The sequence below is a fragment of the Dysidea avara genome, chromosome 10 (assembly GCF_963678975.1).
Source record: "Dysidea avara chromosome 10, odDysAvar1.4, whole genome shotgun sequence".
NCBI lineage: Eukaryota > Metazoa > Porifera > Demospongiae > Dictyoceratida > Dysideidae > Dysidea > Dysidea avara.
Genome location: NC_089281.1, coordinates 21891997 through 21964085, shown reverse-complemented (window position 1 = coordinate 21964085; position 72089 = coordinate 21891997). Strand labels below are relative to the sequence as shown.

The window sequence follows — 72089 nt, the reverse complement described above, 5'->3', positions numbered from 1 at the left end:
GTCAAGTACAGTGTATTTTTCTGTTAAACCGGAACCCATTGAAATTCTGAAAAAACAGATTTTCAAAATGCAGTTCTATAGTATGCAGACCCTAAAGGTTACACAAAAAGTCAGATTGTAATTAAAGTGTGTAATTATTTAAGTAGTTAGTATTGATTGTACGTATTTTATGGCTGTTGGTTGCTACCAACAGACCTTTGGTGTTTTTATACCGCTATAAAGGCTAAATAAATAAATATAAATAAATAAATAAATAAATAAAGAAGTAAAGTCTCTACACATGGTTACAAGTTCAGATCTTTACTTGCTGAGTTACACCATGGGTTAGATACACCTTTGAAATTACCACTTGGCATCAAATTGCAATGAAAGAAACACCTACAGATCTGCAATCACAACACTGCCCCAGTAACAGAGAAGTCTAGGTAGCTTCAATCCACAAGAGTTATTAACCATTATAATTTTCATGGCATCATAAAGTTGTGAAAACTTCACAAATAATATTCACTACAAGCCATTTCTTTATACCATTGGTCTTACACAAGCCAGCACAAACATACAGAGGTCTTACTCACTAGTACACTATAAAAACTGACGCAGAAAAGTTGTTCTCACCATTTAGGATACCACACTAAAACCACAAATTACCCTTCCGTTGCTGCTAAAATTACCCTTGCTGCTAAAATTTTGTGCCTTAAACTAAGTTCCTACACTACTCTACATACTTTTGTGAATGTCTTCTTCACTATTACCAGGGGCAGATCTAGGGGGGTTTCTGAGGTTTCCAGAAACTGGTCAAGTGTATCAGGTATTCAAAATTATATTTTACAGTGATTTGCATTGGTACAAAGGTTCAGATCGAAATACTTTAATAGAGCAGTCAACCACTCTAATAGAACAGTCACATTTTGTATTTCTCTTAAGAACTGTAAGTAGCTAGCTACTTTATTTACCTGTGCCAACACAGTAAAAATAGTCCAAAATGTTATAACAAAGTATTAAAATCTGAAAATCTTCCTGGGGACATGCCCCAAGACCCCCAGAACAACATCCATGTCTATTGTATGCTTCAAATGTCAAATTTGCTCTGTCCCTTAACTCTTTAGTCTGCACCTGATAGCTACTGTACCAGAAGAAAGTACAATTAAGCAGCCTACATTATACCTAACATAATATTTATTATATTTTTAAACTGTCAATATTGCTACGAGATTCAATTTCAAATTGCACAATTTTCTGGAAAATCTTGCCCCCATACTCCCCTAAATTTAAATTTGCATATAGCAAAAGTTTGGAAACCAGTCACCAAAATTCCTGGGGCCGCCCTTGATTACTCACTAAACAATAATGAATTTCTTCTTACAACAAAGCCACATGCTTTAACATGCAGCGTGGCCATATGTAAGCGTAAACATGTGATCTAACAAAACAAATTCTTGTGGTGACAGCATGGCTTCCTTCCATACAGCTTCCTATTATATGTGTTCCAGTATGCCGCCACCTTAAGATCACTGTCAAGATTAATTGCAAGTGCAGGTAAATTAAACTGGAAATAAGTTGAAAATTGGTCTGTAATTATAGCTCAAACCTTCTGTGATTAGAGAGGATGATTTATTGCTCTGAGTGACTGTTCTATTAGAATATTTCAAAAATGTTTGTTGCACATGTTAGGTTTTTGGTTTATAATTCTATCCACAAAAAGTATGATTCTAACCAGGGACAGCTAAGACTAAACTACCAAGTCCCTAACTACTGTGTCACCAATGCCAGCTAATTTTCTACCTAATAAATAAAAGTTTTAGCTGATTATACTACATGCAAGTCATATAGCTTAGCAGCTCCAAGGTTTTAGTAACTTCTAAAGGTTTTATGACTACTGTATTAGAGTGCAAAAGATTATTTATTAAAAGTAACAAAAAACTATTAATAACAAAATACATAGCTAAAAGTTTAATAACTCTGATTTGTATATAGAAATTAATGTAATAGTATGTAAGTCCCATTCATAGCTGGCCTATATGAAAGAAATGATATCCATAGCCAAGGGGGTCACCCTTTAAGAAGCCAAGATTAAATGTGAATCAAAAGCGGTAGCCAAAAAATGGCTGCAGTGATGTTAATGTCAAACAATTTTAAGTGTAGCTATGTTATTATTAAAATTGATCAGCATTAACATTGTTTTTGGGTGTCACTATTAATTTCACAGCATTTAACACCCTGGTTTTTTTTGAAGGCATACCCTTTGTCACAGCTTGGCTGTTTTGGCACAAATAAATATCACAGTAAACTAATATTCATGTACCTTGGGCCAGCTGAAAATGGCATGTATGCGAAATTATCCCTTCCTTCACTTCTCTCAGGGAGAAATCTCAAAGGATCATATTCCTGTAGTAGTACAGTTTGTTACTATACACAATATGTATTGTCATACTTCAGGATTCTCCCATACATCAGGTTGACGATGTACCTCCAATGCACCAATAATCACAAATGTACCTACAGACATTTGGTACAAGTAGTAGAATTAGTGGCAAGCTTGTGTACACAGCTCCTTGTATGGGACCTTGATGTACTTTTATCATTACCTTTTGGTATTAGATGACCATGAATGATAGTGTCTTCTGATAGATCTCTGAAGTAGTGAGGTACAGGTGGGTACAACCTCATTGCCTCCTTTATGCACATTGTAGTGTAGGAGAGTGACTTTAGGTCTTCCCTGGAGAGTGTAAATATATCAAGACACACGGTAGTGTGTCGTGCGGCCCAAGAAGCCGGCGCGCCACACCGTGAGTATATTGACAGGAAGAACGAAAACGTCATTTTCACACCTTTGTATCTCGGTGATCACTTATCTGATTGGAACCAAATTTGCTACACAGTTGCCCGCCAGCCAAGGGAGTCTACATTCCACATTTGAAGGAAATCGCTCCAGCCATTTCCGAGATACGAGCTGCCAAAGTTTCGTTTTTTTTTCTTCGTTTTTTTTTTCTTCTTCGTCTTTTCACACACTTGCAAAAATTGCTATAACAAGCAAACGCGTACTCCGATCGCCTTGAAATTTGGCACACAGAAAGGGAGTCCAAAGGCGAATCCTAGCATCAAATTTGGTACAAATCCGATGAATGGTTCAGGAGTTATGACCGATTATTCGCGTAAAACAAGATCGATTTGTTGTCACGCCTACAGGGTAAACCGCTTCATGGAATGAGTTGAAAATTGCTATGTAGATGGAGTAACCATCGTAGGAGTGCCTTTTGGTGGTTTGAAAGGAATCGAGATAAAGACCACGGAGATATGACACAAAACCCAACCTGTGTCACAATTACGCGATAGATTTTTATGAATAAAAAAGTATTAGTTTTCACGCCTACTAGGCAAACTGCTTAGAGCAATGAGCTGAAAATCGGTGTATAGCTGGAATAATCTTCATAGAAAGTCCTTGCAGTAGTACAGAAGAATCGGAATACAAACCACTGGGTTATGATTCGAAAGCCAACTCCGTGTAGCAAATGCGAGATCGAGATACTCTAATAGAACAGTCACCCTAATAGAGCATTCGGCTAATTTATTTACTCCATTATAGAATTTTATTACATCACAAGTTATTCTGTAGGTAGTTCAGCTGCAAACAGTTAATCTTATAGACAGTTCAGCAAGAAGACAGTCACCATGTGGAGAGTTAAGCAAATATACCACTATAGAGATTCAGAACATTACAAGTCACACTGAAGAAAGTTCAGCTATAAACAAGTCATGCACTGTGTAGAGAATTCAGCTACAATTAAGTCACTCTCTAGAGAATTCAGTTACACAGAATTCAGCTACACACAAGTCACTGTGGAGAGAGTTCAGCTACAAACAAATTACCCTTTAGAGTGATCAGCTACAAACAAAACACTTTGCAGGGTGTTCAACTGCAACAAATCAATTACCTTTAGAGTGATCAGCAATGAACAAATCAACACAAATCTACCTGTAGAGAGATCAGCTAGAAACAAATCACCCTGAAGAGAGTTCAGCTACAAAAAATCACCCTGTAGAGACACCAGCTAGAAACTAGACACAATGTAAGGAGTTCAGCTACAAGCAATCACCCTGTAGAGAGTTCAGCTAAAACAAATCAACCTGCAGAGAGATCAGCTACAAACAAATCACCTTATAGAGAGTTCAGCTACAAACAGATTACCTGTAGAGAGATCGGCTACAAACAAATCAACCTGCAGAGAGATCAGCTATATACACACAAATCAACTTGTAGAGAGATCAGCTACAAACAAATCACCCTGTAGAGAGATCAGCTAGAAACTACACACAATGTAAGGAGTTCAGCTACAAACAAATCACCCTGTAGAGAGATCAGCTACAAACTAGACACAAAGTAAGGAGTTCAGCTACAAGCAAATTACCCTGTAGAGAGTTCATCTACAAACAAATCAACCTGTAGAGCAATCAGCTAGAAACAAATCACCCTGAAGAGAGGTCAGCTACAAAAAAAATCACCCTGTAGAGAGATCAGCTACAAACAAATTGCCCTGTAGAGAGATCGGCTACAAACAAATCAACCTGCAGAGAGATCAGCTGCACACAAATCAACTTGTAGAGAGTTCAGCTACACAAACAAATTACCCTGTAGAGAGATCGGCTATAAACAAATCAGCCTGTAGAGAGTTCAGCTAAAACAAATCAACCTGCAAAGAGGTCAACTACAAACAAATCACCTTATAGAGAGTTCAGCTACAAACAAATTACCCTATAGAGAGATCGGCTACAAACAAATCAACCTGCAGAGAGATCAGCTACACACAAATCAACTTGTAGAGAGATCAATTACAAACAAATCACCCTGTAGAGAGATCAGCTAGAAACTACACACAATGTAAGGAGTTCAGCTACAAATAAATCACCTTATAGAGAGTTCAGCTACAAACAAATCACTCTGTAGAGAGATCAGCTAGAAACTGGACACAATGTAAGGAGTTCAGCTACAAGCAAATCACCCTTTAGTGAGTTCAGCTACGAACAAATCAACCTGCAGTGAGATCACCTACAAAAAAGCACCTTGTACAGAGTTCAGCTACAAACAAATTACCCTGTAGAGAGATCGGCTACAAACAAATCAACCAGTAGAAAGATCAGCTACACACAAATCAACTTGTAGAGACATCAGCTACAAACAAATCACCCTGTAGAGAGATCAGCTAGAAACTAGTCACAATGTAAGGAGTTCAGCTACAAGAAAATCACCCTGTAGAGAGTTCAGCTAAAACAAATCAACCTGCAGAGAGATCAGCTACAAATAAATCACTTTATAGACAGTTCAGCTACAAACAAATTACCTTGTAGAGAGATCGGCTACAAATTAATCAACCTGCAGAGAGATCAGCTACACACAAATCAACTTGTAGAGAGATCAGCTACAAACAAATCACCCTGTAGAGAGATCAGCTAGAAACTAGATACAATGCAAGGAGTTCAGCTACAAGCAAAATCACCCTTTAGTGAGTTCAGTTACAAACAAATCAACCTGCAGTGAGATCACCCACAAAAACGCACTTGTACAGAGTTCAGTTACAAACAAATCACCCTGTAGAGAGATCAGGTAGAAGATTTCACCTTGTAGAGAGTTCAGCAACAAAGAAACCATCATATAGAGAGTTCAGCTACAAAGAAATTACCCCGTAGAGAGTTCAGCTAGAAGAAGTCACCTTGTAAAGAGTTTAGCTACAAAGAAACCATCATGTACAGAGTTCAGCTACAAAGAAACCACCTGTACAGAATTCAACTAAAAAACAAATCACCCTGTATAGAGATCAGCTAGAAGAAGTTACCTTGTAGATAGTTCAGCTACAACAATTCACCCTGTAGAAAGATCAGCTAGAAGAAGTCACCTTGTAGAGTGTTCAGTTACAAAGAAACCATCATGTAGAGAGTTCAGCTGCAAACAAATCACTCTGTAGAGTGTTCAGTTACAAAGAAACCATCATGTAGAGAGTTCAGCCTCATACAAACCACCTTGTAGAGAATTCAACTACAACAAATCACCCTGTAGAGAAGAAATTACCTTGTAGAGAGTTCAGCTACAAAGAAACCACCATGTAGAGAGTTTAGCTGCAAACAATTCACCTGTAGAGAGTTCAGCTAGAAACAAATCACCCCGTAGAGAGATCAACTGGACGAAGTCACCTTATAGAGAGTTCAGCTACAAAGAAACCATCATGTAGAGAGTTCAGCTGCAAACAAATCACCCTGCAGAGAGTTCAGCTACAAAAAAAATCACCCTGTAGAGAGTTCAGCTAGACGAAGTCACCTTATAGAGAGTTCAGCTACAAAGAAACCATCATGTAGAGAGTTCGGCTATAAAGACACCACCATGTAGAGAGTTTAGCTGCAAACAAATCACCTGTTACAGAGAGTTCAGCTACAAAGAAACCATCCTGTATATAGTTCAGCTACATTTCAAGTCACCCAGTAGAGAGATCAGCTGCAAAAAAAATCCTGTGGGGAATAATGAGCATGTAATAAATATATGTATATAATTTTTATAATTACTAATAAAATCAAAAATAATTGAAGTACTAAAATTCTTCTTTAAGTTCTTTTCTTCTTCCTGTGGTAAAGAAAAAAAACACATGGGTTAAAAAAGCCCCAAAGCCAGCCATAGGCCGGCTTTGCAGTATACAAATACAAAAAGAAGTGATATCTAATCAAAAACAGCCAAGCTGTAAAAAAAGGTGCGGCCCCCATAAAGGCCATGGTGAAAAAAGATGTGAAATTCAAGGTGGCGGCCAAGAAATGGCTGTGATGGTAGGTTAATGGTTACATTTTAATAACGGCAATTCAGGTGAATTTTGTGCCGCTTGGTCTTGGCACCAAATTCACCTGAATTGTTGTTATTAAAATGTAACCATTAACCTACCATCACAGCCATTTCTTGGCCGCCACCTTGGATTTCACATCTTTTTTCACCATGGCCTTTATGGGGGCCGCACCTTTTTTTACAGCTTCGCTGTTTTTGATTAGATCACATATACAGCTGTGTCCACAGATGAGGAGCATTTATTTGATATGGTGTAGTGTATTACTACAAATTGACTGAATATTAGTAAATGTATTGTACACATGTAAAGTTGGGGGAAGCGCATTGTAAATGCAACGCGTTATGTAATATATTACTAATGTGTAGTAACAAGCAAATATTATATCCTGAAATTGTAACACGTTACTTATTTTTCATGCACATTGCATCCAGTACATTATTGGTTGAATTTTGGGTACAGACAGCACTGGAGATAGCATTGCAGATGAGCGATTCTATGAAGAACTTTGCCAATGGATGATGTTGCATTCTGTACCAAGTTACAAGGTGCTGGTTTATTCCAATGTAACCTCACTTGATATACATGTTTAGTACTGTGTAATATCAAGCACCTCCTATTATCTTGTTAGCTATCTATAAATAGATTTATAAAAAGTAAATTGTAAATACTTGGTTATGCTGAGTCAAATACTATGAAGTCGTATACTAAACATTCATTCTAGCTGACTTGACAATCTGAGACGCACATTTCTCTGGTGTAGTTCAGTCATAAAAACATAGTATTTTGGCACTTTCCATGCACTTGGTTTATGTGACTTGTGTCACTTGTAGTTGTAGACTGGTAACTTGTATTTAGAAGGTTGGACTTGCTATATACAGTGTATGTAGCTTGTAACAAACAAATGTATTAATACCGTAGTTACAGCCCTCAGAGTGACATGCAATATGTATATAACTAATTGTTTTTTCTGGAAGTAATATGTAACTGTAGTGTTTTACATTGCTAAGAAGTAACGAGTAATACGTATATAACAAGTTACATTTTTTAGAGCAACAACCCAAACTCTGTACACATGTAAACTGCTGTCATTGAGAATATTTAGCTAGTAGGCATTAGAGGTGTGTGATGACTAATTTAGTCATATCTCGATATTTCCTTTGAACTTATCTCAATTATCTAACATATCTCGATAACTGAAACAATTATTTATTTTAATAAAGTGCCAATATTGTAACCAGTAAAGTGAGCAAATTGCAATTTGAAGACTATAAAAAAGTGAAAAATGTTAGTCTTTACACTGTTCCCAAGTGGTAGGAGAGTTGGAGCCCCCAGGAGGTGCCTACACCATCAGGTATACAAATAATTTATGTAAGTTTACTATTATCTAGATTAATAAACCTATTATCCTTATCTCGATAAGTCTTATGATATCTCGATAATCGAATATATCTAGATAATCACACACCTCTAGTAGGCATGGAGTTACCACAGTCCACTATATACCTACCATTCAAAGGACTCTCTACCATCAAGTACTGTTCTAATCTCTTCCCTGCACTTCTCCTGATGGTCAGGATACTTGGCCAAACAGTACAGGGTCCAGAAAATGCCTGTGTACATTGTGATAAAGTCTACTAATTTTACCTGTATAAATGGTATACTACTGATACACATGTAAACTGCATTTACTCTAATTATGCTAAAAGTATACTATTTTTCTATGACCAAATTAAGGATGTAACTAATTCAGTTAAGTGTAGATGGATGTAAAATGTTTATGCACAAGAGCACAAAGAACATATATTTACAAAATCGTAGAGCGGTTCTGTTATAGAAGGTGTGTCATAATTTGAGTAAGTGCAGTATAAAGAAAAAAATACACGTATAGTGGAGCAAAATTTTATAAATTACCAGCAGCAGTAGTGTCATGTCCTTCAAACATAAATGTATCTACTTCAGCTCTGATCTCTTCATCAGTTAAACCAACACCATCTTCATCCTGTATAACAACATCAGTTACCTTTAGTTATTATTTATAAGTGCATATGTTTCTGTTTGAGTAAGTGTGTGCATGTGCGTGTGTTATGTGTGTGTGTGTATATTTGTGTGTGTGTGTATATTTGTGTGTGTGGTGTGTCTGTGTGTATGTATGTGTGCATGTATGTGTGCATGTATGTATGTGTGTTGTGTGTATGCATGTGCATGTATGTGTGTGTGTGTGTGTGTGTGTGTGTGTGTGTGTATGCACGTATGTGTGTGTAGTGAGGCAGCATAGCCAAGTGGCTAGGCCATCAGCCTGGTAATCAAAAGGTTCCAGGTTTGATGCCAATTTGGTGTTGTTGTTGTTTCCTTGAGCAAGTAACTTTACTCACATTGCTTAGTTTACCCAGCTGTATATTGGGGACCTGGTGGCCTGGTGTCAACTGGGAAAGCAGCCCACCCAGCTATAACATCAATGGGTAAATGGATGCTCAACTGTTCTTGACTTGTTTAGAGGTGTTGGGATCATTGTGGAACTTCAGGTTCCATGATCTCTCTTCATGAGTCCTCCTGTGGGTTACTAGCCCTGTCCCAGGAGGATTTGCCTACGCAAGGCTCCAGTGTCTGAGTGGTGCACAGGCATCCCAGTACTGGTTCATTGGGTGACAATAGCTGTGTTTCGCATGGCTGCAGTAGGCTTTGCTTTGTGTGTGTGTGTGTGCGTGTGCGTATGTGTGTTTGTGTGTGCATGCATGCGTGTGTGAATGTGTATGTGTGTGTACATGTCACTATGTGTGCATTTGTGGGGTGTGTTTATATTTGTAGGGACATGATCCCTAATCAAACTTAATTTCCTTGTATTTTGTTTGTCTTTTTGTATCATAATTCTGAACTCACGCATTCCACATCAAAAGAAAGAATAGTGATGTTTTTGTCTGGACATGCACCCCAATATATTAGGAAAAGCGATGCAACCATTACGCTTCATTTTTTGCTATGTTCAGCCTGTTACAGTATTACAAATGAGAACATTAAAAGAAGCACCTCTGCAATCAATCCAGTCATTATGGGAAATATGGATAATTTCTGTTACAAAAGTAGAGAATCCATCACATGCACCATGAAACAACGCTTTGGGCTTTCAGTTAAAAGAAATAGGGCACAAAGGAGAACAAAGCTAAGTCCATAATGCATATTGTATGTACTGTGGTATGCCAAGACACCTGTCAGGCTGAGGGAACATCTAACAGTGAAAAAATCAAGTACGTAGCCTTAGTCATTATTGAGTTGTGAAGGTATTGTTCTGGCAGTTAGTCAGTCAGTACTATTGTACTGTATGATGACAGTGTTTACACCACATAACCTTGCTAGTTAACAAGATGTCTAGAAAATCCAGATACTTTCTACCACCAGTTGGTTGTAATGGTTCACCCTTCTTGATCTGTTCCTCCAGAACAGTTTTCCTATCCCTTACCACCTGTGGACATAATGATATGAGCATGATAAAGTCATTATCTTGTCACCTTGTCTGAATGATCATGAACAATTTTGCATGCTCTTCTAAACTCTCTCCCAGATGGTGACAGGTAAAACAGAAAATCAGATTGGTGGGGTATATACCTATAAACAGTGATGCTCTTTTACCAAGCCAAACTAATATCTTACAATAATCTTTGTACGAGTAGCCTGGACAAAGCACATACAGATGTCACATAAGGTGATTGCTTCCTGAAGAGTAGAGAGATTTGGAGCCAATACATATATCTATGATTGAATACCCTAAGTCTTGACAGTCACTTTTGTAGCTGAAGGCACATCTTAAAATAACATCTAGGGTCAGTAGACTAACTGAATCACAAATCTCTACTGATTCAGTGGATGAAGCTAATTTAGCCCATTTTTCCTGTTTAAAAAAGTCACACATACTTTAGAACATCATACAGCATGGTAGTACTATATAGTAAGGATCATAAAGATTTGTATTTTCCCAATAAACATCAATTTCAAACAGAAGCTAACTACACAATACCACCTTGACAGTACTGGTCAGGTATACAAACATGTCTTCAGTGTGACACAAAATGCTTCTGATAAGTTGCTACATAAATCAAATATATCAAGACACACGGTAGTGTGTCTGTGGCCAAGAAAGCCAGCATGCCACACTATGAGTATATTGACAGGAAGAAAGAAAACAGTATTCTCACGCATGCATAGCTCCATGGCCCCTCCTCCAAAGCACATCATTTTTGCATTATAGCTGTCCGCCAGGTAGGGTAGGCCACATGGAAAATTTGATTAAATTCACACCAGCATTCTGCGAGATATGGGTGCTTAAAGCCTTGATTTAATTTATTTGTTTTTTTTTCTTAAGCTGTAGTGGGGTTATGGGGGCTTTGATTTATTTTGCACACTTTGCAAAATTGATATAAAATGCAAATGTGCAACTCAATTGCCTCGATCTTTGGAACAAATGAAGAGCGTATAAAGGTGAATATACATACCAAGTTTGATATGAATCTGATGAATAGCCAAGGAGTTACGAATGTTTATTCACATAAAAAGATCAAACTTCTGTCACGGCTACAGGGTAAACCGAGTATGGAAAAACTTGAAAATTGGTGTGTACATTGGCTGATCATCATAGCAGTGCCTTTTGATGGTTTGAAAAGCAATAGAGTTACAACTACAAAGTTGAAAAGCAAAGTGTAAAATCACGGGATTGAAATACTCTAATAGAGCAGTCACTGTGGGGTAAAAGGTGTACAAAAACATTGAAAAAACTTACCAAAATTCAAACTGGGGACCTCCATACCTAACGCCCATAACCACTGAGCCACTGCTATCTTGGCTGATCACCTCAGCTTTATAAATAAAAATTCTAGCTTATAAATACCTACCAATAAAAGTACTAGAACATGCAGTATTAGAATCCCTCAAAAAAATTTGCACTCTATTAGAATAGTACAGTAAAGAGCATGCAATATATAGATCTACCAATAGAAGTTCTAGATTGTCATTCTATGTATGTTCTATTAGAAGTTTTTAAAAAATGTGTACTCTATTAGAGTATTACAATAACAAGTATTGAAGTAAAGGATGCAATAGATCTACCAATGAAAGTTCTTGAACATTCTACATGTTCTATTAGAAATGTGCACTTTATTATATTAATATTGAAGTAAAGATTGTTCTAGAACATTTTATGCATGTTCTATTAGAAGTCCTCAAAAAAAATGTATGCTCTATTAGAGTAATTACAATACATTTATAAGTCTGTCTTCAATAATCATCATTGTGTTTGTATAGATAAGAAGAAATGTGGGTAAAACAAACCATAAATTCAGTCATAGGCTGGCCTTATAAAGTACAAAAAGAAGTGAAATACACACAAAAACAGCCAAGCTGTGAAATAATGGTGCAGCCTTAAAAATCCTGGGTGAAAAAGTTGTGAAATCAAAGGTGTCATTGTTAAAATTTATTAGCATTAACATCATTGTAGCCATTTCTTGGCTGCCACTTTTGATTTCACAGCCCAGGCTTTCTTAAGGCCACACCATTTTTTCACAGCTTGGCTGTTTTTGTGTGGATATATATTAGATCAAAGGAATTCTGAGGATACATTTGCCATGTATCAAGACACACGGTAGTGTGTCGTGTGACAAAGAAAGCTGGTGACCACACCGTGAGTATATTTACAGGAAGAAAGAAAACAGCTTTTTTTATGTATGCATACCTCCATGGTCCCTTCTCCAAAGCACGCCATTTTTGCATTATAGCTGTCCCCCAAGTACACAGAAAGTTTGATTAAATTCGCAACAGCCATTTGCGAGACATAGGCGTTCAAAATTTCGTTTTAATTTCTTCATTTTTTCTTATGTCGTACAGGGGCTACGGGGGCTTTGATTTCTTTTTGCACACTTAGCAAAAATTGCTATACTGAAAGCAAACGTGTAACTCGATTGCCATGATCTTTGGCACAAATGAAGAGCGTGTAACGGTGGATTCACGTACTAAATTTGTTGTGAATTTGAGTAATATTCAAGGAGTTATGAGCGTTTATTCACGTAAAAAAAGATCAAACTTCTGTCATGGCTACAGGGTAAACCAAGTATAGAAATAACTTGAAAATTGGTGTGTAGATAGGCTGATCATCGTAGCAGTGCCTTTTGATAGTTTGAATAGCAATAGAGAGTTACAGCGACAAAGTTATAAAGCAAAAACTAAGCATGTGTAAAATCGCGGGATCGAGATACTCTAATAGAACAGTCACCGCGGGGTAAAAAAGGTGTGCAAAAAATGTCGAAAAAAATTACCAGAGTTCGAACCAGGACCTCCATACCTAACACCTGCATCCTTAACCACTGCTACCTTGGCTGATCACCTCACTTAATTTCTGCTTTATAAATGAAATTTCTAGTTGAAATATGCTCATAATCAAACGTTTGTAATTTCATAGATCTACCAATAGAAGTATTAGATTGTTCTAGAACATTCTATGTATGTTCTATTAGAAGTCCTCAAAAAAATGTGCACTCTATTAGAGTATTACAATAATATTATCAAATATTGAATTAAATCATGCAATGAAATACATTTATAAGTCTGTCTTCAATAATCATCATTGTATCTACATAGAAAAGAAGAAATATGAGTAAAAACAAACCTCAAAGTCAGCCATAGGCTGGTTTTGGGGCCTTATAAAAAGGAGTGAAATCCACACAAAAACAGCCAAGCTGTGAAAAAATGGTGCGGCCTTAAAAAGCCTGGGTGACAAAAGTTGTGAAATCAAAGGTGGTGGCCAAGAAATGGCTGCAATGATGTTAATGCTAATAAATTTTAACAATGCACACTGCCATTATTAAAATTTTTTAGCATTAACATCATTGCAGGCATTTTTTGGCTGCCACCTTTGATTTCACAACTTTTTTCACCCAGGCTTTTTAAGGCTGCACCATTTTTTCACAGCTTGGCTATTTTTGGGTGGATACCTCTTCACAGGAATACAACTAAATGTATACCAGTGTACATGGAAATGTATCCCAGGAAAGTGGTTGTACTTCAAAGAACAAGCCACTTTCATCAAAGCAACCATAACCTTGATGTGGATGAGGTATAGTGGTACCGCCCCTTTTGTTCTATAAAGGTTCAGACTGAAATCAATTATGGGAATAAATTGATACTAATGTGACTATTATCATGAATTGGAGTCTTACCACAAGAAACACTCAAATGAAGGCATTTCAGTATCTATGGGTTGGGAAACATTAGTTAAAAGTGAGAACTAGTCTTATAGTGTATCCACAAGCGTTTTGGCATGTTTTCGAATATGGACTACACCCACATTACAAATATCACGAGTTAACCACTGTACAGTGAAGCTTATCCCTTTAGGCCTTTAGTATAATTTTTTATATTGTAATAGTCTTTAAACAATGCGATAGCATTAAACACTTGCAGATTTTTTCCCAACTTCACTTTTTCCATGATATCCTTGGGACTCATCCGTTCATTATAGCAAACACAGCTACAATGTTACATGCATGTTGCCTAGCCATAACCAAATCTTTCATGCCTTTATATAAAGTGAATCCAGTGGATAGATTTGTATTACTCACCTGGCACAGCCTGCAACGAAATTGGTATGTAACATGAACACTCCTGATATGTATGCTTGCAGCCTTGCATATATATCGGGCAAATCCCTTGTGCCTATGTTACAACTATTACTAGTAGACTTTTTTCTCTTTCTTTCTTTCTTTCTTTTTTTCTTTCTCTCTTTCTTTCTTTTTCTTTCTTTCTCTCTCTCTACTGACTGACTGACTAACTAACTGATGCCTTCAGACAAGCGTAACTCTTGGTACAGTGCATGCATCATGGACTAACCTTTGTCCTCCTTTAAATCCTATTTCCTTTGGTTTGTATTGTAAGATGTCGATTCGCAATAACATGTCACACATAAAATAAACTGGGAATGATCCAAAATCATACACCACACCCTCAACAATCAAAGTATTTTTTGAGTAGTAAGTGGAATTTTAGGTGAACTTCATGCATTGTTCTTTGTGTCTAGGGCTGTGCAGCTAACGATCCGAACATAGCCGAAAACTAATATGATATTTGAATACATACTTAACTATAAGGTGTACCAATAAAACACTTATAATTTATCACGGTGCCACTTTGTGCTCACTTCAGGAAGACAAAAAGCATTCTGTTAAAATTTTACATGGAATTGTAAGATTATCTCACTTTGGGTTGATCACCTGTAGCTTACTTTTATCATGATAATGCAACACTGAAATTTTCATGATAATGACTTTTTACAATAATCTATTTATCATAATTGCTCACCAAAGGGCTTGCATGCATGCTGCACTCCTTGGTAGTCCTGGGTGATACTGAAAATCAATGCCATTTGATATATTGACAAGCTTATATTCATGATATGATTAAATATTGAGTAAAATTAAATTTGTCAAGCAGTGAGACTAGTAACAATACATAACACATTATTGCATCATACAGTATTATATCATAGAATGTGAAATGGTGCCAGACAACAGCTGGAATTTGCCCATAATCGAATTGCCTTTCCTTTGAAGGTATATAGCAAGTGCAGGAAATACAACCACTAACCAGATTTAATTAGGCAATATTAGCAAATATATTGTCTGGACAATATTATTGCGGCTTTATAATTTACCTCTATACTATATATTGTGCAGTTCAATATCGTGATATTGACAATATATCGAAATATTGCCCAGCACTACTCCTTGGTCTATGTTTCAAGATGGGTCGGACAAGGCTGCCCGAGTACCAGCAGCACTGGTGCACAAGCGATGCTTTCTGACCATGGGTCTGCTGTGACAGTGAGCACTACATGCAGTTTGAAGGCTATACCCTCTTTAGCTTGGCTGTATATTGTGCAAATATTATGTATTTGCAAGTCCAATATCTGACCTCTGATAGGCCTTTTTCTACAGCATAACCAACATGATTAAAGAAAGAACTTACTGTTTTTTTATAAGTTGGCACATCTTTTTCTCTAACGATCTCAATTGTTGACTGTTCTACTACAATGTGGTTGCTCTATTAGATTATCTCAAGTGCACATTTTGTTACACAAAGTGTGGTGTATTACTATACTTTATTTGCAATTAGGAATGGTTTGAGCTATGTTTGGCCAGGTAAACCATCAAATTTTGACTGATTCCCACATGTGGGCTACTCTGTAGGCATGACAGCAAATCAGCTATTCATGTCAACAATGTTCATAATTCTGCAAATGCTTATAGGATTCCAACATTAAATATTGCCTTAGGACTCAGTCTGTTAAGAGCGTCAAATTTTAGGGCAATTGGATAATACAATTATGGTTTTAGTAACTGCGCAAAAAAAAAACACTTCAAGAGCTGGAGAATTACTTAAATGTGCAATGTGGAATACCAAAAGTGTAGGTCAATTTAAATTGTCCTGTTTAGTGAAGAGAGCACAAAGTTAGCATGCATGAAACTACATTGTGGTTGTTCTGAATACCACTCAACACAGTACAATGTCTCTTGATACTCTATACATATAATTATACAAAATACACTTACTATCAAGGTCTGTACACATTCATTGTACACTTGAACATATGGTTTAAGTACTCCAAAATGGAAGGCTGGTGTTAGAAGTCTCCTACTACGAAACCACTTCTCATCATTAGCTACTAATAGTCCAGTCCCAATCCAGGGAATTATCATTCGATAAAGTCGATGAGCTTTTCTTTCTGTAAATAAATTACATACAGTGTAAAGAAATAATATTATGTGCATGCACAGTATCAATGAAAACAAAAGCTTGAACAACAATAATATATGTTTTTGTGTTAGCTGATTGGCAGACCAAGTCTGGGAAAACTGGTTTTATTGCCTATTTAAAAGTATCGAGAAATGCCAGTTTTAAGCATTTAGTGTGTTGTAGTCCGACGACAATGGTTGAAGCTACGTGTACTAAATTTTCACACGTTTAACACCAATTCCTTACTTTCCAGAGCAAGTAGCCAACAGCTAAGATCCCCACATTTTTAGATAGTTTTTAAAATGATGTTAACTGTATCAGGTGAGCTCTGATAGGGGTGGTGGGAGGGATGGAGGGAAGGGAAAGAGGTTGTTTACAAAATGAAAGGGGAACGCATATTGATGAATTAGGCCAAATAATGGGCCATTCAGGCCTCAAAACTGGTTAAACTGAAAGGAAATTTACTTTACCCAACACTATGAAGTTGTACAGCCGCATACAACCATCCCCAGGCTGGCTAGAGCTCCATAAGGTCCCAGACTGCTCATATGTATAGCTTGCCAATGTGCTTGGGATAAGCAGCCAGCAAAAGCAAACCACTCAAGTGTAGTTGATTTAAATTTGACGGTTTATTCATGTAGCTTCGTGTTCTTGGTGAAAATTCAAATCTGCTGTCATGGGTGACAAAACCGACTCAATCACATATTCTATTTTCATTGCACATCACAGTTTTCCAAAGTCTTATAAGCACCATGTGCTAACATTTTGCACTATGTGATTGTAATGGACAGTTGTTTAATGTATCTATACCAAAATAGTCAAGCCGTAAAAAAAAGGATGCAGCTCTAAGGTGAACAAAGATGTGGAATCCAAGGTGGTGGCCAAGAAATGGCTGTGATGGAAGGTAGCAAAATGGCAAAAAATTTAATAGCAACAATTCAGGTGAATTTGGTGCCAAGGGCAAGCGGCACTAATTCACCTGAATTGTTGTTATATATTAAAAGTTTAGTTATTAACCTACCATCACAGCCATTCTTGGCCGCCACCTTGGATTTCACATATTTTTTCACGAGGGCCACACCCTTTTGTACAGTTTTGTTGTTTTGGTATTCTTTTTGTATTTGTATACTCCAAAGCCAACCTTTGGCTGGCTTTGGAGCTTCTTTTACTTGTCTTCTTTCTTTAGGAGGAAGAGATCTAGAGCTGAATTTTTGCCTGTGGATATTTACAGTTCAATATTTATTTATTTTAAAATTAAAACTGAACAAAATCATCACATGAACTCTTTCCTACAGGTTGGCGTGTTTGTAGCTAAACTCTCTACATGCAGGGTAACTTGTACTCTCTACAGGGTGACTTGTTGTAACTGAACTCTCTACAGGGTGAATGATTTGGAACTGAACTCTCTACAGGGTGACTTGTTTGTAGCTGAGCTTTCTACAGGGTGACTTTTAATGTAGCTGAGCTCCCTACATGGTGACTTGTTGTAGCTGAACTCTCTACAGGGTGACTTGTTCATAGCTGAACTTTCTATAGGGTGACTTCTAATGTAGCCCAACTCTCTCTATGGGTGATTTGTTATAGCTGAACTTTTTACAATGTGAATTGTTTGTAGTTGAACTCTCTACAGGGTGACTTGTTATAGCTGAACTCTCCGCAATGTGACTTGCTTGTAGCTGAACTCTCCGCAATGTGACTTGCTTGTAGCTGAACTCTCTTGTTTGTAGCTGAGTTCTCTACAGGGCGACTTCTAATGTAGCTGAACTGTGTTACAGAAAACAGATAGTACCAATCAGATTGTGTTGTTGATAATTACTAAATTATTATGACATTTGTTTGGAGTTACCATAGATACTGTAGAAATATGTATGCATGGAAGAGTTTGTCATGACGTTTTGTGAAGTTGCAATATGATTGAGGCTGCTTATAGGATGCTCTTTAAAAGAACAAAAGATGGGGATAGTAAAGGGCATTGTAGTACTGGTGTACTGATAATACTACCTAAAGGGAATCTTTGATTATGCTAGCAGCTGTTCGTTAATCACGCTGCAAATTTTGAACCAGACCCTTCCTACATTGGAAGGAGCAAACCTCGCCAGACTATAATAGCTAAGTCATGTGTGAAGCCCCATAAAATATTAAAAAGCTAGATAATTAGATTTGATAGGTTGTGTTGACATGTCTGATAGCAGTTAGCTACAGGAAATGTTGATCAAACAAATTACCACACAAAAATACAGGTACCTAGCAACCTGTGTAGCTATATTATAGATAATTTTAGTGTAAAATATATGTTACCAAATGCAGTCTCTGAGGCAATCTGAGCATCTATTTTTCAAAAATTTTCTGGGGAGAGGGGGGCATCCCCCAGACCCCCTAGAACATGCATGCAAAATTTTGTATGCTCATGTACATGTCAACCTTATGACTACACTTGAAACCCCCTTTACAAATTTCTAAATCTGCCACGGGGTAACTACAGGAAGACTTCTAATGTCTACAGGATGAATTGTTTGTAGCTGAATTTTCTACTGGGTGACTTGTTGTAGATGAACTCTCTACAAGGAGACCTCTTATGTACCTGAACTCTCTACATTGTGACTTGTAATGTAGCTGAGCGCTCCAATAAAATGCATAGCTGAATACTCTAATAGGACTGCATTATTAGATCGTCCACTTGCTACAGGTAGTTGGGCTTCACATTAGTTATAACTCACAGGTCTAAACAGGCAGGGGTTTAAAACTCAGATTGTTCTATTCCACTGAAAGGCCTTCCCAAGATGATTAATCTACTTACATTTCAATTTTCAGCTCATTCCCTTCAGCAGTTTGTCTGGTAGGCGTGACAATAAATTGTTTTGTTATTCACAAAATTAAATTGCGCTCCTAATACACATGGTTGGCGATTTTGTTATAACTAACGGTCTTTATCTTAATTCTTTTCAAACCACCAAAAGGTACTCCTATGATGGTAAATTTTATCCTACGAATGAATTTTCAACCTGCTCTTTGAAGCAGTTTATCCTGTAGCTGTGACAACAAATTGCTTTTGCATTTTTTAAAAATTGTACATAAGTAACTTTCTTGTTTTTTTATGTGATCTATATGAAAATTTAACTGCAAATGTGCTTTGTGACGCTTCTGCTTCCCTCCAAATTTAAAGTTAATCGACCAAAGCACACGCAAGTTATTGTGATTTTTCTAAGTGTTGCAAAAAGAAGAAGTTAACAAAACAATTATACACAAAACACCAGGTCAGATTGAATAGCTATATCACTACATAGCTTTTATTTGAGGTGACAAATAAACTCTATGTTGATTCTAACCTTTTAGGACAATCTTTATAGTTTCTGGTCGATAACAATGGGCTGCTGCAATGAAAGGTCCAAACCAGATTGCACTAAGTTTGATGTCATTTGTAGCGTAGTAATTTAAAAAATGCAACATCATTTTTTCTGATCCATCAATCTATGTATGAGAACCACATGGTGACATGGATTAAAATAAATTTGTAGTCATCATTATACTATTTGAATGCATTTTGAAATACCAATCTGGCAATACTGAGTTCATCATGCTATTTCACCAACTGCTGTTATTATACAAAACCACGTATACAAATGAACCTTTAAAGATGGTTTAAAATTTGTCCATATTTCAGCTTCAAAAATATTATTTCACTTCAGCTTCCTTCATAATTTCAAAATTGGTAATTTGATTGTACACAGTTTGATTCTCAACTATCATCTCTTGAAATTTACAAAAGTTCCAGTGTTATTTTACTTTTTAGAAATAATTTCAGTGCTGCATGACCTAAGTCATTGCTTACCGCTCGATTTATTGACACTATTTAAAAATAATTTAATAGAACAATCATTTTTAGCATTTGGATAATCAAAGAATTTGATTAATCATGATTGATAATAGTTCGACCATACTACTTGTTCCAATAGTAGGAGTGCAATTAATTCCTGATTTGTTTTTGTAATTGCACTGTGAAACAGCCAATGAAATTACTGAGTAACCAATCAGAATTGCTGGCATACAAAGCCTTGTAAGTACAACAACTGATGATATCATAAGTAGCTAATCAGATTAAGAAGCATTTTAAGTGCTGAAAGAATGATGCAATTCCAGACGGATTCTGTATCATGTACCACCCATCTTACTGGCACTCCTGTGCAATCCACACACACACGCACTGTCAACTCATGCACTCACTGTAACACACACACACACACACACACACACACACACACACACACACACACACACACACACACACACACACACACACACACACACACACACACACACACACACACACACACACACACACACACACACACACACACACACACACACACACACACACACACACACACACACACACACACACACACACACACACACACACACACACACACACACACACACACACACACACACACACACACACACACACACACACACACACACACACACACACACACACACACACACACACACACACACACACACACACACACACACACACACACACACACACACACACACACACACACACACACACACACACACACACACACACACACACACACACACACACACACACACACACACACACACACACACACACACACACACACACACACACACACACACACACACACACACACACACACACACACACACACACACACACACACACACACACACACACACACACACACACACACACACACACACACACACACACACACACACACACACACACACACACACACACACACACACACACACACACACACACACACACACACACACACACACACACACACACACACACACACACACACACACACACACACACACACACACACACACACACACACACACACACACACACACACACACACACACACACACACACACACACACACACACACACACACACACACACACACACACACACACACACACACACACACACACACACACACACACACACACACACACACACACACACACACACACACACACACACACACACACACACACACACACACACACACACACACACACACACACACACACACACACACACACACACACACACACACACACACACACACACACACACACACACACACACACACACACACACACACACACACACACACACACACACACACACACACACACACACACACACACACACACACACACACACACACACACACACACACACACACACACACACACACACACACACACACACACACACACACACACACACACACACACACACACACACACACACACACACACACACACACACACACACACACACACACACACACACACACACACACACACACACACACACACACACACACACACACACACACACACACACACACACACACACACACACACACACACACACACACACACACACACACACACACACACACACACACACACACACACACACACACACACACACACACACACACACACACACACACACACATACACGCACACACACGCACGCACACGCAGTGTACATTTAGCAAGCTAGTGTAGCTATAATCATTTTACTCACGATGTGAAGGTGACCCCATAGCCAGTGGGTGGGCAAGCGGGGCAAACAGCGAAGGTAGTACCACTGTCTACTGAAGAGAACGACTGAAGGATACGACTTGTAACATATCCAGATGGTTAGTAGACACACGATACAGTATATTGTCCATCCAGTCGCTATTAAAAGTATCATCAGGATATCAGTGCCAGTCGAGTTTGGTTCACAAACCGGGTTCAGCAGTATAGCAGCTCAGTATGCCGAGCTAGCGTCGTGGTCCTGGGGATCACATTCAGTACAGATTTCAGATCACCCAGTTTGATTTGATTATGACTTAGATAAACTGAGGTTGATTACAGTATAAGGTAGCAACGTAGCTATGATACCAGGGGCGGATCCAGGGAGGGGGGGGGGGGGGGGGGGGGTTCAAAGGGTTCCATGGAACCCCCCTTTTGAAAGAGCCTCTCTTACTCGAGATACTCTAATAGAGCAGTCAAGATTGAGATACTCTAATAGAGCAGTCACAGTATTCTTAAGAGGAGCAGTGTAGCAGGCTACGTGTGAAGTTATAAATAAGGAAATATAGTTGGTGAGGGTATCTATGGTGAGAGGCAGTTATTGTCAACAGGTGATGACCTTTTTCTTTGTTTTCGTCTTCGACTTACAGCTAGGCTGAAGTTGCAGTTGCAATTCCAGAGTGGAACCCCCCCTTTTAAAAAGTCTGGATCCGCCCCTGGATACTGACAGTGTGTATAGTCAGCTAATTAGCATAGTATTTTGTCATTTAGGTAGTGGTTAGCTTCCTACCAACTTTATATGTCTTTATCTTGACATCATAGGATACTACTACTGTTTTTCTACTATCTAGTGCTGGACATCTAATCTAGCAGCTATATTTAGTGGGTATCTATCTATAAAGCTGAAAAGCCGTCTGACCATCTACAATTCCAATGGCGTCCAACGATTTTCTTTCGGATTTTCTCGCCAGCTAGCTAGCAACTCCTCGTACAGCCTCTTTGGAATATTGCTGAAATCTCAAATGCTAGCTCACTCTGAAATCTGGAATCTTAAAAATTGTATATTTTACGTACACTTTCGTATACTATGCAGCATCATGTTTGCTTCACTTTGCATCTTTGTCATAGTGAGTCTCATACCCAGACCCCCCCAAGGAAATAGGGTCTGGGCACGAGACTATCTTCATCAACCGTCCGAAACCTTCCTCTTGTGAAAAATTTCTGGATACTAAATATTTTGGTGAAACCTTGTCTTTGACAAATCAGATAATAATAAGTTATCCAATTATTCTGAACTCTATTATTTTTGTTCTGAAAACTTGCCATTGGATCATAGCTACAGGATTTTTCGAGTCGCTGGCCCCATGCACATACATATCAAAGTGGTTTTTATATCATATGCCTAACAACTTAATCACTATCAATAAAACTAATACTTCAAATTTTTCACCCAGTGTTTACCTTGCCCCAACACCACTGTTTCAGGGGCTCCAACTTGGGAACTTAATTCTTTGGGACTGAGACTTACCAACTTGAAAGTGCCGCCTACTGATGATAATGGAGATGTAGATCATACATAAAATTGACAATTTTAACTCACAAGCAATTGTTTGGAAGCTGAAAACATGGATTATATATGTATATTCAAATTCAATTATAATAATGTATGTGGTGTTTCTACAGCTCCAGCAGCTGGAGGTGGTTTGCCATGCTACAGCTCTGTCACTGCATCATGTGATGTGATACTTCAACATGTGGTATTATGCCACTGTAGCTGGTTGTTCGTAACATTTAGAGTGCATTGAATGCAATGCAGATTGCAAGTAGTCTAAACACTTGTGCGCAGTCTGCGCACATTTCCATATTTGGCTATCTGATGCATTGCTAAAGAATACCGCTTATGTTGTCATGAACTAGTTAGGATTTAACCAGCATTGAGTCACATCTGCAGGATACAGTATTGGGCCTGATTATGTTTTATTGTACATAAATGGGTCAGAATATCAAATCAAAGATTCAGTTGTTTGCTGATGATTGTATCTTATCAATCCCCACATGATAGCTAAACAAACTTTACAAGAAAGTCTTGCCAAAGTATCCAACTGGGCAAACACCTGACAGCTGAAATTTAATGTCATAGTCCTTTGCTGTTGTCACAACTATAACCCCATCCTTTACCAATTGTCACTAAACACCTTTATCTGGGGGTAACGCTAGACAGTAAAACTCCCTTCTCCTTGTACATCAAATATATATATATATATAATAGACCTATAGCTATAAATTTTCAGTAAAATTCTGTTTATTTGTAAACTTTATGAAACAATTACACATGGTAAGTAGAATTCGAGGAACAGGAATGGAAAGTGGAAACGAGAACGACCCATGAAAAATGCCTAATTAAGGTCATCATGCAATAATACAGGTTGAACAGGTTTGATTTTGCAACACAATGTTTTTTTTGCAGCATTGTTTGGATCCTTTTGCTAAAACAATTGAAACACTCTAATAGAGCAGTCAAGAATGTATTGTTAACTCTCCCACCAGGGACTTGACTATTTCACCAAAGACCCACATTGATGGCCTGTGAATTAATGAACTATAGCTTAGATTAGGTATTATAGACTAGCTAAGTCATCAATTAATATTGAAAGTTCTCTACTTCTTTGAAACCATAACATTTAAAAAGTATTAAACATTATATCTTGAAATTCATACTGAGATTCCCAAAGTACTCTAGTTAACTAACAGTGCCTATAGTAGGGTTTAAAACTGCACCTACTGCTTCCAGATCATTAAGAAGTCATATATTGGGAGTATACATGCAGCAGTGGTATGGTTGTCAATTCTTGACTGCTCTATTAGAGTGTTTCAATCGTTTTTATTGAAAGGATCCAAACAATGCTGCAAAGAAACATCGTGCTTCAAAATCCAACCTGTATATTGTATTGCATGATGACCTTTATCAAGCATTTTCCATGGGTTGTTCCCATTTCCGTTTTCGTCCTGTTTTCCTTGAATTTTACTTACCCAATTGCGCATTAACTTGAAATTTGGAATAATAAGCTAGTAAGTTGCAGAATTCTTTGATTAGCATAACTCAAATTCTGTGTCTAACTGTTATATTCCTAGGCCTCCTCATGTATATAATTGTGTGTGTGTGTGTGTGTGTGAAAGTCACATAACTTCATCAGGAGAAAACTATATAAATGTCTCAGTCCACAAAATCGAAAGCATATATGGTTCATCCTATCTCAGAATACTGTTCTCCAGTGTGGGATCCACATCTGTTTAAAGATAGCAATAAAAATAGTACTTTACCAGAACCCAATGATCAACCCATCAATACCACCCCTCTCCACTTGATCATCCCTATTACTAACTGTGATTACTACAAATATACATAGCTTCTTCCCAAGATTGGAATGATGTACCAAATGATTTGATTGAATTAAAGCAACGTTCTACCCCTGTCTATTTAAATCAAAGCTGCAAACGATTTACCCGACTCTTACTTTAAAAACTTTATAGCAAATAACATTGTAGATGTATGTATTGTGATTGTATTCCTTTGGGCTGCTCATGCGCATGTCGGGTACATGTGTTCTCTTAGTGATCATGATTTGTACTTGCAATCAATTAACACGCTTACTGGTAGCAAGTAAACTGCTAGGAGTGTAGGTGTTGTTACACTTGGTTAGGACATACAGTAACTGGAAATATACATGCTGTGGGACTCTATGTTGTGTCCAGATTCTGTTTCTACAGGGTAGACATTGTTTCAGTATTACATAGGTTACTTTGGTAAGATGTAGGGAAGTACGTGTGCTTTCAATATTTCAAAACACAATAGACGTTGTTTTGGTATTAGCTGATACTTGCTTAGTTCAATCTTTAGCTTTTTAGTCACTGACTGAAATAACTAGCTAACAAGGGCAATGAAGTCTTATACATAGGATCAACACCTACAGGATTACGTATGTACTTGCCAAGGTATGTTGCTGTGGGATACCATACTGTCTGTGTCTATACCTACATTATTTCTCTGAAATACTGTAACTAGGGCAATAAATAAGTCCTGCATATAACCAGTGCTAGTACAACAATAAACCTGCCCTGAATACTGTAGCTGCTAGCAGTTCATGGTGATGAGACAGTTCTGGTTTGACGTGTTCCAAATTCCATCATAACTGAAAAGCCACACAAGGTCAAAATTTGGCCTAATTTGTATTTAACTCCAAGAAAAAGCTTAGGTGAATTTTTTGCTGCAGGAGGATCTGCTATCTGCAACTGTATAGGATCTGGAAATACATCAACCATCATCAGTAAGATCTTTCCTATACGTCTTGTGTATTTCCTTGCTTGTTGGCTTACTTGATAACAGAGATTGGCACAAGGAATCACAAATCATGTTAATCAAATCAAATCTCAGATCAGAATCTGTAGTTTCTGTTCCTTAGATTAGTGTATGTATGGGAAAGATATCAAATATTGTGAAGATACTGAAATAAAATAGCCAGAGAATAAGAAAGCATGCAAGAAAGTTAAATTCATGTAAGCTAGTGTTTCCAGATTAGTGCTAAATGCTAGTTGTATGCAAACATTTGTAGTTGTCATGGGGTACATGCATGCATTCACGTTAGGCACGAAAAGTTGATTAAATGTTTCTGGTTCCTTTCCTGGTCATTTTTTTGGTGAATGAATTGCACGATCACCATACAATAATTTATAATATTTTATATCAGTTGGAAAAGTTTTCATGTCTTGTAAACACTCTTTTCTTATATATATATATAAAGATGCACTAACTCTGTTTTTTCCTATAATTCCATGTATTGCTATGTCAATTAAATTGTATAGTGTACCACATCAAAAGTCGCAAAAGAAACAAGCCTGGTCACCCGGTTAATTTTGGGGAATTGGTAGGACCAGAAACACACATAATTAACTATGCACAGCCTTAGCTATTAGTGAGTTCAACAAAATCATGAAAGTTTCATTGGGTTTCCTAGATAGAAATTCTCTCTAATCTGACACCTCTATAATCCAGAATACTCCTATAATTTGACACTGGTGGCTGGATCAACAAGATCTTTTCTATCTACCTTGATAGTCAATATCTTCACTAACCTGAAACAATGCTTAAGCTGCACCAACAAGCATTAGAGAGGTTTTACTGTAAATTTAATTTATTCTGTCTAATCACAAAAGTTGAACTTTCCAAACTTATGGTATAATACAGTTCAAACACGAAAGTTCTTATCATCCGACATATCCTTTTTGGACACAAGTATGATAATATAACAAACTAACATACTATGAGAGTAATAGGGTTGTACATAAGTACAGTGAGTTCAACCATTATATGAGTTAAACTAAGAGTTCATAATATTTGTATGGGGGAGAGTGTCTAACTGGAGTACATTCAGCAAAGACACTGCTGTAAGTAACTCTTCAGGCTTCTCTTAGAAGAAAGGCTTGACCTTATCATCACCAATAATCACCTATCAACAGTTCTTTGTCATCAGTAAAATCAGGCTAGAGGTGTACATGTGATCAAAAGTGAACTTGCTGCAGTGTGTTTGTACGGACCATACTGGCAGTTAGACACTCTCTCCTATACAAATATATATTATGAACTCTTAATTGGTTAAACTAGGGCTGGAATGAGATATTTAGTGTTAGATGAAGGGCTTCATAATTTGTGCTGAATATCACTTGTTTGTTTACTTGGACAGGTGATTCCATGCAGTTGCAAAATACTCTGATGCTATATAGAATACTTTCAGTTTGTAAAAAGGTATCAAGTTAGCTATTTGTACAGTTACACTTTCTAACCACCTTTGCAAGTTTCCATAACCAATCAGTTATTTGAATAATTAAGTACTGTACTGCACTTTTGCAAGTTTAGTGACTGTAGAATGCTTTTACCCTTGAAGAACCATGCATATACATGGTTGATTTTCATAAGACTATAGTGGTGAACTGTATAGTAGGAAAAAATATACTTATATGCTAGGAAAACTGGTTTTATTGCCTATTTAAAAGTATCGAGAAATGCTGGTTTTAAGTATTTAGTGTGTTGTAGCTCACTAATGGCTGAAGCTATTTTCACCAGATTTTCACACGTTTATATACCAATTCCTTACCTTCCAGAGGATCTACTGTGCAAGTACCCAACAACTAAGTTTCCTGCCACTTTAGATAGTTTTAAAACCATGTATCAGGCAAGTTCCAAAAGGGGAGGAAGGCAGGGTCATAAGGCTGTTTAAAAAATTGAAAAGGAAGGTGTAGGGATGAAATAGGCCAAGTTATGGGCCATTCAGGTCTCAAAACTGGCTAAAATAAAAGGAAATTCACAGCAGAGGTATTTATTCAACACCACAGAGCTGTACAACTACATACAGCCACCCCCAGGCTGACCAGGGCTCCATTAAGGCCCCACACCACACGTACAGATCACCACTGTGCTTGCCAGCAAAACCAGACCACTCGAGTCTAGCTCATTTTAATTGTGAAATTAGGTAGTTTATTTATGTAGATTTGTGTTGTGGGTGAAAAATTCAATCTGCTGACATGGGCAATAAGACCGGTTTTCCCAGACTGTGTCACATATGACCTTTAAAATGCTGTTAGATAAATCATTTGCATTAATTATCACACAAGCTGAAAGAATTCACTCTGTACAGTTGTCAGCTAGCAAATTAAATTTTAGTTTAATTCCATATTTTGCCCGAAGAATAACTTCAGGCACCATTTCAACTACATGATCTTCATCAAGTTGTAAGCAGAACCTACAAACATCCATACAAATTTTAGAACATGTTATTGCAGTCTAACATACTTGTGGAGTATTTTACCAATCACTACCCTCTCCTCATTCAAAGCAAAGTTTTGACCAATACAGTTTCTGCAAGATACAAATATAGCAACTGTCACATTTCATAGTGTATAACTATAAAGGCCATTTATGTTTTACACAATAAAATTGTACCAAATTGTTCTATGTAGATAAGAACTTAAGACAGCAGATATGACCAGACAAATTGCTAAAGCATGCATGACCAAAATCTGCTTGAGGCAAACAAATTTTGATTTCAGTAATATGGAAGGGTAAGGTTATTTGCAGCTGTATTAATAAGAACCTTTTAATTTGCGTGTGAATTTATTTTGCAAATAGGTTCAGTTATTATGTATGATTTTATTTACATAGAAAAAAAACAGCTTAAAGCAAGAAACATGATGGTATATATTATATCCACATCTAAAAAAGCCAAGATTAAATGTGTAACCACCAAAAAATGGCTACAGTAATGTTAATGATGACAGTGTAGCTATGTTACCATTAAAATTGATCAGCATTAACATTTTTGGCTGCCACATTTAATTTCACAACTTTTTAATGTGCCGACTTTGTTGATGGCACACCCCTTTGTCACAGCTTGGCTGCTTTGGCACAGACACATATCACAGTAAACTAATATTTATGTACCTTGGGCCAGCTGAAAATGGCATGTATGCAAAATTATCCCTTCCCTCACTTCTCTCAGGGAGAAACCTCAAAGGATCATATACCTGTAGTAGTACAGTTTGTTACTACGTTATACACAATATGTATTGTCATACTTTAGGATTATCCCATACATCAGGTTGACGATGTACCTCTAATGCACCAATAGTCACAAATGTACCTAACAGAATTAGTAGCAAGCTCGTGTACACAGCTCCTTGTATGGGACTTTGATGTACTTTTATCGTTACCTTTTGGTATTAGATGACCATGAATGATAGTATCTTCTGATAGATCTCTGAAGTAGTAAGGTACAGGTGGGTACAACCTCATTGCCTCCTTTATGCACATTGTAGTGTAGGAGAGTGACTTTAGGTCTTCCCTGGAAGTGGAATACCATCACACACAGATGAGCTACAAATATGATGTAGTGTACTACAGATTGATTGAATATTAGCAATTGCATTATACACATGCAAATTGTATGGCTAGTTTGTTACTAAGTAAATTTAGCAGGAATTTATCAAGTCCACTATATACCTACCATTCAAAGGATTCTCTACCATCAAGTACTGCTCCAATTTCTTCCCTGCACTTCTCCTGGTAGTCAGGATACTTGGCCAAACAGTACAGGGTCCAGTAAATGCCTGTGTACATTGTGATAAAGTCTATTAGATGGTATATTGGTATACTACTGATATACATGTAAACTGCATTTACTCTTATTCTGCTAAAGTATACTATTATTCCATGACCAAATTAAAGATGTAACTACTAATTTAAGCGTACACAAATGTAAAAAAGTTTATGTATAAGAGCACAAGGAACATACATTTACAGAATCATAGAGCAATAGAGGGTGTGTCACAATTTGAGTAAGTATGGTATAAAGATAAAATACATGTATAGTGGAGCAAAATTACCAGCAGCAGTAGTGTCATGTCCCTCAAACATAAATGTATCTACTTCAGCTCTGATCTCTTCATCAGTTAAACCAACACCATCTTCATCCTGTATAATAACATCAGTTGCTGTTAAGAGTGTGCATGTTTCTACTTGAGTGTGTTTTTGTGTGTGCATGGGGATGCATGTGTGTACACGTGTGTGCGTGTACATCTGTGCGTGCATGTGCGTATGTGTGAATGTGTCACTATGTGTGCATTTGTGCGGCATGTTTTATATGTATGACAGCATTTACACCACCTAACCTTGCTAGTTAACAAGATGTCTAAAAAATCTAGATACTTCCTACCACCAGTTGGTTTTAATGGTTCACCCTTCTTAATCTGTTCCTCAAGAACAGCTTTCCTATCTCTTATCACCTGTGGACACATGGCGGTATGAATGCAGTAACACAATTATCTCATCACCTTGTCTGAGTGATCGTGAACAACTTTGCATGCTCTTCTAAACTCTCTCCCAGATGGTGACAGGTAAAACAGAAAATCAGATTGGTGGGGTATATACCTATAAACAGTGATGCTCTTTTACCAAACCAAACTAATAATTATCTTACAATATTCTTTGTACGAGTAGCCTTGACAAAGCATATACAGATGTCACATAAGGTGATTGTTTCCTGCAGAGTACAGAGATTGGAGCCAATACATAATCTATGATTGAATACCCCAAGTCTTGACAATCACTTTTGTAGCTGAAGGCACATCTTAAAATAACATCCAGGGTGAGTAGACTAACTGGCTCACAAATCTCTACTGATTTGGTGGATGAAGCTAGTTTAGTCCATTTGTCCTATTAAAAAAATCACACATGCTTTAGCACATCATACAGTATGGTAGTACAATGTAGCAACAATCATTAATTTCAAACAGACAATACCACCTTGACAGTACTGGCCAGGTATATCCAAAGTGTAACACGAAATATTTCTGATAAGTTGCATCAAATAATCATGCAGTACGATAGTAACTGTACAGTAGGGACCACAAAGGAGTAGGCATGGCCCACGGAATAATATCACCTAAAAACAGCCTCACTTTTCCCTGATGACGATGAGGCAGTACTGGTTAGGTAAAACTATGCCCAAACAAACTTTCAGATCAAACCAAAATGCTTTCAACAAGTTGCTACGGAATTTTAAAATGATTTATTTAACGGAATTTTCTACTGACTGATTGACTGACTGCCTGATACCTTCAGACAGCGTAACTCGATAACGGCTAAGGCTACGGGCTTGTTTTTTTCACTGTTCGATGTCGCTTCAGCCCAACTGGTGCCTTTTGGCATACCGCAGTATGTACAATGCATTCTTCATGGACTTACCGGTGTCCTCCTTTGTGTTTCATTCATCTTTGCTGACAGTGAAAAGTGTCGATTTGGTGGTAGTACATGATAGCTTCCCTTCGTAACAGAAATCATCCGTATTTTTGTATTGGCTATTTTGATTGCAGAGGTGCTTTTCGAACAGTTCTTGATTCGTACTGCTGTGTAACAAGTAGAACATAGCAGACAAAGAAGCGTAATAGATGCTTCACTTTTCAGACGATAATTAATGTAACTGGGACGTGCGGCACCATTTCTTTCTTTTAGCATATGCGTGGATTGCAGAGGTGCTTTTCGAACAGTTCTTGATCTGAAATGCTGTGTAACGGGTTGAACAAAGCTGACAATGAAGCGTAATGGATACTTCACTTTTTAAACGATAATTGATATAGCTGGGGCATGCAGCGCCATTTCAGATGTGCTATGCGTGGGTTCACCAGTCATAATAATTATTTACAAAAAAAGTTAACAAACAAGTACACAGAAAAAAATTGGAATTTTCAACTAGAGTAGGGACCATAGCACATCGATAAAAAGTACTGAAACAAATTGGAGTAGTCCATGATATTAAATCACAGTAAAACAATAAGAATTGTTATATCCCTACTGTGCTCAAGATATGGAAATGCACAGTAGGGATATAACACTTCTTATTGTTTTACCGAGATTTAATATCATGGACTACTCCAATTTGTTTCAGTACTTTTTATCGATGTGCTATGGTCCCTACTCTAGTTGAAAATTCCAAATTTTTCTGTGTACTTGTATGTATATTCTCTCTACTGACTGACTGACTGACTAATTATTTGGCCCCTGAAATATTTTTACAAAACAGGCATTATGATGCATTGCTACTGTATTGCTTTAATTGCTCACCTCGGTTACAAGGACCCATTATAGAATTGATTTCCATGCTTTGGCAAACCTCTTCAAAGGCTACCACTTCCATCAGGAGACCTCAACGCTCCAAGCAGCCGTGGTCCTTTTCACGATTTTGACAACTTTTGTTTTGGCATTCATAACTTTGAAACAGTTGGGTTAAAGGGTAACTCAATTTTGGCTAACCAATACATGCCGTTTGGAGTACCACAGTTGGTACACTACAAGCATCACAGACTTTCCTTTGTTCTCCTTTGGTGTCAATTTGTTGTAACACATCACGCATAAGAATAAAATGGGAATGGTTCAAAATTTCTCATCAATCAAAGTAATCTGAGTAGTAAGTGGATTGATTCTAGATGAGCTTCATGCATTCAAACTGCATTGTTCTTTGTGTCTAGGGCTGTGTAGCTAACAGGCAGAAACTAACTGAAAACTAATTGAAATGGCATCTCATTATCATGATAATTAATTACATACATACTGTAATAATACTTAACCTGGACTCTGAATGGCTTTAGTTTCTTTTCTATATGCATAATCAAAATGATGGTGGAGGACAACCTATTCGGTGAAGAGAGCACAGTATGCACGACAGGATTGGTCTGCTACTAACATGTTCGTATGAATGCCATGTGCCTATGCCACTCAATGCAGTACCATGTCTCCTCATAGGTGGCTCCAGGATGGTTTCTGATCAAAAGCATAGCTAGATTTTTGGTAAGACCAAAAAAAAAAAAAAACAGAAAAGGTAACTGCCTGCTGAGAACAACTGCCCTACACTATCTATATATTCATATCACTGATAAAGTACATAAAAATCCTTATTTGTATATACTTACACAGCTTGTTACACTGCTGCTCTGAATACTGTGACTACTTAATTATAGTGATTGACTGTTCTATTAGAGTATCTCAATAACGTGACTGGTTTCTGGAAACCTCAGAAACCTCCTGGAGCTGCCCCTGTTCTTGATACATTCATTTATACATATAATTATATAAAATACACTTACTATCAAGGTCTGTACACATTCATTGTACACTTGAACATATGGTTTAAGTACTCCAAAATGGAAGGCTGGTGTTAGAAGTCTCCTACTACGAAACCACTTCTCATCATTAGCTACTAACAATCCAGTCCCTATCCAGGGGATCATCATTCGATAAAGTCGATGAGCTTTCCTTTCTGTAATTACACACAGTATAAAGCAATTATATACACACACCGGCATGCACACTATCAACCTCAAATCTGAAAACACAAATATGAAATGAAAATATAATACGTAGTTGCCAATTAGCTTTTTCAATTTTTAATGGTTGCACAAAAAAGCACTTATTATCGTTGTTCAAACTTCAGTTTTCCAAGGTCTTGAACTTATAAGCACCATCTGCTGCTTTGCGATTTAATGGACAGTTGTTTAATGCATGTAACTAATGATCTATAAATGTCAAGTTGAATGCATGGGCATGGTCAAATATGTGTAGATGATACCAGCACATCCACTATTAAACATAAACAACTGCATGTGTACATCCATGATGCTTTAAACCTCAAGGATTCAAAAAAAACTGCAACACATCTTGACTGTGAATGCTGGGTGCACTTTGTCAAGCAACTAATATAAAACATTAAAATAAATTTACCAAAGGTGTAATTAGGTCGACAAAAATTTTAATTTAGCTTTCAACAAAGATTTAATAGTTTCAGGATAGAAACACCAAACTGCAGCAACAAATAGTCCAAACCAAGCAGCACTAGTTTAACCATAGATACTATACTAATAACATGGGATTAGAAGCTCCATTTCACGTGCCGGCACTCCTCGTTGTACTGGAAGTAATTAATTTGCCGGCTGCGTCATGTCATTAATTATGTTGCTATCTTCATTGCTATCTTCGTTGCTATGCTCTATTATCACAGGACAGGATTCGGCTCTTGTTCCATGAGCTGTAAGTTCGTCTGTACAAAACAAAGAACTGTAATTGTTATACTAAGCCACACTCGAATCACTTAGCTTTGCCATAGTTCCAGCAATTGTCTGGAGGACGCTTAGAAATACCCGAAACAGGTACACAAACTATGTGACTTCTCTTTTGGTTAACACTAAAAATCTTCTGGAAAAAGGGTTGAACTGTACCAACATGCGGCACAAGCCATTTGGAATTGTCTGTACTTTAATGCAATTCCATCAGTTTTCACTGTATGTCTTCAAAGACTTGGCAAAGAGTACAAAATATGGTTTCGTAGTGTTCCCCAATTTACATCGTGCTACAAGACAATTTGAGAAAAAAAGTTTTGAGCTTAATTGCACAGAAATACTAGCTCATATATCATCCTATACACTTACCTTGGTTCTTCACTACGCTTAGTTAAGTTAGTATCGAAATAACCAGACTTTTGTAGCCTTCACCAACTGAAATACAAGCCCGCGAAACTACGAGGAGTGCTTATTTGGAATGTACACACTATATTGAGTCCGCGAAAGAAGCTTCCAATCCCGTGTTATTAGTATAGTGTCTATGGTTTAACATTATTCTTAATTCCATAGTTGATACAGTATAAAACAGATTCCTGAGAGCCATCAATCTAAGTACAACATTAAAACTAATAAGGGGTCATCCATTATTTTCAGCCTTTACGCAAGAGTACAAAGAGTACGCTAGGGGGAAGGGGGTTAAATCACACGTACACTTATAAAATGATGAATAATCATTGTGTATATACTGTACATAGTATCAACATTTATACAGTATGCTTTGTGAAGGGGGGAGGGGGTTAGAAAAAAGAGTACTCTTTGTACGCTTGCATAAAGACTGAAAATTATGGATGGTCCCTAACCAAAGTCATAAGCAAAAAGTACAAACAGACATACAGTAATGATATAGAATTGTGTGCTATAACAAAACTATTATGCATGCAGTAAGTAGGAATACCAGGTCTTATATCACTATATAGCTTTTACTTTCAGATTTGATGTGACAAAGAAACCACATGATGATTCTAACCTTTCAGGACAATCTTTATAGTTTCTGGCCGATAACATCCAACTGCTGCCATGAAAGGTCCATACCAAATTGCACTGAGCTTGACCCCATTTGTAGTGTATAATTTTAAAATATGCAACATCATTTTTTCTGATCCATCAATCTATTTATGAGATCCACATTATAACATGGATAAAAATAAATTTGTATAGCCATCATTAGAAAACCTCTTTAAAGGGGGTATGTATTGAGTCATAATTTTAAAGATGGCTTAAATTTTTCCCATATTTCGACCTTCAAAAATATTTCATTTTTCATCTTTTTTGTAATTTCAAAATTGGTAATTCTGTAAGTACACATTTAGATCGTCAACTATCATTTTTCAAAATTTCAGATCATATTTTATCCTTTTTGAAATAGCTAATGAGCTGACTTACAGCTTAAAAAATTACAAGTCATCAATCTATTGACACTATTTAAAATTACTCTAATGGAACAATAAATTTTAGGCATTTAATATAATTGAAGTGCCTGACTGCACTTGTATTAAACTATTTTGATTACTTGTCTAAGTTTAAGTACGGGTAGTAAATGATGTTACACATGGTTAAAACCGGTCACAAAACTATTACTTGAGGATGAACGACAGTAAAAAGTTTACTATGATAGTTGCTCATGAACTTTTGTGAGTTACTTTACCAAGTGGATATTGATTGTGTAGCTATGGTTTGCTACCATACAAGCACTTCTATGCCTGTCTAAATTGATGGTATGACCACTCAGTCAATAGAACACCCAAAAAATTTTAATGTCATGACTGATCTGTTTTTTTTAATGGTTGTGAAGATGGCAGTCACAGCAACAACATCTCATTCCAGTTATCAATCTTTTAACAGCTGTGCAGCAGTAATTCTGCACACACTTACATAGTCTAACACTAGACAGTGACCAAGAAAGCAATGGCATGACATTACGGATAATATACCAGTTAAAAAGTTGATAAACCGTGTTTTAAATGTGCAGGGGCGTAGCAAAGCAAAAAACTATAGGGGGGCCACTACTGGTAACTAAAGCAGTGGTGGAGGAGAGTGTAGCTACTTGTGGGTAGATGCACAGTGTGCGAAGCGCACTCAGAGCAAGCTTTGCATCCTCTCCTTCTAGGGGTCTGGGGGCATGCCCCCCAGGAAAATTTTGAAAAATAGGAGCTATGAGGTTGAATCTGTAGGCAATTTTAGCCAATAATTGTAATCACAGTTATGCTAGATAAGTAATCTTATAGCAACCTTGTATACCACGTTAATGATGTGATAGAATGATGACATCACAAAACACAATTAGGCCTTTAAGGGGCTGTTACTTGAACTAATTTCATATTGTTAAATATACCCCCAGAAATGCACATAGATAGGATAGCTAGTTATAAATTACTTATATGGATGAATTAATGAATTAACATCTCCCCCCCTGAGTAGCTATTAGCTACATTCTGTGTTAGTTCGCAGATCCGTAGTTGTCAGGGAAGTGCAGGGGGGAAGTGGGACTGCTCTGATTCAGCTTCCTCCATCACAGGTTCGTTATTAGGGCTAGAGCCAGGGCTAGAACAATACTACCTCTGCTAGAACCGCTTGGGAACCGCTTGAGCCTCGCTAGAAGCTCCTTCACTAACAACTGGACTCTTTGAAATAGGTCTACCACGACTACGAATTAAAGTTTTCTGGCAGTGAGATTGAGATATAAGTTAACTCTCTGCAGCTGCACAGTTCTTTAATTATTTTCTAACACGAATCACACTTGAGGTGTAGCTTATTATCACAGCATTTTAAGCACCTCTAATATTATTTCAAATAAACTAGGACCAACATTTCACTCGGTGAGGAAGGAACATAGCTTATCAGCGTCCAAGTAGGCCAATGATCTATAATTATTATGTGTCACATGGTGCATTACTGTAAAATGATTCCTGCTGCAAACTGGAGGGGCCCTGGCCTGTTATATCTATCCATGGCCACAGACTAGGGGGGCCCTGGCCCCTGTGGCCCCCCCTGTTCCTACGCCCATGATGTGCATCTGAGCTTACTATCTGCTATCGTGATAGCAATGTAGTGCTATTGCCGTCATCTCATGATTGACTATCATGATATCTTGCACTATTCATACTATTGCTCAACCCTAACTGCAAGCATTGCAGAATTGCAAAAAAATGAAAAGAGGAGTTATATGGATTCAAAACTAACCGCTTGCAGCTACATAGCAAATGCATGCAGAGCCAAATTAGCACGTCATAACAATTGTTTTGTTCAGTGCCACAGTAGGGATTATCTCACAAGGCTATGTTGAAATACCATCATTCATATTTATTGTTTCACTGATATTTATCACTTGGATCCCTACTTCATTTTTAAATAATAATTTTTAAATACACTAGAGCATATAGCTATGATATACACATGTGACAGTTGTATTAGAGAATTGAACATGGCTGTTTAATTAGGGTGATGGCTTTATTTGAGTATCTCAAGTGGGCCTCAGATGACCAGCCTATACACAATATTTAAGGGGCATGGTCTTTCCATGCCTCCTTTTCACCATGCTACCAGTAAGAGTTAAGCCTGGTAGTGCCCACTATTTTGCATGTAGCATGTAAAGGAGCGGGTGCTGCCAGACTAGTAAGAGGCATGGTCAATATGATCAATCACAATAAATATGGCTAGATCATTAAGGGGTCTCAATCATTATTGGTGCTGCTAGATTATAGCATGCAGCTACAGGTACAGTGTCTACAAGTTGAATATTGAACTTACAAAATCGTCCAAACTTGATTTTTGGTCTGCCTGCCTACCAGCAGGCTGATCAAGGCTAAAGGCCAAATGAAGCAGTGTACAGCCACCATTTCATTCCACAATAACAAATTCATGTGTGGCATTTTCCTTTTCTGGTTCTGACAAGTATCTGCACTTCGCCTTTCTTTATTTATCTTCAATTACATGGTTGTCTTCTTCTTCATGCAAGGAGATAACCATTCCGCTAGTATATAATTTAAAGGGATCCAAGTGATAAAAAATAGTGAAACAAGAGATGAATGATGGCACTACAACATAGCTCAGTGGGGCATGTTATAACAATAATTTTGTTTAATGTCAATGTAGGGATTTTCCCACTGAGCTATGCTGTAATACCATCAATCATCTCTTGTTTCACTACCTTTTTATTGACTGGATCCCTACTTCATTTACAATTTTTAATATGTGACCTGGTCTGACAAAACCAGCCTATATACAAGTATTGAAGTACGCTGGTTTTAAGTTTTCAAAGTGTTGTAGCTCTCCAATGGCTTTAGTTATGGGCACTAAATTTTCACACGTTTTTCACCAATTCCTTTATTATCAAGCAAAGTAGCCGTTTCAGTTCAGTTTCAATTAGCAGGTAGAGTTATGTACACAGAATTGTGTCTATTATTTTATTGGTCGTAGCATAAATGGTGCAAAATTTTCAGTTATTAAAGCATGGTTACTATAGCAACTGTAACTACTGTAACTAGTCACTCTTGTAACTTAGTTACTTTTTGGACAGTTATTTCTAGGTACAAGTTATATACAAAGATACAGCTAAAAGTTTACTCTACAACTATAACACCAATTTCTCTCTATCTATTTTGTATGGCTTTATGATTTTAAATCATACTAGGTAACAGAGTTGGGGTAACTATAAGTTACTTTTGTCACTCTGTTACATAATTATTATTTTTAAAGTAATTGGTAATATAACTAGTTACATCTCTTGTAAATAGTTCTAGAATCTGTCTTCTAGCATGCAAGTCACACATGTCTTTATATTATATCTAATCAGTGCATGCACAAAAATCTGTACAAAGTTAACATGAAAAATAAATGCAGTGACCTAGACTACTCTAATAGAACAGTCACACATTTAAGCAGTAGCAAGATTTTGCTCACTGTTACAGTTTATTGTTGACCTCACTCATCTGAAATTAAAAATCAAGAATGTCAAACTGGTATGTAGCTGTAGCTGCATACTTCATTGCACCTATAGTTACGTATGTAGCTACTAGCTATCTATATATTACTTACACCAAGAATTAACAAAATTAATACTGTTTTCAATTTCTCCTTTAGAGCTAGAGGTTTACTGCATAAAACTCACAAACTACCAAAATTATCACGAATATTTGATAGGTCTGATTGCTTTTTAGCATCCGATGTTTGATCACTTATACCTCCTGAGGAAAAAAAAGGCTATTTATAATACCAGTAGTTAAAAGCTAATTTGCTTACACTGTATAGCTGTATCCTAGGGTAATTCAAGGCTAGTTTTATAAATCACTACCACACAATGGTCAATGGGTTGCATGGGAAGGGTACAGAAGGTAGCACCAGAATGCACATTTTCTCCTTTCTCCACCTTTTCAAACACACTTTCTGTAACAACTTTAAACAGGCTGTAGGACCAGGAGTCCTACAAACCTTCAGCACTTGAGCTGTAAAGTCTTAATAAATAAATAAAATAAATATAGTTGTCTAAGTATCAATGTTTTCGGACAGTGGCTTTCAAAAGTCACTTCAGCCACACAATATAACCAAATCCTTTCATATCGGAGGTTATAGTCATAGGTCCTCATAATAGTGTAATAAATCATTAAGTGTTTTTGGTCTGCTAGAGAACTATATTGCATCCGAAATTTCATACATGGTCTGTTCGCCAAAAATCAAGCCAAAATATACATGAACTGCTCTACTGATATGCGAGACTACAAAAAAGCGCAATAATCAATGTATCTCTGAATACTGTGACTGCTCTATTACATGCAGTATCCAGAATTGACTGTTCTATTAGAGTATCTCGATCTTTTCTTGCAAACATTGTCCTGTAAAAGTGGGGGGAGGGGGGGCATAGCCCTGCCCCCTCCCCACCACCTATGGTAGTCTATCACTGGACAGTGACCATGACCAAGAAAGCACTGGCATGACATTGCTGATAATATACCAGTAAAAAAAGTTGATAAAGTATGTTTTAAGTGCACATCTGAGCTTATCAGTGTTGGGACAGTTACTTTGTAAAAGTAACTAGTTACATGTTACATATTACTTGCAACAGAACTATTTAGTTACAGTTACATATTACCCAAAAAATAAAGTAACTGTAATAATATTACATATTATATTACTTTGTGTCCACAGCCTTAAGCTGTCATGTGTGAAACTACCACCTTATCACATGACATGATTGTGTTGTCGGGCAATGTGCAAATCTTGGTTATAAGTAAGAAGCTGGTGAATAAGCTTCATTCAGTAGGCTTCATTACTTCGTTGCGGCTAGGCGTTACTCAGTGGATTACTAATGAGATTAATAACTTCGTTACTTGTAGTAATAATATTATGTAATAGCTATTAGACTCATTACAGTAACTATATTACTTAGGTAACGCGTTACATTTGTAAGTAAAAAAACTTAGTGTTATATATTACCTGTTTTTATAACGTATTTCGTTATATTACTTAGTTACTACAAAAGTAATATTATTACGTAACGCATTACATAAGTAGCGCATTACTCCCAACACTGGCAATGTACTACTATTGCTGTTGTCTTCATGATTGACTATCACGATATCTTGCACTATCAATACTATTGCACTGCGCTATTATAGAAATTGAAACAGAAGTTACATAAATTCAAAACTAAGTGCTTGTAGCTACATAGCAAATGAATAAATAGCAGAGAGGCTGCATACCAAATTATTAATAATACAATAAAGACTATCCAGTACTAGTCATCCTTGACTTTCTGGTAGGATGTTCAGTTACAGTATTTAAGGTCTACTCAGCTTAATCATACAGTATGGCAGTACTACATAGTAGAGGTCCCCCACTCCAAAATAAAGGGCCAAAATGCTGCCATTAAAAACCATCATGGGCATATCATATGCAACAAAAAGCATTGTTAACCCTTAAACTCAGACACATAGAACTTTTGGGGAATGCATGTTTACACAATGCAGGGTGACATAATAGGTGGGGTATCTCAACTCCTATAGCCTAAAACTATACACTGATCGAAAGTCTATTAGTGGGTTACTTGGAGAAGTTAAATGAACATTTTAATTACAGTGGCTTATTTGCTACGAAGCAATGAACAGTAGCGACTCACATTTCTATGTTTCAAAATTCCTACCACATGTTTAATTTCAACTATGAGTTTAATCACACAATTCATATATAGCCTGATAATAGGAGCAACCACCATTGAATTATGGACCATTTTATAAATGTATGTGAAGGATTTGACTTTGTATGTTTCCTTACCAAAAAGTTTGGGGAAAAAAATCCCTAATTAGCACATCATAACAATTGTTTTGTTCAATACCACAGTAGAAATTTTCCCACAAGGCTATGTTGTAATACCATCACTCATATTTATTGTTTCACTGATATTTATCGCTTGGATCCCTACTTCAGTAATAATTTTTAAATACACTACAGCATATAGCTATGATATACACGTGTGACAGTTGCATTAAAAAATTGAACATGGCTGTTTAATTAAGGTGATGGCTTTATTAGAGTATCACAAGTGGGCCTCAGACGACTAGCCTATACATGATATTTAAGGGGCATGGTCTTTCCATGCCTTCTTTTCACCATGCTACCAGTGCCTGCCAATTTGCATGTAGCATGCAAAGGGGCGGGTGCTGCAAAGGCATGGTCAATATGATCAATCAGAATAAATATGGCTAGATCATTAAGGGGTGTGTCTGGTGCTCAATCATTATTGGTGCTGCTAGATCATAGCATGTAGCTACAGGTACGGTGTCTACAAGTTGAACATTGAACTTACAAAATTGTCCAAACCCGATTTTTGGTCTGCCTGCCTACCAGCAGGTTAGAGGCTAAATGAAGCAGTGTACAGCCACTATTTCATTCCACAATAGCAAACTCATGTGTGACATTTTCCTTTTCTGGTTCTGAGAAGTATCTGCCCTCTGCCTTTCCTTATTTACATGGTTGTCTTCTTCATGCAAGAAGACAACCATTCCACTAGTATATTATTTAAAAATGAAGTAGGGATCCAAGTGATAAAAAGTAGTGAAACAAGAGATGAATGATGGCATTACAGCATAGCTCAGTTGGGCATGTTATAACAATCATTTTGTTTAATGTCAGAGTAGGGATTTTCCCACCGAGCTATGTATGCTGTAATACCATCAATCATCTCTTGTTTCACTACTTTTTTATTTCCTGGATCCCTACTTCATTTTTAAATTAATAATTTTTAATACACTAGTTTGTTAGAGTTTTTTTGTTATAGCATACAGCTATACATGTGTGCAACTGTTCTATTAGGGTGACTGCTGTATTAGGGTATCTCGAGTCAGCCTTTCACCTACCAGTGGGTGTGTTACTATTTCATCATATTTTCATTGTGCTAGCATTATACAGTAGTACTGTTTAAGTAGGAATCCCCCTGAAATGGCGTGCGCCGCCAAAAATATCACCTTTAAAATTATCAGCTTAGAAACTTCTTACGCGACGAAAATCACTTTTACGGAATAATATTAGTCCATCTAGCATCAAATGTAGTGTTGTAAATAGAAAATCCTTACTGGCGGCTGGATATAGAGTTTAAAAAAAAATCGTCAAAACTTGAAATTTTGTCTCACTCACTGCCTCACTCACTGCCTCACTCACTCACTGACCACAGTCACAAGCCTAGAGCCCAAACAAAGCAGCGCATGGTCACCATTTTACGCCACAATAGCAAACTCACTGGTGGGATGTGCCTTTTGGGGTTCTGACGAGTGTACGCCGTGTGCGCCTTGTCTTTTCTTTTATCTTCAATCAAGCTGCTTGTCTTCTTCTTCATCCAACGAAACCATATTGAGGCGTTAATTTTCCATATCAACACTTTCTTTAAGCAGCATAATAGATGCCACAAAATTATTTAAGGCGCTTAGACTACTGTACGGAGCAGAGTACGGAGGTACCGGTACTCCACGATAGGTCATGACATCGCGCCCATTCTTTATTCTACATATTATCGATCTATTGATCGAGACCACGATTACCACGCCCCTTTACGCTAGCTGTATTTGTGACCACACACCTTCAAGTTGGTAGGTTGATTCGAGCTCGGATTCGAGATTCTCTCTGTAGTCTAATACTATGGATCGATCAAAACCACAACGACCACACCCCTTTTCGGGGCAAGCACACATCTTTGCAGGCTGACTCGAGATACTCTAATACAGCAGTCACCCTAATAGAGCAGTCACATGTTTATAGCTAGCTGTATGTTTTATCAAAAAACTAAACAAACTAGTATATTAAAAATTAGCTATAAATTAAAAAATGAAGTAGGAATCCAAGCGATAAAAAGTAGTGAAGCAAGTGATGAACAATGGTAGCTATTACAGTATAGCTCAGTGGGAAATCCCTACTTTTGCATTGAACACAAAGTAATTGTTATACAGTACCATGCTAAAGTAACGATTTCCCACTGAGCTATACTGTAATAGCTACCATTGTTCATCACTTGTTTTACTACTTTTTATCGCTTGGATTCCTACTTCATTTTAAAATTTATAGCTAACTTTTAATATACTAGTGAATATATACTAGTTCGTTAGATTTTTTTTATAGCATACGGCTATATACATGTGCGACTGTTCTATTACGGTGACTGCTGTATTAGAGTATCTGGAGTCAGCCTTTCATCTGCCAGGGAGTGTGTCACTATTGCTGAATACAGCTAGGCCAATAATAATGGGGTGTGGCATTGTGATAGGCATGGTAGTCTTGGTGCTCGATCGTTATTAATCAACCAAGATCGCAGGAATGGCATTGAACCTATCGTGAAGTTACAGGTATCTACTGAGCGTAAGCGCTTAAATAAGTTTGCGACATCTAAATATGCTGCTCAAGGAAATTGTTGATAGGGATAATTTAATGCCTCAATATGGATTCATTTCAACAAAAAGATGATGATCAGCTTGATTGAAGACAGACAAAGCGCAGAGGGCACCAACTCGTTGGAACCCCAAAAGGCACATTCCACTGGTGAGTTTTTAATTGTAGCATAAAATGGTGGCCATGCGCTACTTCGTTAGGCCTATAATCTTGCAACTGTGGTCAGGCAGGCAGGCTGGCAGGCCACTACTTAAAACAGTACTACCATACTGTTTGATATTGAGACATTTCTTAGAGGAGCATACTTAGATACCACAAAACTATTTGAAGCATTTCCACTGCTGTAGGAGAAAGTACATATCATACGTGGCTGTTGTATTAGAGTGGCTGAATTATTAGAATATCTCGACTTCACTGTGTCAACTATGCAATAGATGAAGAGGAGTGGTTACCATGTCTATAGCAGCTGATTACAACTAGATAATTAAGGGGCATAGTCACTGTGCTTTGATTGTTCAAGGGCGTGGTCACCATGTTCTGGTCTTTTAAGGACACGGTCACCATGCTCTGTTTTCATAACAGCCAAACGTGTATATCGATCATATAACAAAAACGTTAACATATTTTAACAATCTACTGTCCCTTTTTTCTGACCTACCAACCTCTTTTTTCAGAAAAATTCCGAGCAACAACTTTTCAAACATGTATGGCCTAATACAAGATAACTATGTATGTACTGGTTCTGTGATAATGCCTTCTCAAACAATAGCAAATGGGTGTCATTCCAATACCTGTGGTCAAAAGTTGATCAAAATCAATTTTTGATTTTGACTGCTTTCACCGAAAATATATCTTGTCCATTGAACTGGCTCCATTTATTTTCACTATATTTTTGTGCACTACATACTTGTGCAGTGTTGGAAAAACAGCTTGACTGTTGTCAAAATCGGCTTTGTTCATTAACCTTTTGCTTTGTCTGCAATTGCAAATTGCAGTACAGTGGCTATTGGAGTGACACCCCCTCGAATAGCCATTACATTTTATCTACTTTACTAGTTAGGTGAACACTGGAGGAAGAGAGTTTAGTGCAAGCCAAGAAACCTACGCAAAACTCATTTGTCAAGTTCTGTACATTACATATAATTAAGGCTGTTGATATTTAGCCTGTCATTGCTATTTTAAAAAAACAACAAAAAGGTATAAGAAACAAAGAAAAAAAGTGTGATGTGACCTAGGCTCAAACCCACACATCCACATTTGGGATACCTACGTTCTACCACTGTGCCACCGGTGCTTGCTGGCTATTCCTCTTGTTTTTGTACTATTTAAATGTCACAAATATAAAATACTATATAGTCTAACCCATACCAGTGAAGAAGAAACCAAAGCTGAACCCGACCCTAACCTAACGCTAACCTGACGTTTGCCTGTTAAACGTAATGATGACTTTCACTGTCTGTATGAAGGTAAGTTTTTTGGGTGAGTTCGAGGCGAGCTAGGGTTGGAGCAAAGCGAGCATCCCGGCAAGGCCAGGCCAACCCTAGCTTGCCTCAAACTCTCCCAAAACTTACCTTCATATAACTAGTGTGTTTGATACTAGAGTTATAGGTGACACTTCCTAATGTTTATACAACAAACGACCGGCTAAATCAAGACGCACGATAGTGTGTCGTGCGGCCCAAGAAGCCGGCGCGCCACACCGTGAGTATATTAACAGGAAGAAAGAAAACGCAATTTTCACACCTATGTAGCTCTGTGATCCCTTATCCGATTGGAACCAAAGTTGCTGGAGACGTGCCGCCCAGTTAGGGTAGTCTACATACCAAATTTGAAGAAAATCGCTCCAGCCATTTCCGAGATACGAGCGAACAAAATTTCGTTTTAATTTCTTCGTTTTTTTCTTCTTCTTCTTCTTCATCTTCTTCATTTCGCACACTTCGCAAAATTCGCCATAAAACACGAATGCGTGCTCGGATTTGGCTGAAATTTGGCACACTTAAAGGGCTCATTAAGGCGGATCTCCGTACCAACTTTGGTAGGAATCCAATGAACATTCACGGAGTTATGACCGATTATTTGCGTAAAATAAGGTCGAAGGTCTGTCACGCCTACAGGGTAAACGCCTTGGAGGAATCAGTTGAAAATTGATATGTAGATGGAGCAACCATCGTAGGAGTGCCTTTTTGTGGTTTGAAACGAATCGGGATAAAGACCACGGAGATATGACAAGAAACCCAACCTGTGTCAAAATTACGCGATCGATTTTTATGAATAAAAAAACTATTAGTTTTCGTGTCTACCAGGCAAACCGCTTAGAGCAACGAGCTGAAAATCGGTATGTAGCTGGAATAATCATCATAGAAAGTCCTTGCAGTAGTACAGAAGAATCAGATTACAAATCACTGAGTTATGATTCGAAAGGCAACTAGGTGCAGCAAATGCGAGATCGAGATACTCTAATAGAACAGTCACCCTAATAAAGCATTCAGCTGCATTTATAATTTACTCAGTTATATTACATTGTAAGTTATTCTGTAGGGAATTCAGCTACAAACAAGTCACCCTGTAGTCAGATCAGCTAGAAGAAGGTACCTAATAGAGAGTTCAGCTACAAATAAGCCATCATGTAGAGAGTTCAGCTCAAATAAATCACCCTGTAGAGAATTCAGCTACAAACAAATTGCCCTGTAGAGAGATCAGCTAGAAGAAGTTACCTTGTAGAGAGTTCAGTTACAAAGAAACAATCATGCAAAGAGTTTAGCTACAAACAAATCACCCAGTAAAAAGTTCCGCTATGAACAGATCACACTGTAGAGAGTTCAGTTAGAAACAAGTCATCCTGTAGAGAGATCAGCTAGAAGAAGTCACCTTGTAGAGAGTTCAGTTACAAAGAAACAATCATGCAAAGAGTTTAGCTGCAAACAAATCACCCAGTAGAAAGTTCCGCTATTAACAGATCACACTGTAGAGAGTTCAGTTAGAAACAAGTCATCCTGTAGATAGATCAGCTAGAAGAAGTCACTTTGTAGAGAGTTCAGCTACAAAGAAACCACCATGTAAAAGAGTTCAGCTGCAAACAAATCACCTGTAGAGAATTCAACTACAAACAAATCACCCTGCAGAAAGATCAGCTAGAAGAAGTTCCCTTGTAGAGAGTTCAGCTACAAACAAATCACCCTGTAGAAAATTCAGCTACAAACAAGTCACCCTGTAGAGAGATCAGCTAGAAACAAGTCATCCTGTAGAGAGTTCAGCTAGAAGAAGTTACGTTGTACAGAGTTCAGCTACAAAGAAACTACCATGTAGGGAGTTCAGCTGCAAATAAATCGCCCTGTAGAGAATTCAGCTACAAACAAATCACCCTGTAGAAAGATCAGCTAGAAGAAGTTACCTTGTAGAGAGTTCAGCTACAAACAAATCACCCTGTAGAGAGTTCAGCTACAAAGAAACTACCATATAGAGAGTTCAGCTGCAAACAAATCGCCCTGTAGAGAATTCAGCTACAAACAAATCACCCTGTAGAAAAGTAGATCAGCTAGAAGAAGTTACCTTGTAGAGAGTTCAGCTACAAAGAAACTACCATGTAGAGAGTTCAGCTGCAAAATAATCGCCCTGTAGAGAATTCAGCTACAAACAAATTACCCTGTAAAAAGATCAGCTAGAAGAAGTTACCTTGTAGAGAGTTAAGCTACAAACAAATCACCCTGTAGAGAGTTCAGCTAGAAACAAGCCACCTGTAGAGAGTTCAGCTAGAATAAGTTACACTGTAGAGAGTTCGGCTACAAAGAAACTACCATGTAGAGAGTTCAGCTGCAAACAAATCGCCTTTAGAGAATTCAGCTACAAACAAATCACCCTGTAGAAAGATCAGCTAGAAAAAGTTACCTTGTAGAGAGTTCAGTTACAAACAAATCACCCTGTAGAGAGTTCAGCTACAAACAAGTCACCCTGTAGAGAGATCGACTAGAAACAAGTCATCCTGTAGAGAGTTCAGCTAGAAGAAGTTACATTGTAGAGAATTCAGCTACAAAGAAACTACCATGTAGAGAGTTCAGCTGCAAACAAATCGCCCTGTAGAGAATTCAGCTACAAACAAATCACCCTGTAGAAAGTTCAGCTACAAACAAGTCACCCTGTAGAGAGACCAGCTAGAAACAAGTCATCCTGTAGAGAGTTCAGCTAGAAGAAGTTACGTTGTAGAGAGTTCAGCTACAAAGAAACTACCATGTAGAGAGTTCAGCTGCAAATAAATCATCCTGTAGAGAATTCAGCTACAAACAAATCACCCTGTAGAAAGATCAGCTAGAGACGTTACCTTGTAGAGAGTTCAGCTACAAACAATCACCCTGTAGAGAGTTCAGCTACAAAGAAACTACCATATAGAGAGTTCAGCTGCAAACAAATCGCCCTGTAGAGAGATCAACTAGAAACAAGTCATCCTGTAGAGAGTTCAGCTAGAAGAAGTTACATTGTAGAGAATTCAGCTACAAAGAAACTACCATGTAGAGAGTTCAGCTACAAAGAAACTACCATATAGAGAGTTCAGCTACAAACAAGTCACCCTGTAGAGAGATCAACTAGAAACAAGTCATCCTGTAGAGAGTTCAGCTAGAAGAAGTTACATTGTAGAGAATTCAGCTACAAAGAAACTACCATGTAGAGAGTTCAGCTGCAAACAAATCGCCCTGTAGAGAATTCAGCTACAAACAAATCACCCTGTAGAAAGTTCAGCTACAAACAAGTCACCCTGTAGAGAGATCAGCTAGAAACAAGTCATCCTGTAGAGAGTTCAGCTAGAAGAAGTTACGTTGTAGAGAGTTCAGCTACAAAGAAACTACCATGTAGAGAGTTCAGCTGCAAATAAATCATCCTGTAGAGAATTCAGCTACAAACAAATTACCCTGTAAAAAGATCAGCTAGAAGAAGTTACCTTGTAGAGAGTTCAGCTACAAACAAATCACCCTGTAGAGAGTTCAGCTAGAAACAAGCCACCTGTAGAGAGTTCAGCTAGAATAAGTTACACTGTAGAGAGTTCGGCTACAAAGAAACTACCATGTAGAGAGTTCAGCTGCAAACAAATCGCCTTTAGAGAATTCAGCTACAAACAAATCACCCTGTAGAAAGATCAGCTAGAAAAAGTTACCTTGTAGAGAGTTCAGTTACAAACAAATCACCCTGTAGAGAGTTCAGCTACAAACAAGTCACCCTGTAGAGAGATCAACTAGAAACAAGTCATCCTGTAGAGAGTTCAGCTAGAAGAAGTTACATTGTAGAGAATTCAGCTACAAAGAAACTACCATGTAGAGAGTTCAGCTGCAAACAAATCGCCCTGTAGAGAATTCAGCTACAAACAAATCACCCTGTAGAAAGTTCAGCTACAAACAAGTCACCCTGTAGAGAGATCAGCTAGAAACAAGTCATCCTGTAGAGAGTTCAGCTAGAAGAAGTTACGTTGTAGAGAGTTCAGCTACAAAGAAACTACCATGTAGAGAGTTCAGCTGCAAATAAATCATCCTGTAGAGAATTCAGCTACAAACAAATCACCCTGTAGAAAGATCAGCTAGAGACGTTACCTTGTAGAGAGTTCAGCTACAAACAATCACCCTGTAGAGAGTTCAGCTACAAAGAAACTACCATATAGAGAGTTCAGCTGCAAACAAATCGCCCTGTAGAGAGATCAACTAGAAACAAGTCATCCTGTAGAGAGTTCAGCTAGAAGAAGTTACATTGTAGAGAATTCAGCTACAAAGAAACTACCATGTAGAGAGTTCAGCTACAAAGAAACTACCATATAGAGAGTTCAGCTACAAACAAGTCACCCTGTAGAGAGATCAACTAGAAACAAGTCATCCTGTAGAGAGTTCAGCTAGAAGAAGTTACATTGTAGAGAATTCAGCTACAAAGAAACTACCATGTAGAGAGTTCAGCTGCAAACAAATCGCCCTGTAGAGAATTCAGCTACAAACAAATCACCCTGTAGAAAGTTCAGCTACAAACAAGTCACCCTGTAGAGAGATCAGCTAGAAACAAGTCATCCTGTAGAGAGTTCAGCTAGAAGAAGTTACGTTGTAGAGAGTTCAGCTACAAAGAAACTACCATGTAGAGAGTTCAGCTGCAAATAAATCATCCTGTAGAGAATTCAGCTACAAACAAATCACCCTGTAGAAAGATCAGCTAGAGACGTTACCTTGTAGAGAGTTCAGCTACAAACAATCACCCTGTAGAGAGTTCAGCTACAAAGAAACTACCATATAGAGAGTTCAGCTGCAAACAAATCGCCCTGTAGAGAATTCAGCTACAAACAAATCACCCTGTAGAAAGGTCAGCTAGAAGAAGTTACCTTGTAGAGAGTTCAGCTACAAACAAATCACCCTGTAGAGAGTTCAGCTACAAACAAGTCACCATGTAGAGAGTTCAGCTAGAAGAAGTTACATTGTAGAGAGTTCAGCTACAAAGAAACTACCATGTAGAGAGTTCAGCTGCAAACAAATCGCCCTGTAGAGAATTCAGCTACAAACATATTACCCTGTAAAAAGATCAGCTAGAAGAAGTTACCTTGTAGAGAGTTCAACTACAAACAAATCACCCTGTAGAGAGTTCAGCTAGAAACAAGTCACCCTGTAGAGAGATCAACTAGGAACAAGCCACCCGTAGAGAGTTCAGCTAGAATAAGTAACACTGCAGAAAGTTAGGCTACAAAGAAACTACCATGTAGAGAGTTCAGCTGCAAACAAATTGTCCTGTAGAGAATTCAGCTACAAACAAATCACCCTGTAGAAAGATCAGCTAGAAGAAGTTACCTTGTAGAGAGTTCAGCTACAAACAAATCACCCTGTAGAGAGTTCAGCTACAAACAAGTCACCTTGTAGAGAGATCAGCTAGAAACAAGTCATCCTGTAGAGAGTTCAGCTAGAAGAAGTTACATTGTAGAGAGTTCAGCTACAAAGAAACTACCATATAGAGAGTTTAGCTGCAAACAAATCGCCCTGTAGAGAATTCAGCTACAAACAAATCACCCTGTAGAAAGATCAGCTAGAAGAAGTTACCTTGTAGAGAGTTCAGCTACAAACAAATCACCTTGTAGAGAGTTCAGCTACAAACAAGTCACCCTGTAGAGAGATCAGCTAGAAACAAGCCACCCGTAGAGAGTTTAGCTAGAAGAAGTTACATTGTAGAGAGTTCAGCAGTTTAGCTGCAAATAAATCGTCCTGTAGAGAATTCAGCTACAAACAAATCACCCTGTAGAAAGATCAGCTAGAAGAAGTTACCTTGTAGAGAGTTCAGCTACAAAGAAATCACCCTGTAGAGAGTTCAGCTACAAACAAGTCATCCAGTAGAGGGATCAGCTAGAAGGATCACCTTGCAGAGAGGTCAGCTACAAAGAAATCACCCTGCTTCATCTTTTCTTCTTCCTGTGGTAAAGAAAAAATGACAGGTTAAAAAGCCCTAAAGCCAGCCATAGGCCGGCTTTGGGGGTATACAAATACAAAAAGAAGTGAAATCTAATCCAAAACAGCCAAGCTGTAAAAAAAGAGTGCGGCCCTGAGAAAGGCTATGGTGAAAAAAGATGTGAAATCCAAGGTGGCGGCCAAGAAATGGCTGTGATGGTAGGTTAATGGTAAAAATTTTAATAACAACAATTCAGTGAATTTGGTGCCGCTTGGTCTTGGCACAAAATTCACTTGAATTGTCGTTGTTAAAATTTTTACCATTAACCTACCATCACAGCCATTTCTTGGCCGCCACCTTGGATTTCACATCTTTTTTCACCATAGCCTTTCTCAGGGCCGCACTCTTTTTTTACAGCTTGGCTGTTTTGGATTAGATAAATATTTGCACCATGACTGGTGGCCAGCTAAATATCCACTTCGTATAATTAATTAATTAACTATTTTACTAGGGACGAATACAAATACCTACGACTATGTAGAAGGTTTGAAAAAATCCAACCTGATTCGATCTACAGGCCACACAGATATTGAACAAGCACCAATGCATCATGCACGCTCAGGCCACACGGATATTGAACAAGCACCAATGCATCATGCACGCTCGGTGGCCAAACCAGGGAGGCCAACTAAGTGTGGGAAAGTTGATTTGTTTTTGAGGCCATCTAAGTAGGGGAGCCTGTTTCTACTTTATGCATATGTGATCTATTGTTATGCAAAAGCCGTTAGGTACAGTAAATTACCATTATAACTTAGAAAAAATATGACACCAAAACGTACAAAAAACGAAAAAAATACTTGTCATGATGGAGACTTGAACCACAGACCTCCAACCTGAAGAGCAGTGTTTCTAACCACTGTACCACTGGTGCTAGCTGCCAGTCTTTCTTATTTTGCCGTATTTAAATGTCACAATTGTAAGTCATTATATATCTACCCATACCCTAACCTAATGTTTTAAAATGTTGTCCTAATCCTACTTGTGCTTCTTCCTAACCCTAAGGGCGCTTTTCCTAATCCTAAGGGAGCTGTTCCTAATCCCAAGGGAGCTGTTCCTAATCCCAAGGGCGCTGTTCCTAATTCTAGGGGCGTTTTCTAACCCTAGGGGTACTGTTATTAACACAGTAAGAGCAAGAGTAAGAGCAAAATTATGCAAAATTACAATAAAACCCGTAATGGTAATGTACGTAATGGCTAGTAAGGTAAATGAGAGTAATTCTGGACACTCTTTGATAAAATCGCTCTAACATTGCACTCACAATGAGTTAAGACAAACTCTAGGAATCGTTGTAAAGCCTATCTTATGGTGCATCTGCAGTACAAATTTCGTTTCGATACAATCAACTGCTGAGGAGTTATGAACCGAAATTTAACAGCGTGTAAAAATGCAACATGCGGCTAATTCCAAACACTTCGAATAACAAGTAAGTAGAGCCTTCCACAGGTTACCACTCCTCTTTTACAAGTATGGATACTAAAGTACCACTCATCTGCAGCTTATAAATCAAGTAGAAAGTTCATACCATTTGGGAGAATGCAGCAGTGCGTATTTTTAAAAGTTTATGTAATTCGCGAATATTTTCTTCATATTTCAACCGAACAGCTGCTGAAAAATCGACTGCCACTCCACCTGTGCAGCATGGATTCTTATGATTTTTGGTATGCAATTAGCCAAGGGTATGATCTTTCTATAAAGCTTTGAAAGTCGAAAATATGAGCTTGGGCTGACTGACATTTTCAAAGTTTTTGAACAAAATTACCAGTGATTGCGATGTAAATTCGTGTCAATCTTCACGGTGGAATAACGGATTCGCTTCAAATTTGGTTTGTAGATAGGTCATAGGACACTACATTAGCATACTAAATTATAGGCCCAGGGATTCTACCATTGTTGAGAACGAACTGAGTGTCCGGAATTAGCAGCTGTCCGGAATTACCCGCACTTACCTTATTGTTATGCACTCTTGCATTGAGGCCCCAGACTATTTTCAGGTCCTAATGGCGCCATGCTGAGTGTGTGACAACTCCTGCATATTAATCGTACAATCAACAAACGATTGTGACTTACGATGTGAAGGTGACCCCATAGCCAGTGTGTGGGTATGTAGATCAGACAGCGAAGGTAGTACCACTGTCTACAGAAGAGGACGACTGAAGGATACAACTTGTAACATATCCAAATGGTGAGTAGACACGAAATAACATATACCGTCCATCCAATCGCCTTTGAAAGCATCTTTTCTGATCTTAGCGATCGAGTTTTTGGCGCACGGGCTTATTAGGCGCTTGGCTACCTCCATGCGCCTTTTATCAGAGACTAACAATGGCTACGGCATCTTTATTGCCTTATTAGAACATATACTGTAGGTTTTTACCATTTTACCATGGATCATGGCTGGTTATGTCTATATGATGGCATGAACAAATGATATAATTTTTTTTCCCATCAACTATCAAATTATGGAACCAACTCCCTGCTGATGTAATTAATTCCTCTACCCCTAATGAGTTTTGTAATAACTTAAATAACTTTTATGATCACACCTGTGCATTATAATCTTTTGATTGCTGCACAGTAATAAATATAAAATATATATAGCTTGCTAGTCATGCTGAGTTTATAGCCCCTATGTAAATTGTCTTCAGCGTTGGGGGTAACGTAATACTGTAATGCAGTAAAAACAGGTAATATAACTCAAGTTACTTTACTTGCAAATGTAACCTAAGTAATGAAGTTACTGTAACGATCCGGGTCTAATATTACGTAATATTACTTTAAGTAATGAAGTTACTAATCTCGTTAGTAATCCACTGAGTAACGACTATCCACAGCGAAGTAACGAAGCCTACTGAATGAAGCTTATTTGCCAGCTTCTTGCTTATAACCAAGATTTGCACATTGTCCAACAATGCAATCATGTCACGTGATCAGTGCTGGGAAAGTTACTTTTTAAAAGTAACTAGTTACATATTAATTATAAATATTACTTGCAACTGAACTATTTAGTTACAGTTACATATTACCCATAAAATAAAGTAACTATAATAATATTACATATTATATTACTTTGTGTCCACAGCCTTAAGCTGTCACGTGTGAAGCTACCACTTTATCACATGACATGATTGCGTTGTTGCAAATCTTGGTTATAAGTAAGAAGCTGGTGAATAAGCTTCATTCAGTAGGCTTCATTACTTCATTGTGGTTAGGCGTTACTCAGTAGATTACTAACGAGATTAGTAACTTTGTTACTTGTAGTAATAATATTACGTAATATTAGGCTCGTTATAATAACTATATTACTTAGGTAACGCGTTACATTTGTAAGTAAAGTAACTGGAGTTATATTACCTGATTTTATAGCGTATTTCGTTATATTACTTAGTTACCACAAAAGTAATAATATTACGTAACGCGTTACATAAGTAACGCGTTATTCCCAACACTGCACATGATAAAGTGGTAGTTTCACACGTGACAGTTTAAGGCTGTAGACACAAAGTAATATATTATGTAATATTATACTTTATTATATGGGTAATATGTAACTGTAACTAAATAGTTCATTTGTAAATAATATGTACTATGTAACTAGTTACATTTAAAAAGTAACTGTCCCAACACTGTGTATCTTGCAATGGACGAAAAATTTTCTGTGCAAAAACTGTAGCTCTTCTCAGTATAGCTAGTCTATGTGGCGAATGACAAAGCTAGCCTTCCCCTATTGTCTTTTCTGAAGAATTTAGTAGAGCGGCTAATTAAGCAACACAATTATCACTTTGTGATAAAGCACCATTTTCTGTGGAAGTTGAGTATAAGGTATTAGATTATGTCATCACCAAGATTATGGAACTCTTGTCACGCCACATTGTTGAATATACCACAGTAGAATCTTTCATTACGAAACTACTACTATGGACTTCATAGTTAGCTATATCTGTGTATGATCTTCATTTTTGAAGTTTTCACAGTATTCATAATAATAATAAATCATTTGTTAATTTTTTGTTATGCAATACTCAATAATGCATTTCAAGTTAATGTAGCTACACTTAATAAGTTAATAAATGAACATAAGTTAGGAGAATTAACTGTTTCTTCTGGCACAGAGTCCCATAGTCAAATAGCTGTGGATAAGAAGGAGAGATAGTAGATGTTTCTTTTAGCAGGAATGGTCATAAATCTCATTTGATGACCTCTTGTCCTGGTAAAGCTTCTATGAAGATGATTGGAAAAGTCAGCTGAAACAATATTGTTGATTTTGTAGAACATGATAATGGTGCACTTTGCTTTTCTGTGTTCAAGGGATTCCCATTTTAAGTGGTTGAGCATGTTAGAATACCTGTAATAATCGTTGAAATAAATTTAGCAGCCTTACATCGTACCATTTTAATCTTGTCTATGCTATAGATTGTGTAAATGATGACCGAACAACGGAGGCATACTCCAAGATCGGTCTAACATATATGTAAAATAAGCTAAAGATTTGACACGAAGTGAACACTGGCTAAGGTTTCTCTTTGTAAAAAAGCTTGGATAGAATTTGTTTTACAAGTAATAATGTCAATATGTTTAGACCAAGAAAGATTTTGGTTTATTGTAACTCCTAAATATTTTGCTGAGGTAACTTTGTGAATGGGATAGTCCCTGATCTTGTTCGGCGTAGTTGATAAAGGTTGGTTATAACTAGGTGTTCGCATTTGAGATACAGTGCCATGTCAAAATCATTACCTTAGGGAATGTTTTAAAGCTTTTAATCCCCATTTCTAGCTGGACAGGAAACCATACAAGTGCATTTAAATCTTTGTTTTTGTTTTAATAGCAAGAGTAAAAATGTGGAAAAATAAACTGTTTTAAGCACTTCTTCTAATGGAGCCAATATTTTTCAGTGTAAAAAGTACAGGCTCAATCCAATAGACTATATGCATGGTATAGATTTACTAACCGAAATATGATCGATTAGGGATGTTTAGTGGTGCGCCAGATAATTTTTGACAATGAACTGACCATCGCAAATCGCATACAAAAGTACGGGTAGTAAACGTGGCTCGAGCTAAAACTCACCACTAATACTATGGACACAGCTCTTCTTTTCAGTTGTTCTGCTATACAGGTAGAAGAATTTATCGCTCTGCAAGAAGTACTGGTAAGTGGTCTATTTCCTGAGATTTTGCAAATTTTGCATTTTCTATGTACATTAGAGCCCATTCGTCATGATGTATTAAAATATCACGTGTTTTTAGAATGTATACGGCAGTGCAAATAGTATATTGAAAAAATATATTGTACATCTATGGCTTCATATACCTTGACCATCCGTGCTTCTTAACATTGCAAGCTAATGACCCGGATGGACACTTCCCTTGATAAACTTTTGGGTATGACCATCCCTTGTTTGTCTGTGCAGATGCCAAGTATCAGTATATTTATAATTAAACACTTTATGGCTTCCCAAATACATTTCTATTGATTTTATTTTTCAGGTTCTTTGAGCATGATATGATTGGTAATTGTAATTTTAATGGCACCATATCCAATATGAAATAGTATGAATCACTGACTTACAGAAGTAAATATTGTACCAAGTTGATGCTTTTATCAAAAAGTGAATGATTTTTTTGCTTAGCCGCTCTACTAATTCTGTACATGAGAGTTTAAGCACACCTTGTTTCTCTGAATAGAAACTAGCTAGCTAATATGTACTGCTGTGACCCTGACTAGATTATCACTATGACACCTGGCTCAGTAATAAATCTAATGCCTAAACTATTATTATCTACTACAGGGCATGCATGCAGCTTATATTGACTATTGTGCTTTTTTGTGGTCTCGCATATCAGTAGAGCAGCTCATGTATATTTTGGCTTGATTTTTGGCCAACAGACCATGTATGAAATTTCGGATGCAGTATAGTTTCCTAGCAGAACAACAACACTTAATCATTTATTACACTATTATGAGGACCTATGACTATAACCTCCAATATGAAAGGATTTGGTTATATTGTATGGCTGAAGTGACTTTTGAAAGCCGCTGTCCAAAAACATTGATACTTGGACAACTTTATTTAATTTATTTAATTAATTAATTAATTTATTAAGACTTTACAGTTCAAGTGCTGGAGGTCTGTAGGACTCCTGGTCCTACAGCCTGTTTAAAGCTATTACAGAAAGTGTGTTTGAAAAGGTGGAGAAAAGAGAAATGTGCATTCTGATGCCACCTTCGATTCTGTACCCTTCCCATACAACCTATTAGCCATTGTGTGGTAGTGATTTATATATAAAATTACCCTAGGATATAGCTATAGTGTTAGCAGATTAACTTTTACCAACAATAGGAGGTATCATGTGATCAAACATCAGATGTCAAAAAGCAATCATACCTATCAAATATTTTGGTAGTTTCTGAGTTTTATGCAGTAAATCTCTAACTCTAAAGGAGCAATTGAAAACAGTATTACTTTTGTTAATTCTTGGTGGAAGTAGTAGATAGCTAGTAGCTACATAGTACATACATAGCTGTAGTATACAGCTACAGCTACACAAGGCTACCAATTTGACATTCTTGATTTTTAATTTCAGATGAGTGAGGTCAACAATAAACTATAACAGTGAGCAAAATCTTGCTACTGCTTAATTGTGTGACTGTTCTATTAGAGTAGTCTAGGTCAATGCATTTATTTTGCATGTTAACTTTGTACAAATTTTTGTGCATGCACTAATATAAAGACATGTGTGACATGCATGCTAGAGAACAGATTCTAGAACTATTTATGTACAAGAGATGTAACTAGTTATACTACCAATTACTTTAAAATATACATATTATGTAATTGAGTGACAAAAGTAACTTATAGTTACCCCAACTCTTTTACCTAGTATGATTTGAAATCATAAATCTAGATAGAGAAATTAGTGTTATAGTTGCTGATTTGCTGGGGATCAATAGCTGTGTTTCACATGTTTTGCTTGTGTGTATGTTCGTGCATGCATGCGTGCGTGCATGCGTGTGTGCATGCGTGTGTGTGGGTGTATAGCCTTGCATGATCAGTTATGGCTCACATAGAGGGAACCACATTGCTGATCACTTAATTCTTGGGATATTTGAAAGTGACGTGTTCAAGTAGCTTAGAGACAATGGAAGTCAATGAGCTTAGACCATGATTGGAAGGTTGCCGTCAGTCACCCTGCTTAAAAATCAATGTTATGTTTGCAGAATGCCATGCAAACCAATCCATGTACATGTAGTCAATGAAATTTTGGAACTAAAATTTTTTGAAGGGGGCTTAATACTATGTTGGTTGCCTCATTAGTTGTATGGCTGTTGCATGGGTGGGTATCACACTGCTCTGTCATTAATACAGTTGATATATACATGTATAACTGCTAGTACAGCAATAAGTATCACACACAACAGCCATAAGCTACCTATAGAATTAGGTGTATGTAAACAACTACAATGCTTGTCTATGCCAGAAAGGGGAAGCATATGCCATTGTGCACACAGCCCACAGCCCACAACAAAACAGATGCATATATAGCAATTTGGTATGTGAGGGAAATATAATGGTTTATACCCGCATTAACCACAGTTGACTCATTGTGCAATCTGGAATCTCAAGGGACATTACCAGAATGTATATCTTACACTGATTGCACATTACAGGTTGCAACAACCCAGTACTATAATATACATTACATGCAGGCTGTACAGTTTGCGTAGTAGTTAAATGGCTAGCAACTGCTGCGCAGCTTCCGCATAATGATATTGCATGAGTTCCCTCAAAGGGAAAGTAGCTAGTCTGCAAGCATTAATTGTAGATATTTATTACTAAAGTAATTTCCGTAGGATTCATGCATTTCCATGGATGAGTGTTTCAACCAAACGGTTTCAACAAAGTTAGAAAGTCGGCAATTTTATATTTCCAGAGAATTGGTTTGAGGCGCGCGCGATTGGTTAGCGATAAAAACTTTATTCCGGTGATCTTTTACTCAGTTCATCAAGATTGCTAATTATATGACTTATGGCAAAGTGTATAGCAAGGTAACAGGGGACAGTGCTAAAGATCTACTAGCTCCAGGATACTGGATTCTGATTGATTTAGCTAGATTTCCACTGAGCCGAATCACATGGGACTGGTCATCCCACTGCACCATTTTATTCTGCGGCAGCTATCGATCATCTTGACAATAAATAATGTTTTTGGTAAGTTTATATAAACTGCACGCATACGTAGCTTTAGGTACACCTCGTCTTTATTTTCGCTCTGCACCGACTTTGCTCGTGGTGGTTTGGCCGGCATGCTTCGATCGTCCATGCAACGGCGTGAAAGTCTAGTCATGTCAGTCAGCCTATATGCTAGTTCTTTCTGTATAATGCACCTATCAATGTAATGCCCGACTACCACTAATACGGGCTGAGGGTCGGGAAAGGTCGGGGATGGTGGGGGAATTGATCGCTAAATTTCCCCGACATAGTGGGGATTTGTCTTCATTAAAGAAATTCACTCAGACAGCAAATGTGTATGCTTTCAGGTTAGGAAGGAGTGTCTCGGGTGCTAGCTATTACGTTCATACTAGAATCCACTCGAACTAACTCATCACTAGACCAACGTCACACGACCGTACAAATCTGGCGCCTCCTATAGTCTAGCCCCAGTATTCCCGGGGTTTGCAGGTCGAGACTTGGTCGGGGTTTGCATCGCCAGTATTTCCCCAGTAGGTGGGGAATTGTAATTTTTAGCTTTGTAAATCCCCACCTTCCCCCACCTCAGCCCGTATTAGTGGTAGTCGGGGATTACATTGATAGGTGCATAACACTATCAGGGTACACTATATGATATGTCCTGGCAGATCTGCAAATTTTGCCCCGCATGCAGGACCTTGGCACATGCACACCGGCTCCCTGACCCGGGTGTCCGAATTGTGGCTCATTCAGCCAAACTGCATGGTGCCGACACTCCGGGCTGTATTAAAGTCTTTGTGTGCCAGGTTTCACAGGCTCGACATTGGTTCAATTTTGTATCGATTCCAACATCTTATACAATGATTGTGCTTCATTGTTATGTAGCTCCACCTTGTGGCATGTTACCAGAGCAACAGTATGTCACATGATCATGCACATAACAAATTTGATTTCACTACCAATACAGAGTTTATAGATACGTAGGGGTAGTGTAATTCAGTTGAATACCCTAAAATCTGTATAGCCATAATTTGCAATGTATCTTTTATTTGCTTTGCTTATGATTTACCTAGAATGTACTTGTTGGAATTTGGAAGCAACTCCTTCAACTCGATGTGTCATTCCAGGGAGCATTATACTAGTAAACTGTTTGAATTTTACTGAAGAAAACAGAATTTTTCCTCACAATATTCAGTGGTTTAAAATCCTAGATGCTGGTGGGATTGAACCAATTACGAATTCACCAACAGATAGAGTAAGAAGTGACAGACACCAACTGCGTTTCAATGGTACCATACCAAGTGATGATGGTCTGTACTGCTGTAAGTCCCATACAAATATTATAGAACGTGGGTGTTCTCCAACAGCTACATTTGATCTAAATATTGCGTTGTCACCTAAGATAATACAAAACGGAACTAACCAGTTAGGATCAATAGGAGATACAGTTCACTTGGAATGCATGCTTTTGTATTTGGGAAAGCCAGCTGCTTCAACATTTAAGTGGCAAAGGTTTGGAAAAGATATACTTCAAGGCCCAATCTATTCTATCAGCCAATCAAGCAACAGCATCAACTTAACTATCAGTAATGTTACCACATCTGATGAAGGTGTTTATAACTGCATTGTGGAAAACTCAAAACACCAAGCAGACAACAAATCAATATACTTATCTGTCCAGTCATCAAATAATCCAGCTAGTGATACAGTAGACTGTGATTCTGATACATTTTACCCAATAACTGTTGGTCTTTACCTAAAAACTACTATTACTGCTACTACTACAACTATACCATCGACTACTGCAGATTGCAGCTTGTTTCAGGTAAAGTGCATTTTGCATAAATTATACAAATTTGTTCACAGAATTTGTAAGTGAGTGTGGCATAAAATATAATATTATAATTTAATGTATAGCATTTCAATCATAGTTTATGTAGCAGCTAGAGCATTTTTATGCATGCATGTGAATAGATTATTGTGCATCTACATTTCTATAGGAAAACACAATGCAGTTGCAGGAAGCAGTTCATCAGTTTATGACACTTATGTGTAGTTGCCATGATATCTGCATTAGCATCTCCAATATAGACTGCTCAGATGATGGCTCTATTGCCACTATAGTTATCACACTGAGAGGAAGACATGCAATGAGGCTTCAAGATCAAATGTATTCTGTATTACAAAATGGATCAACTGCAACAATTGACTATTTGGGAACAAGCTATCCCCTATTTTGTGTTGTTGATACTTTGTGTGCAGAAAGCACCACAATGAGTGCAACTATGGCAGAAACTAGCAAGAAGTACACAATTGAAATCGTATTAGGAATTTCTGCAGTACTACTGATGGTATTGGTGTTCTCCATAATAATCGCTGTCACAGTTTGGTATGTAAAACATCATAAGAAAAATAGCCTTATTCTGACCGCTAGTGGTTTGCATACACATGAAAACAGAAGTCACCACCAATCAAGTATTAATTGTACCGGTCACAATGATGCTACATCAGGTGAAACTTGGTATTCCGCAAGTACATGTCCCACCGTACAAGAGAACAAACAAGTACTGCATCCTCGAGTAGTACCATGTGCACAGCTTCCTGACTCATCTACAAGCTGTCGTCTTGCTAGCAGTTGGGACAAGAGCCAGTCACTACCTGTATACATTCCCTTTGATACAAGACAGGCACGCTATAGTAGTTATGACAGATCATATGAAAATGACACAAATGTGATACTACAAGTTCAAAACAATAGTGCTGTATTGCCACATTTCTTTAGTAACTGTTCAACAGATGTATAGGTGTGGTGTACATACTACATATTTATGTATGTATGTATGTATGTATGTATGCATATATGCATGTATGTATGCATTAATAGGGGTATCTCTATTGTACGGTGTAATTTGTGCAAACAAGATTAAATAATAGTGTTTTAATTGTTGGTCAACAGTTTTGTGACCATCAGTGTACAGTATTAGTGCATGCATCAAAGTTCAGAAGTAACTACAGAGCGGAATTCTGTAAAATAGTTTATGGTTCTGTAAATTGTTTTAACCAGGCGCGCGCCCACAGCCGGCCGAAGGCGACTGTGGGCGCGCGCCTGGTTTACTGAAATTGTTTTCGTAAAAGTGTGTGTGTACCTACCTATCCAGAGTCTGCTACCTATCTGTTTGTCCGTACGCACCCACGTGAGCAAAATCGTTTAATAATGGTAAAAGCAGCTTTTACTAGGCATTCCAGTATCCGAGATTTTTTAATAAAAAAATTCTCCGTATATTCCCCAATAGAACCCTGGTACAAAATGACAACTCGTGTTTAACTTGGGATTGCTCCGTCGTCTGAGCTCCAATGAGGATGAAAATCACTGTGGGGTTTGTCCACACGCTGATCATCATGAAAATCTTAGTTTTATCGTGCGCGTTACGTATAAGTACGTTTTGTGTTGTTTTGTAATCTTTTCAAGCCTTGTAATATATGTAGAATACTTTAAAACTTTTAAAAACGTACTGTCGGGTGGAAGGTAGTCACTGGTGCTTACTTTAAAGTGCGTAGTTACTTCACTCGGGTTAGCGATTTTCAGCTCCAGAGCAATTTTCTAATGGCAGAGTCATCAGCTCAAAAGTATGAACCACTTCAAAGTCGGAATAACAATGCCATAATTGAAACCACAACTCCACCTTAGGTATTGTTGCATCATTGTGGCACCTCCACTTTAGTTGTTTACCTTTATAAGTTGTTAACTTGATGTTTTTACCAACTTGAGATAGCCACTTGCCTATATGGGTATACACCATTGTATTGATAAGTGTGCAATAGGTGAAGCATATTTGCTCACCACAAAGTATACAAAGATCGCTGAGATCCAATAAGACCTGAAGTTACTCTCATTACATGTACAAACTTGCTGCTAGAAGCAACTGCAGTTTCAAGATAGTCCAGATTGCTAGATGGCTTCCTGATTCAATTGTGCCATTTTTCCCTTTAAAATGTATGGGGAGCCCTGGAGAAAAAATGTACCTTTTTTCAGTTTTTAAGCACTGTGCATGCCAAAGTAGCTAATTCCAACCCAACAAACTATATATTTCTGAGATCGGCAATCAATACTCTATCTATTGAGCATATAAAAAGCCCGTTTTTCCAAAATTTAAAAATCGGGCTGGAATGCCTACTTTTACGTAAGAAGTAAAAGTGAAATGAAGTCTGTATTAAACTTCTACACAAGTAAACTTTGCTCTGAGGTGGTTCTTTTCGGCGGACTGAAATACGGATGTGGCGACTTTCCTCAGACTACCTTCCCCTTGAGGTTTTCAGGCGTTTAGCAACTGAAAAACAACGGTGCAGGCCTCGTACACTACCAGGAATAGCCTATCGTTTCGAGTTGAAAGGGGGCGTATCCCTTACGTACGCGAACGAAATGAAGAGCAGCTTTGAGGCTTTGTCGAGAGAATTTGTGGGAAAACACGTTAGTCACACTATAAAACCTGTAGAAGTACTATGGTCACTATTTCATAACAAATTATTAAGTCTGCTAAACACATTTGTCCCATCAAAGATCAAACACACTAGCAACCGTAAGCTTTGGATAAATCATAAGATCAAACAGTTGAGAAGACATAAACAAAAGGCCTGAACAAGGCCAGACAAACGAATTTATCACTACACTGGACACAATTTAAAGATCTTAAAAGACAAATGCAAAGAGAATGTCGTAAGTCTTATAACAAGTATATGTCCCATGATTCATATGTAAATAGTAAAAAGAAAAAGTTATTTAGTTTCATAAAATCCCTACGGAAAGACTATTGTGGTGTACCAACTTTACAAAAAGATGGACTTCGGCATGATGACAACCAAGCTAAAGCTAGTATTTTAAACCAGTATTTTTCCTCAGTTTTTAGTAATGATGAACATCTCCAACCACCCCCGGATATGGGGCCTAGCCCCTATCCAGATATACCTAATATTGAGACCTGTTGTGAAGGAATCACTTGCTTACTTAATGATCTAGACCCATCAAAATCCCATGGTCCTGATGAGGTACCTGCTAGATTACTGAAATCCATGGCTGCTGAAATTTCTCCTAGCTTGAAGCTGATATTCTCTGCTTCCCTTCATCAAGGTGCCATCCCACAAATTTGGAAACAGGCTATTGTGACACCCTTATTTTAAAAAGGTGATAAATCTAACCCCTCAAATTATCGACCAATATCACTTACGTGTATATGCTGTAAAGTTCTGGAACATATTGTACATACAAACATCATGTCTCACTTCTCTGACCACAGTATACTCTCTGAATCCCAATTTGGATTTCGTAAGAATTATTCAGCTGAATTACAATTAATAAAAACATCTCATGATTTTGCTTCTAGCTTAAACAACAAAGGCCAAACTGATGCCATATTACTAGATTTTAGCAAGGCTTTTGACCGAGTACCGCATCACTTACTGCTCACAAAGCTTCAACATTATGGTGTAAGTGGTAACATCTTGAACTGGATTACTGACTTTTTGGACAGCCGTACTCAGCGTGTGGTATGTGGTGGTGTCACCTCTAAACCTATAAACGTAACTGGTGGCGTACCTCAGGGAAGTGTGTTGGGACCATTATTAGTTTTAGCATATATTAATGATATCACCACCAATTTATCATCTTCCTGTCGTTTATTTGCTGATGACTGTATTTTGTACAGAAAGATTGATACACCGGATGATGCTAAAATACTTCAAGAAGACTTGAGAAAACTGGAATTCAATAATTTATAGAGAAATGCATGATATTAACAATCACATTAAAACATAATCCTTACATTACGGGATACACCCTTCAAGGCAAAAAACTGAATCCTGTTGTAAATGCTAAATACTTGGGTATCAATTTTGATAGCAAGCTTACATTCAACCATCATGTGGACACTGTTTGCCAAAAAGCTAATAACACTTTAGCATTCTTACGAAGAATTCTGAAACACTGTAATCAAAGAGTTAAGCTAGATGCCTACAAGATATTTGTTCTACCAATTTTAAACTATGCTGCGACAGTTTGGTCCCCACACATGCAATACTACATCAATAAACTAGAAGCTATTCAGAAGCGTGCTGCTCGTTTTATTGTGTCAAATTACTACAGATTAAGTAGTATATCACATATCCTAAATTCACTAAAGTTAAAATCCATAGTGTACCACCATACAAGGCTTCGTCTCTTGATGTTCTACAAGATTGTCAATCACCTAGTAGAGCTTCCTATCCCCAGTTATATTGTACATTCTACAAGATGTTTATGAGGAAACCAGGATAAATTCATCAAACCATCTGCTACTGTTGATGCATACAAATTTAGTTTTTACCCAAGATCAATTACCCTATGGAATCAACTACCAATCAATGATATTTTTTCCCTAAATGATTTTGATAGTATTCTTCAATCAACACTGACACATTCAATGAAAAACAGTAATTAATCTAAAGAGTAAAGACATTGTTTTTATACTCAAATTTGTGAGTTTTACAATCATAAATATATATATATATATATATATAAAACAGTTTAGAAGATACTTCTGTACGTAATATGGTGGTAAAAGCGGTCTCTTTACCAAACGCTTCCTTAGCAGTGCATAGCAACGTAATTGAACGAATTACGAAAATTTCATGAATTACGAAATACGAGAATTAGCTAATAATATTATTGTACAACCAAAACTACCCTATTGCAAAATAGTAATACATAGTTGGTTAATTCATAGTTAATTCCAGATGAATTAGATAACTGCATGGCGCCTGGTTTTTAGAGGTAGCACAACATCAACTTGTTATAACCTAATATGTATATACATGCATTTGAAGCTGTGGGGAGGTATATAGAAGTACCACTTGTTTTTAGTGTAAGCTGGGCAACAGCATATGGTTACATAAGGAAGGGATATATTGAGGAAATTATATAAGCAATTTCAATAACGAATTATAGAGTATGCATGTTTTTGTTCTGCCCTGTATGTGAGAATATTTCTGTAGCTATGTGGGAACTTTACAAAGAACAGAAAAAGAGTTAAAGGAAGATATTATGCAGCTGTCTTGCATATAGCAGCAGTAGATTGTCATGCCAGCTGGGTATAATATTTGTCTGATTTCATATCACACCTCTTAGTGATAATATTGTTATACAGCTAGCTAGCAGTGAGCAACAATGTATTTGACCGGAGTTGCAAATAGGCACACACAGAGTTTGACTCATTTTTTAAACTTGAAACTTCATAACATTTTTGTCATTGCATTCAATTGTTCGAAATTTTCCATGCGTGAAGCTGAAGATATATAAAGAGAAATTTGTATAGTACAAGTAGTCAACTGTTATAACATTTTGCTTGCTGGTATATGAAAAGTTTTCATTTGCGAATCTGTATAGCCAGGATTTTTCAAGGGGGGTTTCTAACAACAACACTATGCTGCAAGCAGTGGGGTCTGGGGGCATAGTGTCCATCCACTAAGAGACCTTCAATATTGTAAAAACTCTATTAATGTGATAGTGACTCAGTTGTATCTGTCTAAGCTGATAAAAATGGAAATTATTAAAGCATTAATTTTTGATTTTAAGCTATAAAGGGTATCAATGATGTACTTGTACTCCCAAGTGCATAATAGTTATAAATACAGAAGGTCTATCAGTCTATTCCCATGACTAAAAACTGCATACTATATAAGCCCATACTCAATTTTGCATCACCCACATTTATAATGCTACATTATCTGGTCTAAAACATTTCCTTCTTCAATAAAAGGTTCCGGTTGCCTGAAATTCAACATTTTATACCTAATTTCCAACAATAAAGTTACAATAAATCTGTTAATCTCTACTACACAAGCTTGTAGTAGACTTCTTTGCAGGTCCCTAGTGGGATAGCAACTAATGATAAATTATAATACAATGCAGTACATGGATATTATATGAATGCTCTATTAGAGTATAGTTGACTACTCCAATAGAGCATCTCAATTTTTTAAAGAGGGGTCATTTCTCATCTGTAGATCTTTCCCTGAAAGATAAATGTGAGTTTTATGTTTGTATGCTACTTCTCACTCACTTTTGTGCTATCAAACTTAGTATGTTAGGTTTCTGCTGAAAACATAAGAATCTAAACTTCAAAAAGGAGTTTCCGAGATACCTCAACTCAGTAGTAAAGTGAATTATCGAGTGACAAAAATTAGTGAAGTTTACTTATATACTTATATCAGTAAGGTCACATCTCAGTAGAAAACTGTTTTTCTGTCAAAATTGCACTTTTCATAGTCTACTATAGTTGTTCTTCTCCACTTTTAGCTATTAGAGCACCTTCTTGATTGGTATTTAACTATATATGTGTACGTGCAGTGTTGGGAGTAACGCGTTACATAATAGTTACTTTTGTGGTACCTAAGTAATATAACGAAATAAGCTATAAAAACAGGTAATATAACTCAAGTTACTTTACTTACAAACAGGACCGCCCAGAGAAATTAAGGGGCCCAGGGCAAAAAGTTAAAGTGGGGCCCCAGAGGCAAGGAGGTTTCCATTCTGAATCACAACTTCACCCAATGGATGATGACATTTAACACAGATAAATGTGAAGTATTACAAGTTACTTCAAAACCCACAAGCTATTTCCTGTACAATAATCAACTAAGAATGGTTAGTCATGCAAAATACCTTGGTGTGATATTGGACTCTAAGATGAACTTTAACAAACATATTACCACTATTTGCAGAAAAGCTAATAGTGTATTGGCGCTTCTTAAGCGTAATCTATATCATTGTAATTCTCAAATACGAATCCAAGCCTATTTCTTGTATGTGAGACCAATACTAGAATACGCATCAACAGTTTGGGCACCATATACTAAGACTAACATTGAGAAGCTTGAAAGTGTTCAGCGACGTGCTGCCAGATTTGTGGTGTCTGATTATGATTTTTCAAGTAGTGTTACCAGTATCCTGAATGAGCTTAAATGGTGTAGCTTGGAGGTTAGAAGACAAGTAAGTAGACTGATGATGTTTTATAAGATATTGCAAGGTTCTGTCGCACTAGAACTACCCTATGAGATATCTCTCATCGACACTGTTACTAGAGGGCACAATAGAAGATATCAAACACCTTTTTCAAGAATTGATATACACAAATTCAGTTTCTTCCCAGCTACTGTCAGATTGTGGAATAGTTCACCTGACTCAGTTGTTAATTTGGATTCCTTTGAAGCATTCCGTAGATCTGCTACTGATTTCTTAAACAAATTATAATTTATAATTCTTTTTATACTTAATTAACTACTTAACTACTTAACTTAACTACATACTATATTGCACGTATACTCTTTCAGAGTCCTGCAATTATAATAATAATAATAATAAAGCTGTAGGTTGAAGACCAAAAAAAAAAAGATCGTGACCTGACATCAGCTACCCTCACCAACCATATCTCCTTATCTATAAACTTGCTACACTGCTCCTCTGAACAATACTGTGACTGCTCTATTAGAGTATTTAGATATGACTGCTCTATTAGAGTATATCGATCTTTTAAACAGGTATTCAAGGGGCCCCTTTCAGGCTGGGGCCCGGGGAAAAATGCCCCAGTTGCTCCCCCCCCCCCCCCCCCTTGTGGGCGGCCCTGCTTACAAATGTAACGCGGTACCTAAGTAATATAGTTATGCACCTATCAATGTTATCCCCCACCTACCCCCTCCCGGGCGTAGTGGGGGAAATGATGGGGATTTGACTTTTTGAAAAATCAAATTCTCCACCCATGGGGGAATGACTAGTGGTCAAATCTCCATGTAGTATGGCTGTTAGGTACTTTAGGAAACAGGTCAATTCCTTTAGCTTGCAAGTTAAAACAAACGCCTAAAATTTCGAGCGGTCAAATGCCCCACTAGTGGGGCAGAGTTTCAGATCAAATCAGGTCAAAATCCCCCACTAATCCCCTAGTAAGCCCGGGAGGGGGGTAGTGGGGCTTAACATTGATAGGTGCATTACTGTAACGAGTCTAATATTACGTATAATATTATTACTACAAGTAACGGAGTTACTAATCTCGTTAGTAATCCACTGAGTAACGCCTAGCCACTACAAAGTAATGAAGCCTACTGAATGAAGCTTATTCACCAGCTTCTTGCTTATAACCAAGATTTGCACATTGCCCAACAACGAATCATGTCACGTGATAAGGTGGTAGTTTCACACTTGACAGCTTAAGGCTGTGGACACAAAGTAATATAATATGTAATATTATTATAGTTACTTTATTTTTTGGGTAATATGTAACCGTAACTAAATATCCTCTTCTAGGAGAATATTTATGGCGAAGAGCTGCCAAGAATGGTGTGTGGACTTTGAACATTATGTTGGCAACACATTTTTCATTATTAATTGTGTGTGTGTTTTTTTTGTTAATTGTACTCCTTGCCATGCCCACCTGTGGGGCTTTTTATGCCCTATTTTTGTGGTAGCATGTGTCCGAGGACATTTGATTGTAATTGTTTGTGTCATCAATAATACTGATGGTTCTTCTCTCTTCAGTTGCAAGTAATATGTAATATGTAACTAGTTACTTTAAAAGTAACTTGTCCAACACTGTGTACGTGACAACCAAATTTTCCATTAACTGCAATACATGAGATGGAAAACCATCAGTGATATACATAACAATCAAATGAACAAATGTGTCTCATGCATCTGACTGAAGTGGTCCTACTGAAACAGTTTGTAATACTTACAAGTGCAAGAAAAAATTAGGAATTTTCCATATGAGTAGGGACTGCAGCGATAAAAAGCACTGAAACAAGCCGCTGAGACAAAACACAACTGAATGATTGCATTTTAATCCCTACTTTAACCATACATCATAGCAGGCTAAAGTAGGGATTAAAATGCAATGATTCAGTTGTGTTTTGTCTCAGCAGCTTGTTTCAGTGCTTTTTATTGCTGCAGTCCCTATACTCATATGGAAATTCCTAATTTTTTCTTGTACTTGTTTGTGTGCTTTTTTTGTAAATTTTATTGAATAACTGTATTTAGTAATTCACCCCGCCCCTGCAATTCTCGAAATACACAGCTAAACGTTCCTTAGGATGCGTATTTTTAACAAACCGCTTTAAACAACACATTACCCACAGAAGTATCTTTTCAACTGTTTTATAGTGTGTCTACAGTATTATTTTCCACTAATTCTCTCAACAAAGCCTCAGGCTGCTCTTACTTTTAGTTCGCGTAAGTACGGGTTACGCCCACTTTCTAGACGACGAGATACGCGAGCCTATGAGGCCTACTACGGTGTTTTTCAGTTGTAGTACGCCTGAAAAGTACTCTGGAAAAGCTACCCATAGAGTCTGTAGAGAGGCGCCATATACAACCGGTTTTTAAACTCGGAAAAGAAACCACCTTCGAGCCAAAGCAAACACTCTAATCCATTTCATTTCATTTTTATTAATTAGCAAAAGCCCCTAAAGGGGTAAAACGCTAATGTAAAAATTAAGTTAGTTAGTTAATACACGTTTAAAGTCTGCAAGCAGGGCCGCCCAGAGAAATTAAGGGGCCCAGGGCAAAGAGTTAAAGTGGGGCCCTTGACCCAAGTTGTAGGGTGAAGACCAAAAAAAAAAAAAAAAAAAGGTCACAACCTGCTGGCAATGACAATAACTACCCATCAC

The 72089-nt window shown here is 37.5% G+C and overlaps 4 protein-coding genes across 4 annotated transcripts in view; 2 read left to right on the top strand and 2 right to left on the bottom strand.

The window, feature by feature from the left end:
* Window positions 1–22524, bottom strand: part of LOC136267875 (cytochrome P450 4B1-like) — a 23276-nt gene extending 752 nt beyond the window's left edge. Inside the window, exons 1-12 of the mRNA XM_066063047.1 lie at window positions 22195–22524; window positions 19913–20054; window positions 16403–16575; window positions 10577–10701; window positions 10464–10526; window positions 10322–10418; window positions 10162–10275; window positions 8730–8817; window positions 8326–8428; window positions 2586–2716; window positions 2432–2496; window positions 2303–2385 (exon numbers count right to left, since the gene is read on the bottom strand). Coding sequence (XP_065919119.1) covers window positions 2303–2385; window positions 2432–2496; window positions 2586–2716; window positions 8326–8428; window positions 8730–8817; window positions 10162–10275; window positions 10322–10418; window positions 10464–10526; window positions 10577–10701; window positions 16403–16575; window positions 19913–20054; window positions 22195–22365 — 1355 coding nt within the window. The 5' untranslated portion in view covers window positions 22366–22524. The remainder of the gene's footprint in view (window positions 1–2302; window positions 2386–2431; window positions 2497–2585; window positions 2717–8325; window positions 8429–8729; window positions 8818–10161; window positions 10276–10321; window positions 10419–10463; window positions 10527–10576; window positions 10702–16402; window positions 16576–19912; window positions 20055–22194) is intronic.
* A 6284-nt stretch (window positions 22525–28808) lies between these two features.
* Window positions 28809–54495, bottom strand: LOC136267876 (cytochrome P450 4B1-like). Its single transcript, XM_066063049.1, has 14 exons — window positions 54288–54495; window positions 35872–36013; window positions 33876–34048; window positions 31325–31449; window positions 31214–31276; window positions 31068–31164; window positions 30906–31019; window positions 30621–30708; window positions 30242–30344; window positions 29949–30079; window positions 29814–29878; window positions 29680–29762; window positions 29032–29097; window positions 28809–28981 (listed from the first exon to the last, which is right to left on the bottom strand). The coding sequence occupies exons 1-14, from the start codon at window positions 54453–54455 to the stop codon at window positions 28864–28866; spliced, it is 1536 nt and encodes a 511-aa protein (XP_065919121.1). The 5' UTR covers window positions 54456–54495; the 3' UTR covers window positions 28809–28863.
* Window positions 54496–60184: 5689 nt separating this feature from the next.
* On the top strand, window positions 60185–63346 carry LOC136269369 (uncharacterized). Its single transcript, XM_066064919.1, has 3 exons — window positions 60185–60425; window positions 61478–62229; window positions 62405–63346. Exons 1-3 carry the CDS (start codon window positions 60350–60352, stop codon window positions 63206–63208), a joined length of 1632 nt encoding a protein of 543 aa, XP_065920991.1. The 5' UTR covers window positions 60185–60349; the 3' UTR covers window positions 63209–63346.
* A 1756-nt stretch (window positions 63347–65102) lies between these two features.
* LOC136236852 (uncharacterized) lies at window positions 65103–65579 on the top strand. Its single transcript, XM_066027083.1, has one exon. It carries the CDS (start codon window positions 65103–65105, stop codon window positions 65577–65579), a length of 477 nt encoding a protein of 158 aa, XP_065883155.1.
* The last annotated feature ends 6510 nt before the right edge of the window (window positions 65580–72089 follow it).

What these genes read in the sequence shown, in the direction of transcription:
- LOC136236852 (XM_066027083.1), top strand. Translation starts at nt 65,103, where the DNA reads ATGCAAAGAGAATGTCGTAAGTCTTATAACAAGTATATGTCCCATGAT.
- LOC136267876 (XM_066063049.1), bottom strand. Translation starts at nt 54,455, where the DNA reads ATGCTTTCAAAGGCGATTGGATGGACGGTATATGTTATTTCGTGTCTA. An exon ending in AGTGATTGTCAAGACTTGGG is followed by an intron (nt 31,277 to 31,324) that starts GTATTCAATCAT and finishes TGTACTCTGCAG; the next exon opens with GAAACAATCACCTTATGTGA. An exon ending in TTCACGATCACTCAGACAAG is followed by an intron (nt 31,020 to 31,067) that starts GTGATGAGATAA and finishes ATGTGTCCACAG; the next exon opens with GTGATAAGAGATAGGAAAGC.
- LOC136269369 (XM_066064919.1), top strand. Translation starts at nt 60,350, where the DNA reads ATGGGACTGGTCATCCCACTGCACCATTTTATTCTGCGGCAGCTATCG. An exon ending in GACAATAAATAATGTTTTTG is followed by an intron (nt 60,426 to 61,477) that starts GTAAGTTTATAT and finishes TGATTTACCTAG; the next exon opens with AATGTACTTGTTGGAATTTG. An exon ending in CAGATTGCAGCTTGTTTCAG is followed by an intron (nt 62,230 to 62,404) that starts GTAAAGTGCATT and finishes ACATTTCTATAG; the next exon opens with GAAAACACAATGCAGTTGCA.